General features: G+C 46.0%; 1 pseudogene; it reads left to right on the plus strand.

The window, feature by feature from the left end:
* LOC144825554 (28S ribosomal RNA) overlaps positions 1-826 on the plus strand; it is a 4,343-nt pseudogene extending 3,517 nt beyond the window's left edge.
* Positions 827-72,089: the final 71,263 nt, after the last annotated feature.

Consider the following 72,089-nt stretch of genomic DNA (forward strand, 5'->3'; position numbering starts at 1 on the left):
TTCACTTTCCCAGTGAGGCGGGGTGATGAGTTTGGTGGAGCTCTTGCTTCTGGCTCCAAGAGCCCAGAGCATGCCAGGAGTGACCCACTCCAGGGTCTTAGGGAGGACAGAAACCTCCTGTGGAGCAGAAGGGCAAAAGCTTGCTTGCGCTCAATTTTCAGTTTGAATGCAGACTGTGAAAGTGGGGCCTCATGATCTTTCTGACTTTTTGGGTTTCAAGCAGGAGGTGTCAGAAAAGTTACCACTGGGATAACTGGCTGGTGTAGTCCAAGCGTTCATAGAGATGTCACTTTTTAATAGTTCGATGTCGGCTCTTCTTATCATTGTGAAGCAGAATTCACCAAGCATTGAATTGTTCACCCACTAATAGGGAATATGAGCTGGGTTTAGACCATTGTAAGGCAGGTTAGTTTTCCCCTACAGATGTGTTGTTGCAATAGTAATCCTGCTCAGTGTGAAATGAACCACATGTTCAGACATTTGGTATATGTGCTTGGCTCAGGAGCCAATAGGACAAAGCTAGCATCTGTGGAATTATAACTAAAGTTAAAATCCCCCCTAAACCGTTATGATACCACAGTTCAGCAGAGTCTCGGTTGGCCTGGGATAGCTGGTCACTGGGCCTGTGCGTAGGGTTGCTTTCTTGGGGACTGGAGCATGTACAGAAGGGGGCAGCCTCCATCGCTCTTAGAGCACCACAAGTCTGTGGGGCACCCAGTGTTAAATCATTAGTAGACAACCTGATTTTGGGTCAGGGTTTTGTAATTAGTACAGCAGTTACCTCGTTGTGATCTATTGAAAGTCATCCTCTGAGCCAAGCGTTTGTCTCAGTCCTTGGGCACATGCACCCCCCCCACACACACACCCATGGAGTCCCTTTGCTGCTAGGGAGGGATATGGAGGAAGCAGGTTTGTGGAAGCCAGCCTCCACTGTGTGGCACAGGAGCCTTCTCTTCCAGGGGATCCTCATCAATAGTCATAAGCACTGAATATTCCCGCCCATGTGCGGGACCCCAGCAAAAAAATGGTTAGGGGTTCTGCCCACTTAACCCTCCCGTACCTGAGCAGGAGACATCCAAGGATGAGAAAGTAGCAACAAAGGGTACCGAAGGGATCAATCCAATTTTAATTTTCAAACAAGAAACAGTTAATTATCTTCTGAATCAAAAATCAAACATTAAGAGAATATATATGTAAGTTCATCAACACACATATGAGCGGACATCAAGGGAGGCACAACAAACAACAATCTATATACAAAACATCTCATATACATCATATACAAATATACATCACATTTACAATATCAGCAAACGCTTCTATGTACCCTAAATACAAGAAATATATAGAGAGATATATACACCAATTCAGGTAAGTGCCTCCACTTAATTTGCAATGGAGTGCACAACACAGTGGTAGTCCCAAAAGCAAAGCACCAGGGGGTTAAAACATCAACCCAGTCTATATTTGTATTGGTGCAAATCAGACAAAAATCAAATTTTTCTTAAATTGTAACAGGGGACTCCATTCGAAGCAAAGGTGTCGACGCAGTCGCGGTCGCGTTTCAGCCAGATGATAAAGGCTTCATCAGGACAATGGGTACTCTATTCTTCTGGGTCCAGGCAAATCTCGGACCGGTATCAGCGGCTAGTGCACGCAACCACCCACACAGGGGTGGGGCGGGGAACGCTTATTAAACCCAGAATATATATATATAATGAGTCCACTCGAATACGGGAAGAGGAAATCAGGCGTGGCTTGAATCCCACGTACTTTCTGAATTCTAGGGTAGCACGGCGACACGGACAAACAGTGTTCGCTGCAGCGTGACTCAAACAACGGCGGGACCCCGGAAACAATATAAAATATATATGTAAAAAACACATATATCTAACTCCACATATATGTATGTACATATATTATTTTTCTCATACCAATGCAGCCCCAAAAAGAGGCTAACACAATGTAAAAACCTTGTACATGTACATGTACTGCAATTATAAAGGAAACAAATAACACATTAAATCAAATATCCTTTGAATTTTGTGTTTTAATGAGTAAAACCACTCATAACTCCTGAAAATTGCTCATAAAAGACATTGTTAGTCTCAGGCTGCATTGAAAAGCAATAACATAGAAAATGAAAGCATTTTCAACCAAAAAACTGGCACTGTGCCTTTAAGGCAGCCATGAACCCAGGCTTCCCATCATGCCTCAGGGGTGACAGTTAGGTCAGTTGTTCTTTCCGGCTCCTTCTGTCAGGACCCTGGTTAACAGCTCCCACCTTTTTTTGACTTTCTGTCAGAATTACTTAGTGTTTTCTTCAATTTGTTTATCTCACTCGACGTTTTTTGACCTTAGAGAGATAGTTGTACCTTTTTCGGGCTCAAAAAAGGTTAATTTTTTGTCAGAAATGCCTAAGGCTCTTTTTGACACCTGCCCTGCCTGTGGGCATAAGAAGGCTTGGTCTGATACACATCCTGTGTGTATTCGCTGTCTGCCTGACTCTCATGAGGTAGCATCTTGTGTCCACTGCCAGTTCTTGTCATCCAGAACTATCAAGGACAGAGAAAGAAGCAGGATTTATGTCCTTTCTGAGAGAGGTAGGTCTCCAAAGAGACTTATGAAGTGGTTGGCGTCGAAGAAAGTTCCGACCTGCTCTCCTTCGGCGTCGGGATCGGCGTCGAGGTCTCCAACGACGAAGAAGGTGAAGTCTTCAGCGTCGAAAGTCAAGGCTCCGCTGCCGTCAACCGGGCGATGTGCAGCGTCGAGTGCAATGTCTATGTCTCCGTTGAAGAAGGGCGGCTCAACGTCTAGGCTTCCGTCGTCGAAGACTCAGGTAGAGTTTTCGACGTCGAAGCCTCCGCTGTCGCCGAGTCATGGGCGTTCGGCGTCGAGGCATCCTCCGTCATTGTCTGGCTATAGACGCTCGACGTCGAGGCATTCTCCGTCGTCGCCAGGTCATCGGCCATCGACGTCGAGGAAGAGATCGACCTCGAAGCATCCTTCGTCATCGCCAGGTCATCGGCGTTCGACGTTGAGAGATTCTCCGTCGACGACCCATTGACATTTGACGTCGAGGCATTCATCGTCGTCGAAGGACCATGGTAGTTCGGCGTCGAAGCTTCCTCCGTCGGCGTCCCACCATCGACGCTCGACGTCGAGGCATTCACAAACGTCGGCAGGGCACTCGCCATCGAAAGTTGAGCAAAGTTCGACGTTGGAGAAGCCTGTGGGATCTTCACCTCCTCGGAGATCGACGTCGAGGCATGGAACTCCAGTGGTCCAACCTCAGACAGTGGCACAGCAGTCTATGAAGTCGTCTGGTTCTGCCTCAGCTGCGGAGGATGACCAGGGCTCGCAAGTGAGTGACAGTCACGCTGCCAAGCGGAAGAAATCGCCGGAGCAGAGGGACTCTCGCGGTCGCTCCAGGTCTGCGGCTGGCTCAGGTTTGGACTCTGGCCCGGATGTGATTATTTATCAGTCGGGCAGCGAGGAATCCAGGCATTCTCACAGGGATGCAACGCCTCCATCACACTCTCCAGTGAAGGATTTAACACATAAATCGCCTACTGTCAGACTTTCACGGTAATTTAGCAATGTATCTCTTGACAAGGTTCTCAAACAAATCAATAATCTTATGACTCACAGGAGCCAAAAAATTGCTGGAGGGATGCAAGCCTCGCAATATATCATCTTCGGACGTCGTGGGTGTAATAACATTCTGGAAATAGTGTCTCAGTCTGATGTTGCGAACGAGTTTAAAAGTGCTCACTTCCAGTTCAAGGGTGTTAGTTCTCGTGGTGGGTACAAAGGATTGACCTCTTTGTAACACTCATGTTTCTTCATCAGTGAATTGTGTGGAAGAGATGTTGATCACCAGGTTATCCTGTGCGGTTATTTGCGACGGTTGCTTCTTTTGAATTTGGGTTGTTCTCTGTCTTTTCCTACCTCTGCGGGTTTTTCCCCGCCTGTATCGGTTGGTTGAGTGTGGCCCTCCTCTAAAAAATGAACCGCAGTGTCAGAAGTGCTGTGTTGTTGTTCAACTGGGGTAGAAGGTTTAGTTGCTCTGGATGTTCTGGTGTCTCCCTCCGATGAAGAAGTTTCATGTTCGGAGTATGGATTGTAGGGACGATTGGGACGTCGGCGGGCGTACACTTCTGCCCAAGTGTACACCTCGCCGAGCTTGTAGTCAATAGTGTCCCTTTTGTATTTGCGGAGTTTTCGTTCTTGTGTCTCACGGGTGTGTTTCGCAAGTTGGGCATTCACATCTTCCAACATGGTGGCAAGTTCCGTGGGGTCCATGGCATCATCCAGCTCCGTTCGAATAGTTTTGATTTCTTGAGCCAAATCCTCAATTGATTTAGACAGTTCCTCAACGATCAATAGGATTAGATCAAGCGAACACTTGTTGAGGATGGCGTACCATCTCTCAACAAATTTCGCATTGTTCTTGCATAATAAAGGCTTTAACGGAACCCGTAGGCCCCTGGGGATCCGCTGGGCGCGATGGTACCGCACCAATGTGCAAGCATGTAACTTCTGGTTGCATTCCTTTTTTAGTAAGTAGAGCAGCTGCTTGATGTTGCTTTCAGGGCTGCGAGTGTTGGTTGCTGATAAGATTTCCTCCTGAATCATTCCGTAAATTTTATCGGCATCGCCCGTCGTGAAGGCGAATGTGTCAGCCTTGAGGTCAGTGAGGTTGGATATAGTATCGTAATTCATGGTTGAAAATGAATGTGCGTGCCAAGTCCTCTGGACAGAAAGTGATAAACTGAATGAGAAGGGACGGACTTGCACAGCTCAGTGCGACCAAAATTGAACAGTGGAAATTTGTGGCGTGCTGCCTGGGAAGAACGCTGTCTGTACCAAAACAACGTGAATCAATGACACTAATACAAAGCTCCCCCCACTTGGAGGAAGACTCCCTGGTGCACAGCGCGAGGAGACACAAAGTGTCTTATGAACAGTTCATCTGTTTAAATCCAAATGTTTAAATCGAATACTCAAAAAGGTTCCATGGTTGTTTAATTCACATCACATGAACAGTTCATCAATGTTTTGAAGGGACATATACATCATCCAACTTAAAAAGGTTATCCAGCAATTAATCGTCCCAATGCATTTCGGGCAGATGACTAGCCCTTCCTCAGGGGACAGCTCTACAAACATAAAAGAAAATATGCAGATATCATAGGTGTTCAACTGACTTCTGTTATAAAGCACCAACTGATCTTAAAAACATACAGTGGCTCAGCTGAAGTATCTTGTATTGGAACAAGTGACCCCCACACACAACAACAAACAGACCCTCCTAAAGAGGGAGAATTTCTGGATCCGCTACATGGCGACGATGCAACCATTTGGTTTAAATGACCGGATGGAATTTCTGTGTTCATAAGACACTTCGTGTCTCCTCGCGCTGTGCACCAGGGAGTCTTCCTCCAAGCGGGGGGAGCTTTGTATTAGTGTATACAGAATAGTCATGATCCTATCAAGTGTCAAGAAGAAGCAGTTCTTCCTTATTTGTTGTATTTAGCTAAAGCAGGTTTGAAGTTTAATTCCATCAAGGTGCACCTAGCGGCCATAACGGCTTATAGGCGGTCACCTTCTCAAACCTCTTTTTTCCAGCTAGCATCTGTCAAGGACTTCCTGCAAGGGTTAAAAAAAAGTATACCCTCCAGTACGTCCTCCTTCTCCACCCTGGGAGTTGAACTTGGTGCTATCAAAGTTAATGGGTCCTCCCTTTGAACCCATTCACAAAGCCACTTTACAACATCTTTCATGGAAAACGGCTTTTTTGGTGGCTATCACCTCAGCTCCCAGAGTGAGCGAGATTCAAGCCCTCTGTGCATCAGAACCCTATACGGGGTTCCATTTGGATAGGGTGGTGCTACGGACGCATCCATCTTTTCTGCCTAAAGTGGTGTCAGATTTTCATGTAAATCAGATCATTTCTCTGCCCACTTTTTTTGCCAACCCCTCTACTCCAGCTGAGAGGGCTCTGCATTCTTTAGACCTGAAAAGGGTTTTGAAATTCTATCTTGACAGGTCTAAAGTTATTCGTCATTCTGATCATATTTTCATTAACTATGGATCGATCAGGACAGGCCATTCTGCCTCTAAGCGTTCCATTTCCAGATGGATCGTTTCATGTATTAAACTTGCTTACCAGCTAGCACAAAACCCCTGGGGTTTTCTCCCAAGGCACATTCCACCAGGGGAAGAGCTGCAACTGCGGCTTTTCTCAATAATGTGCCCATGTCTGAGATCTGTAAAGCGGCGACCTGGCGGTCCGTCCATACATTTACCAGACATTATTGTCTTGATTCTGACACAAGAGCAGATACCCAGGTAGGCCAAGCCTCCTTGCGGAATCTGTTTAGCAGCCAGGCTGGGCTGTGATGTTGGGTCTTTTAAGGTAGAAGATGTACTTCTCATTTACCTGCAGGTGGTTGTTGGGCTTGCTATTCTATTCAGTGCTTATGACTATTGATGAGGATCCCCTGGAAGAGAAGGATAAGTTACTTACCTGTAATCCTAGTTCTCTTCCAGGGGTATCCTCATCAAAGTCATAAGCAACCCACCCTCCTCCCCAGGTAAATGAGAGCTGTACGTTTTCATATGTGTATTTAGCCCTGACATCAGGGTTATGCAAAGAACAACTGACCTAACTGTCACCCCTGAGGCATGATGGGAAGCCTGGGTTCATGGCTGCCTTAAAGGCACAGTGCCAGTTTTTTGGTTGAAAATGCTTTCATTTTCTATGTTATTGCTTTTCAATGCAGCCTGAGACTAACAATGTCTTTTTATGAGCAATTCCCAGGAGTTATGAGTGGTTTTACTAATTAAAACACAAAATTCAAAGGATATTTGATTTAATGTGTTATTTGTTTCCTTTATAATTGCAATACATGTACAAGGTTTTTACATTGTGTTAGCCTCTTTTTGGGGCTGCATTGGTATGAGAAAAATAATATATGTACATACATATATGTGGAGTTAGATATATGTGTTTTTTACATATATATTTTTATATTGTTTCCGGGGTCCTGCACATGGGCGGGAATATTCAGTGCTTATGACTTTGATGAGGATACCCCTGGAAGAGAACTAGGATTACAGGTAAGTAACTTATCCTTCCCTTCCGCCCTGCACCGCAGGGTGCAGGGACGGGTGCTGCTAAACCTTGCAGGTCAGCAGTGCAATCAGATGGCTGGAGCAGAATTCCTTCTCCTCCCCTTGCAGGAGTTGCTCACCTTAAAGTGCATAACTACTCTGGTGTTCATGGGACTGCCTTGTGCCTGAGGTGTGATTCACTTGGTTTGGCCCACGCCATATGGTCATTGGGTGAGCCGGGTCATCTGGTCGCCATGCTGGTCTGGGCCATCTGGTCACTGGGTCAGCCCAGCACATCATGTTGCCAGGCTGGCCAACCAGATGGCCGGCAGGCCGACCTGGGGGCTTACTCTGACTTTGGTTCCCCTGGGTTCTGTAATATTCAAAGAAAAACAGCTTCCTGGGCAGGCCCTTGGGGAGGGGGTTTGGGGTGGGCTGGCATCATCCCATTTGGCTGCCTGGGCTCCAGAATGGTGGAAGCCACCCACCCATCGTCACACCCTCAGCCCATGGTATGGTGACGAAAGTCACTACCCGGGGCAGTGTGGCTGCAGACCAAGGGAGACTCTTGCTCCTCCACTGGCATTGGGCCTAGAGCAGAGACCAGCCCTGCATTAAGGCCCTGCCCCTCCCCCTGGGGTACTGAGCTGGAACACAAGCCCAGGGGAGCTCTGAGAAGCCCTAAGAAGATACCTGGGCCCAGTCTAGAAAGCAACCACTGTTGATGTACCACGCAACCCACGAGGTACCGTCGGCAGGCCCAGCACAAGGATTACCATTCTCTGCTGCGCATCCCCCCCCCCACAAAAGTAGGACCTGGCAAATGGGGAGAGGCAGGCCTGGTAGCCCAATCCACCTATGGCAAGGAGTGAAGCCATGGTCATGCCCTTGGTCAGAGCTTTAGCAAATCCTGGGCTCAATTCGCTGGTCCTCACTGCCGCAAAGCACATGGGTCAGTGCTCTACAGTCTCAGACAGGGCAGCCTGCTTGGGGGCTCTGGTCAATTGGGCATGCTCAGACCTATTGGGCGACGGGTTGCTTTGTAGAAAACACCTGACCATGGCCACCCATCAGGGCTTCCGAGTCACAAAGCATACGGGACGGGGTTCTGCAAGGTCAAGGAACCAACACGCCCAGGCCTGCAAGCCCACTGTGGCCCGGGGTTCTTTCTCTGGCCATTCATGTCTCACAGTGCCCAGGACGGGGAAGAGAAGCTCTGAAAAGCACCGCGTCAGAGCTCCGGGTGGTCAGAGCTCTGGCTGGCCATGGGTGGAAACCTCACAACGGACTATCTACCCCGGTCCATCCGGCCACAAAGCCCACAGGATGGGGTTCCACAGGTCCGGGGAGGCTTCCAATGCTGTGCCCTCACCAAGTCTTAGCCCTAGTGTGGGCACCCCTTTGCCCTTGGTTCCATCCCCCAGCCTGGCGCTTCACAATGAGCCCAGGACAGGGTCCCATGAAGGCTCCCCCATGCTCGGCTCGATTCAGAGGTCTGGCCGGGTTCAGGAGCTCTGACTGGGCCCCAGACCAGGGCTCTGGTGGGCCCAGAGTTGGAAGCTCTCTTCCTCATCGCGGTGTTTTGGCTCACCATGCAGCAAATTGCCCAGGACAGAGTCCAGAGGGCCCAGGGAGCCTTCCCCTGGTGGCCTGGGTGGAGAAGCTCAGACAAGGCTCCGGGTTAGAGCCCCATGCCAGCCCTGGATCAGTAGCCCCCAGGCCTCCATTGTCTGGCTGACCACCTGGCAAAGCACCCAGGATGGGGTCCCACGGGCTGCAGGGGAGCCTCCCCCACTTCTCCGGCATGTAAAGGTGCCTCTGGGCACTGGATCAGAACTCCATCAGGCCCCCTTCACCTGAGGCCCAGCTGCGGCTCTGAGAATCCAGCGCCAAGTGTCCTTGTCTGCTTCATGGGTGAGCAGAAGCCTTTTTGTTAAGGGACACTGCAACCAGATAGCTGTCCTTCTATGCCAGTTATCTGGTCGCTTCAAGTCCTCAGGCATCTGGTTCTGCAACGTGCATTCCTATGTTGCGTCCAGATGGCCGGGCTGCCCTGGAAGTCCCAATGAGGGCCGATTTGCTGCTTCTTGCCCAGCCAGGGCCCCAGGAGATCATGTGTGTTTGTGCCCGATGGTCCCCTCAGTCAGTTGGTGCACATGGATTCCTTCTTCTGGGTTATTAGTGATATGGTACTCCAAACGACCTTGCAGTCCAGTCATTCTCCACCCAGGTGCCGTAAGGTCCCAGGCCTTCCTGCCCGGGCCCCCAGGTACCCGGGTCCTTGGTGGCAATCTAGCCCAGTCCGATGGGCCGTTCCTTTGAGCCTGCCTGCCCAGGACCGGACTGGGAGCCAAAACCGGCCCTTTCAAAGTGCTTGGCCGGCCCCTGGAGGGTTGTGGGTGTGGCTGCTCGGTTTGCTAAGGCCGGGTTCAGCCGATTTTGTAACAGGGGCCGATATTGCAGCTATGCTGCAAAAACAGTCGTGTAACAAAAATGCCCACCCAAGGGCCCAAAATCGGCCCCCACCCTGGTGGCTCATTGGGGAAATGCCCGGTCGCCGCTATGGCCAGTCCGTCCCTGAGCTTGCCCCCCAGAGAGCAGACATGTGGAGAAGTGTGGCTCAATGGTTAGAGCGGCAGACCTTGAAGCAGAGCTCTGGCCCGGGACCTGGGTTCGATTCCCGCCTCGGCGGGTCTCGGGCTCAAATTCCTCTGACCGGATATTCTCGCCTCAGTGCCTATTCTAATCATGGGTCCCACGCTGCAACCCTGGGCAATAGCTTGCTTAATCTCCACAACGGCCCCAACAGCGCGAGGATGCCTGGTTTCACCATGGGGGTTCCCAGGAGTGGACACTTCACAAGGAAAACCAGGAAGGGTTCCTTAGCGGTATGAGTGCAAGCGCCGGGAGACCCGGTCCGGGTAGCTGCGCGCTATACAAGTACAAAAACAAAAAACAAAAACAAAACATGAATGTACAGCCAGCATCCCCATGCAGAGCGACCTGCCCTGAAGCATCCAGCCAACACTATAATGCGATCAATTGTGAACGCTCGGTCATTTAGGGATAGACTTCTTGGCCAGCCTCGTTCGACCCCACCAGGGGCCAACCGACTTGAGGGCCTTCCTTTCACTAAGCCCCACCCAGCAGAGCAAAGGCCCAAGCACACTGGCAGCTTGCCCCCCCCACCCTCCCAGTGGCCCGGCCAGAGTACCAAGAACAGTAACAGTAACAGTGCCAGGTATATGTACCAGCCATGTATCCCCCATCATCTCCATTTAAAAAAGAATCATGCCCATTTTCTCAACACCCATCACTACCCTACTTTGGCAGGTGTATGTGTGAGCCATTTAACACGCAGTCTGACTGACCGCTGCAGATAATTTGGGGCTTTTTCGTTTAAAGTTTATTTCAGTAAGTAGGATTTTCGTAATTGTTTTTATTCACATCACAGGTTCACTGAGCAGGCAGGTTTCGAGTATATTTTTGGTTTTCTAATTTTTAGTATTTAGCATGTTTTTTTGTCACTCAATGCACTTTGTCTCCTCTGCACATATTTGGCACAATATTGTTTGTTTCATTTTGAGTGATGCTATTTTAAAACCTTTATTATTACACTTAATTAGTAGGCACGTTATTTTTCAGATGCGTTTGGTTAAGGGTTTATAGTGGCAAGTTATGCATGTGGCAGCCATTACGGTTACAATGCCATGTTGTATCATCTACTGGGTACAGCTAGTTTTGACACAATGTCTTCTATCACAGTTACCCCTGAGGAAGGGTAGTGTGCCCAAAGTGCATTGGGTTTATTTAATCAACACTGATTAATGGGAAAATGAGAATCGCCAGTTGCTGGCGCGAAAAGTCTGAATTGGCATCTTGTTAAACTTGCTGATGAAAATGGAGTTTCAAAATGATAGCTTAAAAAGAAAAAATGTTTAAGATGGATTGAGACTTTGATCACATTCATTGACGCTCTACTTTGGGCTGTTCATCCTAGTTTGAGGAACTGCTGAAGCTCCAACTTTTTACATGTATTTTACATGAACGGACAGAGCGTTCTCCAGGGTTCTACACCATTATTTGGCCTTTGAGCATTATGAAACGTTTTGAACTCTCTTGAAATCAGGTGTTCATTCTACCACTTGTTGTCAGGTGTATGTAAAAGCCATTTAACTCCCATCATCCCTGATGCAGAAATTCCCTATCCCTATTTCCTACCTTTAACAATCCTAATACAGCCCCAACTATATTCAATGTTTCATATAGCCTCCATAATACCCAATGCAGAATACAGGTATGCCCATTTACCTTCAACATTTACTAATTAACTGTAACAGGTATATGTATAAGCCGTTTAACTGCCATCTTCCTCATGTCAAAAAGATATATGCTCATTTCCTATAGTGTCAGGTCTATATTGCAACCAGTTAACACCCATGATCCTCATGTAGAAATCATTATTGACAATACAATTTCCTTACATTAATCATCAAAATACTGTTGTAGGTATATGTAAAAGCCATACAATGCCCATCATACCCAGTGTAGAAAATCCCTATCCCTATTTCCTACCTGGCCAATCCTAATACAGCCCCAAATATATTCAATGGCCAGGAACACCTATAGTCGTGTACCAGTTTGATACTTAACAACAGTTGGTAACTGAAGGGTTGACCAGTTCACCTTTGTAAATGGTTCATTAGCCTGCCACCATGTGGCTTCATGTTTGATGCTTTTTTAAAGTGACACTTGAGTTGTCAAAGTTACAAACACATTTTTGTTGATATATAGATGAAGTAGTAGATGGTGGATCATCTGACACATGCAGTAAAGTCATAATTATGTGGAAATTGCTACAGAAATGCAAATAACTAGTGGCCCAACTTACACTGCATGTCACTGACCCATCTCAGCATTATTTGTTTAATTGTGCCCCATCAGTCAGTAAACAAATGCTCCACAATCTGAATAGCCTCCTGCAAAATGGTTGCCAGGATGAAATGTGTTAGTCAGGGAGCGCTACAGGATGCCACCTAAGAAGTAGGTAGCTGGAATTATTTTTGCTCTAACTGTAGCAGTTCTATCTTCCGTCCTCAGTGTACAAAACTTTCAATCAACCAATTCCTGTGCTTTCCTGCTTTTGTTTTTAATTGCATTGCACTTCACATATTTTTTTATAAAGATGTTGTTTTTAAAGAAATTGTAAAAGTTGTATAATTTGCTTTTGCTGAATACAATTCAACTAAATAAATGTATGAATTTTAATATGACTCTAGTACTCAATTACCTCTTATCATCTTGAAAATAGATAGTTGCATGGAATAAGAACAAGTATATTAAGTAGTTTATCTGTAAATTTGTTATCTACTGTGGGTGCCTCATATTTATGTGACTTAGAACTGACATATAAGACTGTTCATTTTCTGTCTTATCTGTCTACAATAACCAGGAAAAGGGAAATCTTTGTTTTTTCTATACGAGACCCATTCCCTTTTCATTGAAGGGTGCCTCCTTAAATCTTTATACCCTTACTGTGAGGGTCTCAAGGCACTGGGGGCAGCTCTGGATCAGCCGAAAAGCCAGGTCTTGAGGCTCTTCCTGAAGGTGTGCAGGGTAGGGGAAAGTCTGATGTTGACAGGGAGCACGTTCCAGGCTTTGGCTGCGACGTAGGAGAAGACGCTTTCACTAGAAGGTCATGCGGAGGGTGCGGAGGGCGTTGAAACAGATGGAGGCGACAACATTTATCTGGCAAATCATGGTGAGGGAGGAGTCTAGAATGATACTGAGGCTCCGAACATGGTCGATCAGGGTGGGTGGGTTTCCGAGGGCAGAGGGCCACCAGGAGTATTCCCAAGTTTTGGGGGAGGGTCCGAGGAACTCTTTCTTCTCCGAGTTGAGCTTTGGGCAGCTGTTGCTCATCCAGGCTGTGACGTCCTTTATTCCTTCCTGGAAGCTGAGTCTGGTGTCTTCAGGGTTCTTCGTGAGGGAGAAGATGAGCTGGGTGTCGTCGGTGTAGGATGCTATGCTGAGCCCATGCTGTCTGACAATGGCGGCGAGGGGGGCCATGTAGATGTTGAAGAGCGTGGGGCTGAGCGATGATCCTTGGGTACTCTGCAGTTGATCTTTGTGGGTTCAGAGAGGAAGGGTGGGAGTATGATCCTTTGGGTTTTGCTGGCAAGAAAGGAGCGGATCCAGTCGAGGGTGGTTCCCCATATGCCACTGTCGTGGAGTCTGGCTGTAAGAGTGCAGTGAGAGATGGTGTTGAAGGCTGGGGAGAGGTCTAGCAGGATGAGGGCCATGGTGTGACCCCGGTCAAGTAGCACGCGGATGTCATTTGTGGCAGCGAGGAGGGTGGTCTCGGTGCTGTGGTTGCTGCAGAATCCAGACTGGGAGGAGGCAAGGATGGTGTTCTCTTTGATGAAGGTGGTCAGCAGGGCATTACGAATTTCTAGGTGACTTTGGCTGTGAAGGAAAGGAGAGAGATGGGCAGGTAGTTTTTCAGGTCCGTTGGGTCGCCGAGGGATTCTTGAGAAGGGGCTCATTTAAAGTTTTGATGTCCTGACTACTAAGCTCTCGCTTTCCCTGCTCTATTTAGAGTCTGGAGGAGCACGATGTTTCTAATGGCAGAACCTGTGCTAGCTCTGAGATAAGAACTCATTGATGGGTAGCCCATCTGCCATTTGGCCATCACTCAATCTATGTTAAACTGTCCGTCCTATTTAGGACAGAGGTCCGGCTGTAGATTTTTCCTGTTCTAGACAACCAGGGGAAGCCTGTCCATTCCGGACAGAAAACCAAATAAATTACCCTCTTACACTGGTAAAAAACTCCTTGTATGCCAGGGCCATTTTCCCCTTTTTCCAGTTTTTGAAAAACAAAACTTTGCTCGTGCATTCAGCATGGGGCTGCTTAGTAAAGTGCTAGTGCTTTCTGTGCAGACACCACATCAATAGCGACACAGAGATCCCCTACTGCCTGACAGAGAAACCTATAAATATGGTGAGTGAACATCCTCCAGGGAAGCGAAGGACCTTCCTCCGTAGACTAGGCAGCCACTCGCCAAGCTCTATACAAACCCTTAGAGGCATATTATCAAGGGGGTTTATCTCTGCTTTTTTGGCTTTAAAAGCCAAGAAAGCGAAGATGAAATTATCTCCCTATTACCTAGCTGTCGCTAAAACCAGTTAGCAACAGCTAGTAGGAGATAGCGACCATCTTGGGCCCCACTTTGCATGTCGGTGATATTTATCACTAATGACATGCAAAGTGGGCGTGCCAATATGTTAGCGACTGGAAACAGTCTCTAACATCGCTATCTCCTATTACCAACTTTTGGAGATGTTCGCGCTAAGCGCGAATATCTCCAAAAGCTAACACCTGCCCTGAGCAGTTCTTAGCCATGTTATCCAATGGGAGGTGGATAACATGGCTAAGAGCATTAGCTCGATAATGCATGAATATCGCTGACTTTTCAGCGATATTCATGCATTGCGGCCGATTTTTATCGCATTTGCGATAAACCTTGTAATACCAAGGTTTATTTGCGATAAAAATCGCCGCAGCTCAGCGGTAAATTTTTGTCTCTAACCAAGCAATAGCGATAATTATCGCTATTGCTTGGTGATATGCCCCTTAGTCTTTAAATGAGAGTTGGGAAGAAGATAAACCATGTTTCTCTTGAAACCTAATGAAACCAAATGATCTAAATGTAAGTGAGAATGCAAGCTGCTATAAACAGAGGGTTAATTGTTATGCAGTGGACATTTTAATATCATTTCTGAATTGTGACAAATTGCTGATGACAGTTACTTTTTTCAATTTAGTTACATTTTGGATACACCAGGAGTCATTGCCCAATAAGATAAACCAATCAATTGCCTGCAACTGTCTCATCTAAGGTCACCATCATACATTCACCTTTTGCATCTGTGTGAGGAATAATGTTCATGCCAAGTTTTTAAACTTGTTAGTCTTAAGAGTAAACACAAACCACACTGAATGAAATGGTAGTGAATGAAATTTGAGCTGCTATAGTTTGCAGTCTCTGGTTGTATAATTTAGCCAATCTGAACCAATTGCTCAATTGTGCCATTTTACGGTTGAGAAGAAAGCTGCTAGGTACCTGTGCTAAAAGAAACCCTAGCAAAAGAAAGAGTACAGTTGTCATTTATGGGTACAGAATTAAATGAACTGGAAGTCATGTGTCTTATCCCTTGGTTCTTTCACACTCTGCAATCTGCTTATATGTTGCTCAGAGACTAGAGCAGTTGACTCCAGTGGATTCCCTCTTAATCAGAATCTAGGGACTGCCAGTGAATCAGGATTGGAATCCCCCAATGAGTCATTACTGGAAACCAGGGACAATATACAAAACAGACACAAACATTCATCAAACAAGTAGACAAGATTAATTTTATTTAATTTACAAACAAATATATGAATACATTTTTAATGGGAATGTTGGAGCTTTCCAAATTCAACTGAAGTCACCCTTCATCCATATTATATGCTTAGGCTTTCCGGTTTTAGGTTTAAACCTATAATAACTGATAAAACCCCACTGAAAGAGAAATAGCCCTCACCAGTGAACACATATAAACACTGAAAAACCCCTGCACAACCACAAACGAAATGCCATTCGAAGAAAGGAAAAAGAGAGTGAGTAATTTTTTTCTTCCTGAAGGGGCCAATACAATGTAACTTTGTTATACAAGCTTGGAGTAAGAAAGACTGTGCTAACATTATTCTGCTTGAGTTTGTTGTTTAGGGATGCCACTCAAATATTGTTTATTCTTCTTTTTGCTTTTTCAGTTTTGTGTTCTTTGGTCTAAAGCTACCGGGATTAGCAACAAGTTTTAGGCCTTGTTTAATTATTTTATAAACTGTAGAGAATCAGGAAATATCAAAATCATATTTGATATTTTGGCCACGTTTGATTCTTTCACTGATAGGTAAAATGACTTGTTTCATATAACTCTTTCCTAATATGTGTCATCACATTTACCCACAGAGAATCAGTGAAAACCCTTAACCTCTTCCATGTGTCGGATGGCCCCCGGCCGTCTGATTTCACGGTGGAAGTGTGCGTCAGACGGCTAGGGGCCGTCCGATTTGTGCACAGCGGTGAAATGTGCACCCCAACAAAGCGGTTAATACACCAGCCCCCAGTTTCTAGTGAGTCAGTATTGATAGTAGGTGAATTGCCAACACCTCAGGCTTTAAACATTCAATGCAAGGTATAGTGATAAGTATATGTGAAAGGAGCACTATCACCAAGCATCTCAGATAGCGGTGAAAACATGACACCAGACCTTTGGAAAACATGGAACACAGTGTGACTTGGAATGCTTTGCAAAAAATGTTCTTTCCAAGTTCAACAAAGATTGAAGTGATATTGTTCTTATTTGCAGTGATTCAGCTATATATATGACAATTTTGTGTGATGACCTGTCAAAATTGATACCTGAGCTGAAGTGCTTCCCTGCAAGAGATCCTTGCTGCTTGTTAGATAGTATGCTGAAAGCATATTTACAATCATCAGAGTTAATGAGGAATGCTATTGAATTTTTAGTCCATTCTGATGCACTGTTTTCTTATGCACAGGAACTAAAATGAAAATATTTTTTGTGCTTTGTGTGTCATCAATGAAAGAGTCATCCCAACTGTGTCCCTTAGCTGATGGTTCTCAGTCAAAGAGGCTATGAATGCTATATTATCCATGTGGCAACCATTAACAGAATTTTTGCTGAGTGATGATGCCAAGGGCAAGACATGTGAGGGTCTTTGGTCGTATATTGATAGTGATGTGAAAAAAGTACACTCTACTGCATTCTTAGATTTTTACTGGAAAACATAACTTCTGTAGTAGACATAATAAAAGACTAGAGCCGGAAAACACCCTTGTCTGCCTAGGGTTCAGCATAATTGGTGTAGATGTAAAACATCTCCTGAAGAATAGGCTGGGCGACACCTTTAGTGACTTTGGCACCTCAAGATGTTCCATGTTAGAGTGCTGGCCACTTGGTAAGCAAGGCAATGTTGAAGAGCAATTCAGAAACTTTTATATTACAATGTATTAAAAATGGCTTGCAATGATGCATAGAAATATCCCTTCACCACCAATGGAATTTGAAGTCAATGCAACCTCACTATGGTTCCCTGTACAAGTTCTAGATCCTTTCCGTAACAGGGAATTTCCTCTATAGTTTCAAAGTGCTGCTTCATTTTTGACTGCTTCAATAACTCTGAGGGCATAAGCGCCCAGCTCAATGCAATAGTTTCAGAACCTGCCCTGAGAATCGTAATCTTCAAGTGCACCCGTGATGGCATGGAAAACTATGTCAGTGGCCAGAGTTAACAAATTGTGTACTGGCTTTTTGGCGTTGCCCTTCTCAAGTGCCAATGTTGAGAGGGCCTTTTCACAGAAGTCTATATGTGAAAGAAAGGGCAAGCTCACATGACCAAAGACTCACTGAAGATGTGTTGTATGGTGTGCTACAATAGGTTTAATTAGCAAAAATCTATTTGGACCTCATATACAATGTACGTACACTGTCTAAATACCATATGCTATCAGTGCAGAAAGCAAGCAATAACGTTCCATAAACACAGGAAAAACACTTCTTCTGTTGTTTTTAAGTGGAGCGAAAATGTGTAACCACTGATAACCACTGTTTTTTAACGTATTGAAATGCCTAGAAAAAACTGAAAAAACCCTAACAGAATTTACCAAAAATAGAAACTGAAAACAGGAAAGCCTATATATGCTGTTTGATGTACTGGTACAGAGTGCTCCCGTGAATGAATATGAGGAAACCAAAATAATTTTAACCCCTCAATTTCAAATTCCTTCACATTTACAGAATGTTTAAAAAAATTATTTTACATTTTGCTTCTTTATTTATATTTTCTTTACTAATTTGTAAATATTCATAATTTTTCTAAGCAGACGCATACACAAAAAAAGGCTTTCAGGACTCTCAGGGTTCCCTGGACCTCAGGTTAGATGGATTCGAGGATTGCTCAGCAATGTGCTTCAATAAAACTGGTAATAGATGGCTATGTTCCATGCCACTAATAAAGATATGTGGTTGAAGGAAACTTGCTGCTTTATTACTCCATTAAGAGAATTGCATTGAGATCAAATATGGCCTATGCACAAAAGTATGTACTTGCCTTTCTCAATGCTGTTTCCTCTCACACTCTCTCCTGATCTTACCTTTCTGTCTTGATTTGTGTTTCTTCACTTCATCCCTGCAATGCTTAAACTCAGGAAATGAGGAGGTGGCTCTGATGTGATGAGGCTTGTGGATGTTTGTGGAGCCAATAAAGGAAATGGGTGGGGTCGGGCGAGTGGGTGTGGCCTCCTAAACAAAATGTGAGTACCTGCACTAAATATTTGACAATTTAAGCACTGGGTCGAAGCCATTTGACGTCCATCATCCCCGATTTAGAAAATCCCTATCCCTATTCCCTACCTTGAACAAATCCAATACATTTCCAAATACACTCCGTGGCCATGTAACACCAATAATTTGCCCTGCAGAACACAATTATGCCCACTTACCTTCAACACTTACTTAATAATAAACATTTACTGAATAACAGTACCAGATATATGTACCAGCCATTTAAGCCCTAATTAAAAAATATGTATGCCCATTTCTGCAACACACATCACTAAACTACAGTGTTAGGTATATGTAATAGTCATTTAACACCCATCATCCCCCATGTAGAAATCATTATCCCAAGAGGGCTACGTAAAATACCATGCCCAAGGTACATAGCAGCCATTTACCCCACATAATATCCCATTTGAATATTATCTATTTCCATTTTCCTAACAGGACTATTAAAACATAGAGAAAAATGTGTTCAATCGCTGTTTAAATACCATAATACCCTGTGAGTAAAGTAGCTATTACCATTTCCTTACAGTAATCAAGAAAATACAGTGCTAGATATATGTCAAAACCATTAAACACCCATCATCCCCAATGTAGAAAATCCCTATCCTATTTCATACCTTGAACAATCCTAAAGCATTTCCAAATATATTCAATGGCCATGAAACACCCATATCCCCCATGCAGCTATGCCCTATTACCTCCTTCAACATTTACTAAATAACAGTACCAGGTATATGTTCCAGCCATTTAACACCCATCATCCCCATTTAAAAAATATGTATTCCTATTTCCATAATCCACGTCACTACACTACAGTGACAGTTATATGTTACAGCCATTTAACAAAGGTCATCCCCCATGTCCAAATCATTATTGCTATTACCATTTCCTTACATTAATCAGGAAAATACAGTGGCAGGTATATGTAAAACCTATTTAACACCCATCAACCTCAATGTAGAAAATCCCATTACCATTTGCTACCTAGATCGATCCTAATACTGTCCCAAAAATATCCAAAGACCACGTAGACCCCATAATCCCCTAGGCAGTACACAGCTATGCCTATTTTCCTTCAACATTTACTCAAAAACAGTACCAGGTATTTGTAATAGACATGTAAATGTCATCTCTAATGCAGAAAATCCCTATCTCCATTTCCTACTAGGAACAATACTAATACATTACTAAATAGATTCAATGGTATGGAACACCAATAATCATGCAGACAAAACTATGCCCATTTTCCTTCAGCATTTAAAAAAACAGTACCAGTTATATTTAATAGCCATTTAACCCACATATCCTGATAGGTAAACAATAAGAGTTACTGAAGAGAGATAACTTTCTCTTTGCCCATTTAAGCTAAAACACATCTTGACAGGTAGACAATAACAATTGGTGAAGAGAGTTAACATTCACATTGTACATGTAAGCATTAAACTACACTGCCACTGGTGGACACTAAAGAAAATGCAGCCCAACATCCCCAATGATCCTTTTAGAATGTCCCATTGCAGGAAGTGATGTAGGAATAGAAAATTAGGAGTCCTTGCATAACCTTGCCCCTAATGAGAAATGTAATTGACTTTCATTTCAGGGGGTTCGATATCAGCAAAGTCTCACTGAGACATAATATTATGTGCGTGCAAACTAGGGCAGCGCAGTACTCCAGCTTGATCACCACAAGTAGCTATCGCAGCAAAAACATATTTCTGTTAACGTTAAATCCTCTAGTTTTTTAGTAAATACAACAATTCATCACTATACTGCTGAAGGGTGAATACAGATTAACGTTGATGCCATTGAATAGATAGGAAGTCCTCACGTCTGCTAAATCTTGGATTTGTGAGAATTCTTGTGCATCAAACAGAGAGGGAGGTGTATTTTACTGCTACATTGAGCATATGATTATTATTTGAAATTATGAGATAGTTTACTGTATACACCACATATTGAGGTTTAACCTATGTGTTTAGAACCTTGTAATATAGGAGCCCTGACGAAGTTCCCTCTGGCAAAGAGTCGGGAACGAAACGCGTTAGCTGTGTGCTAGTTTAAAAAGATCTATTGAATAAAAGGACTGAATTATGAAATATCTATTCACGTTGCCCTATTGACTTTGGAACGAGTGCACCTTCCATATTTCTTTATGAATTTGGTTTTCATTTAACACCGCCTGGACGGGGGGTGTAGAAAGAGACTGAACCACCCTACGAATTGGTAGTACATATGGACTGGATGTGCTTGGCCTTGGTCTGCCATTTGTTCTTTCATTTATAGTTTCCCTAAGTTGCCTCTCTTTCTTTCTCACTTCCTCTAGTTTGCTGTGAAGTACTTTCCCATCAACGCGACCATAGGGTCTGTTAGATCTGGGGGTCTCTAGTTGGCAATGGTATTCACCTTTGTCCAAATAGGGACCCTTACTTCTAAGTCAGGATAAGGGGATTACACTCCTTAATAACCCCTGCTCACCCCTTGGTAGCTTGGCACAAGCAGACAGGCTTATCTCAGACTGTTAAGTATTTGTGAATAAATACAGTAATACAGTGAAAACACTACAGATGGACACAACACAGGTTTTATAAAAATAAGTATTCTTTATATAGACTAAACACAAGAACACAAACGACAAAAATACACAATACTACACTTAAGATTGCTTTAAAGATGATAAAAGTTACTTAGTTCAAGTTGATGATAAATGCGACAAAGTTCTCAACTAAGTACCTGGATGCATAACGCAAAGTGAACAAAAGGCTTGAAAAAGGGGAGATGCGTCAGTTCCGTGATCCAGGGGAAATAATGCGTCGTGCCTCAATGCTTGCGCAGAGTAGGGGATGCGTCGTAATCCTTTCCGGTGCGGAGCTGATGCGTTGATTCTCGGCCTGCGGGTCAGTTGCGGTGCGCAAGATGGCGCCTTGATGCGATGATCCAGTTGCGATACAAGAAGACGGCACCCTTGATGCGGCGATGGGATGACGCTGCGATGATGCGTAGGCGCCCTGGCAGCCTTGCAACAACTCTGTACTTTGGAGCTGCGACAGGACCTGCGACACGCTTCTCTGGTGATGCGATGGCGACTCTATCGATGGCATCACGCTTCTCTGATGACCTGACAGCAGGCAGCTTCGATGAACACACGCTTCCAGGGAGATGTGGCGAAGGCTCGCTTCTCCGGTGTTGCGATGATTTCAGCTGCGGCAGCGACACAATTCCTCTCGATACTTCGCACTACCAGCTCCCAGTGACACGCAAATGTCTGTAGATAGAATTTCCAGCAAGGAAATTCACAGGGGGAACTGGAGGTAAAGTCTTTTGTCCCTGAGACTTCAGCAGGAGGCAAGCACAATTCAAGCCCTTGGAGCATATTCTGTAGATGATGAAAGTCCTTAAAAAGTTCTTTCTCCTTTCCTTGGCAATTAAGCAACCACTGCAGGCCAACCCAGCCAACAGCACACTGGCAGAGGGGCAGTAAAACTCCTGCAGCTTCCTTGGTTCTTCTCCTTGGCAAAAGGTTTCTTGTTCCAGAAGTGATCTAAAGTTCTTGGGATCAGGGTCCCCATATTTATACCCCAAAATCCTTTGTTCTCTGAAGGCAGAGAGGCCACTGCCGAGTCCAAACCAGTTCATGAGCACTCTGTGTACATGACTCCTTCCTTCCTTTCACTGTGCAGGGCAGAGACATCAGACACCCCACAGGAGGTGGAGCCACCACAGGGGAGGGAAGGTACAGCTCTGGAGCACTTTGTTGACAAGATTCCTTCCCTCCTTTCACAGTGCAGGGCAGAGACATCAGACAAGCCACAGGAGGGGGAGCCAGCATTGTAGAGGGAAGGTCCAGCCCTATTCAGGTCCTAGGTGCAACTCCTCCCTCCCATCTAGATGCAGATCTCTCTGTTCATCATTGAGCTGCCCCAGCCTGTCTCCTGGAATCCCCCAGCCCTGTCACTCACAAACCCAGACAAGGAATAGACAACCTAGCAGAGGCAGGCCTGGACAGTTTGGGAAGAAAACACCTACTTTCTAAAAGTGGTATTTTCAAACACAGAATATTAAAACCAACTTTACTAAAAGAGGTATTTTATCATTCTGAGTTCAGGCATATTAAATTCGAATTCCTACCATGTTCCCTGAGTCAGTTAGGATTATAAGAATGTAATAATCTAACTGCCCATTCTAGCCATTGGAGAACAGATAGCCTTGCAATAGTGAAAAACGAAAATGGCTGGAGTTCACTATTAAGACATGCTACACACATCAGAGTATGTCCTACCTTATACTTACAATCCACCCTGCCCTTGGGCCTACCATAGGGGTGTCTAACATGAAGCAAAGGGAAGGTTGAGGGACTGGCAAGTGGGTGCACTTGCCAAGTCAACATGGCAGTACTAGATGGCACACAGGCCCTGCAATGGCAGGCCTGAGACACACTTTACGAGCTGCTTCTGTGGGTGGCACAAACAGTGCTGCAAGCGCACCAGCAGCATTTGATTTACAAGCCCTGGGCACACACGGTGCACTGTACTAAGGGCTGACAGGTAAATCAAATAACCCAATCATGGACTCACCAATTAGAACATCAATTTAACATAGGGAGCACTTGCACGGTGGCACTGATTAGCAGTGGCACAGTGCCCAAAGCAGATAACCAGCAAAAACATATCAAAATAGAGGAGGCGATCCGTCAAAAATGGAAGGGAGACTCATGCCAATGATGCCAGGTCTAACAGGGTCACAGCCCTCCTCCTTCCGGTAAGGCATTCCTTTTGCAGTGTTATTCTCCATTCCTCAATTCTGTTTCCCCATTTGACTGAAGACTGGAAACATACCTTGACAGGTGTTTAACCCTTTCCTCTTTCTACATGGTGCAGAATTCCATTGACATTCTACAGATAAAAAACCCTGAAAGCTTCTCTACTTTGAGCACAGAGCTTTAAGGGAAGCAGTTCACTTTAAAATAATGCAGCCCATCATTCCTTACCTGACCCAGTGACAAAGAAATCATTTGATTTAGTTTCAGTTTAAAAATCAATTAACTTTCACAAAGAGAAAGAGTTTGCCCTCTCGCTTGTGTAGTGCATTTGAGCTGTGTGATTTATTCAGCTCGTGCTGATCCACTTCCCTGCCGCGCGACTGCTAATTCTTCCTGTGCTGATTTAGTGTTTGGGCGCTGTGGGCGCAGGTAGCACTCCCATAGGCTGCTCGGATTAAGACATTTGCATATAGGATTCCTGATTCAGCATACCTTCCATAGCTAGCACATTCAGTGTACTAATTGTGGAATATGTATGGCTCTTTTGACTTGCTGTCATCTGCAGAGTGGACACAGTACTCCGGGGGTCACTCTTTTTAGGAAACAATGGTAAATGGGTATACTGGGTTAAAACTGCCAATGTGCCAAACAGTACCCCAGGCTTCTCCAACGAGCAGCTCGTAAGCTACTGCTATTTCTCCAGTTACTTTTAAGAAGCTCTCCTCTGTACAGTCTCGCCCATTAAATGAGAAGCTTTTGATTGGTTGGATTAATATATTTATACCAACATTGGAAAGCCTGTGTATGAGACAAAAATGTGTGGATTTTCATAACTCGTGAGCTGATGTTTAGAGAAAAATGGTTGGATTTCCAAAATATTTAAAGCTAATTTTTGAATACTAAATAGGGCAATGGCTGGGAGACGTATTACCAGTATTATTACATTGTCAGGGATTTTGAAGCTATGGAAGTTATGTATTCCCCATATAGAGGCATTCCAATTTGACAAAGTCTTTTTTTATATTACTGTAAGGTGAACACTGCTGGTAATAATGCATATTGTAGCCACTAATATAATCTTTTCTGCTGTGGTCGCTATTAAGACAATAATATTAGCAGGTTCTGATGGTTTATATTGAACATATGTATCTCTTATTCTAGAAAAGGTTGAAGACCCCTGTTATAACCTCTCTACCAACTCACACTCTCATAATCCAGAGCTTGTTGGTGAGCTAAAAATGAGTACCCACAGAAGAAAAGCACTATCTCCTCAGCGAGGTAGGCAGGTGTATGTCCTAAGGAGCAGGTCTGTCTGTAGGAGACTGATAAGGGGTCTTTGGGACATACACGTAGGCACCTTGAAAGCATCCAGGTATGCCACTTGGAAGCAGAAAGTCATTTCGTGTATAGAGAAACAAATTCTCCACAAGATGGCAGCCTGGTGGCTCTGGAATTACCAATTAAGTGCCTCCAATAGAGACAGATAGGTGGCAAGTAGACAATTTCTCTGGAGTAGACAAGATATTTAGAATATTTTCAATATGTTGCTGGGTGTCTCTGGCAAAGGCAAGAATGAGCCTGTAGCAAAAGCAGGCAGCAACATTTGGAAAAGCATCTAGGGCTTGTTGGAGAAAGCATGCATGGGCTTTTGGGAAAGCATGCGAGTGTCTTACAGAGAGCATGCCATGGTCACTGGAGAAAGCACGAATGCTCATCTGAGAAGAAAAGTGAGGTTTGCTAGAGAAAACATGTATTGGCATCTAAGAAAGCATCTTGGGTTCTCTAGAAAAAGCATGCTTTGGCCACTTTATAAGTTTAATTTCATAGTTAATAAAAACATGTACACAGTAATCGAGCAACATTAAAACCATAAATATACATAATTATAATTATGCATATAAAATATTGGTCAGTTTATCATTAAAACTTTTTTCTAAGTGCAAAGTGCTGTGCATCAAATTTTAAGAAATCAGCAGTGCTCTTGGGCCTGTGGTTTGATAGGTAATGCAATGCTGTGTGTTCAGTCTGTTCCTGGTGTTTTCATTCCAAGTGAGGGGTCAGCGTGCAGTGTGTCAGTATGCTGTGTGCTTCAGATTCTGCAGATCGGTGCGTCCATACACCTGTTCTGCTGGGTGACAGGTGACATTTTTTTACAATAGTGTGAGAAACGTTACCAGTCTACAGTTAACTGCGAGTCCCCAGGCCTAAAGCAGGCCAGCACTGCTTGCCTCTGCAAGCGATTCCCCTTTGGTTGAAAGGAGCCTTGAGCACCTGCTCCTTTCCCCCAGCAACTCTTTGCAGATGCATAGTAGGTGCAAGAGGTCTTCTGCTCTATTGCCGCACAAGGGATTGAAGGTTGGAGTCGGGTCCCTCAGCCAAAGTGGAAGATTCGAGGCACACATGCCCAGGTGATGCCCCAGGAATTTTGATTTAATGGTTCTGGGGTAGCCATGGCTGAAATATTTTTTGGGGGGGCAAGAGTTCTGTAGCTGTTTAAAGTCATTCAGGCATGAGCTCTAGCTGAGAAGGTAGCTTTATCCTCTGCAAGTGAAAGCTGTTTTATTGCTGCCATGCCAGTTTTTGAAGGCTGTGTGATAAATATGTACATCCCGGAAATAGGACAGCCTAGTTGTTACCAGGGACTCCTGGAGGTAGCTTCTTGCTGGTGACGTGTCTCTCTGTAGTAGTTCTTAACATAATATTTGGTTTAAGGTGTTTATAGGAGTATTGCTAGTCTTATTCCACCAGACTATGTAAGCTCCATACCTGGCCTGGCCGATCTCCAGCCGAATTTGACATGGGGAGGTGTAGTTTATTAGGTTGAACATAATTATGTAAGCCTTGACTAAGGTGCTGTCCCATATCTTGGTGTCTCTGCCTCACATTAAGCATGGGCGGAATCTGCAAATTCACGATACGAGAATTTGCGCGAATTCCTAATCGCGATTCGCAAAAATTCACCAAATTCCGCGAGCTTGCAATTTTTTTTTTCGAGTTCGTGAGATTTTTTTACCAGTTCGGGAACGAGAACTTGCGCATTCGGTCGCAACGGTCACAAACATGTTGTTTCCACTTAACCAGCCTGCTTGCAATGCCTTTTTCCTGTTTCGGGTCGCAATGACGTGTTCGCGTTCGCAATTTCCTGTTTTGGGTCGCAATGACGTGTTCGCAATTTCCTGTTTCGGGTCGCAATGACGTGTTCGCGATTGTGGCGTCGCTCGGTCAGCTATCAAAATCTCGCAGCGCACGTGAACAGGGAGGAAAACTCATCAGCGAACGCAGAATCATGGTAAGTCAATGCCGCGAGCGAGATTGTATTTTTGAAGCGCGAACAAGAAAAAAAAATCAGCCAATTCGCGAATTGCGGATTTTTGGGCTATTTCGCGCGATTCACGGATTGCAAAATTGCAAAAAATTAGCAAATTCCGCAATCGGAACCAATTTTCCGCCCATACTTACCTCACATTGGTTTACTGCTAAAATTGATTTTTGGAAGAATTTTGGTTTGTGCGATTTGGAAGAGGGGGCTCAGTGTGTGCCCCATTAGTTTGTATTGGAGGTTTTTTAGTGTTACTGCTAGTGACCTTCCTTTTGATTACTTATTTCTGGCAGACAAAAAGACCTTATATCGATAATAATGCCTAGGTAATTATAATCATCTGTCAACTGTATTTGTGTGTTGCCCTGGTGCCAGATCTGTTGCCTTTTTCTCTTGTTGTTGATGAACATTGTGATTTTTCATTGTTGAACTTCAGACTATTTTCTGTGGCATAATACTGCATTTTGTTAAGGAGATGTTGCAGGCCCACCTGGGTGTGGCTGACCAGGATTACATCATCTGAGTACAGGAAGCTGGTTAAGGTCTTTCTTCCCAGCCTAGGGGCATGGAAATTGCTGATGTTGATATCTTGCATCAAGTCGGCCAGACAGAGGTTGAATAGGGTGGGAGCGAGCACACACCCTTGCTTTAGCCCTATGGTTGTTGGAGCTCATCTGGAAAGGTGTGTATCTAGTTTCACCTGCACCCATGTGTCTGTATGGGGAAGTATCAGCATTTTTAGAAGAGACTGGGGAATATTCCAGCGTGCTAGTGTCCCCCACAGCCTTGCCCTGTCAACATGGTCAAAGGCTGCACTAAAGTCTATTATGCAGTGGTATAATGGCAGATTGGAGGCCTTTGCCGTTTCTATGAGTAGTGAAATGTCCAAGATGTTTGTTGTCGTGGTGTACTTAGGGACATAGTGCGCACGTTGACTAAACTTGAATTAGAGCTTAAAGCGCTGGAGGCTGAGATGGTCAGAAATCCTCGACCTGACTTGGCAGAGGAGTTCAGGGCCAAACTCTCGTCCTATGAGGAGGAAGCTGCCAGAGAGGTGAAGTTTCGTGGCAAGTACTGGACGGCTAAGCGCTACTGTGAGGGGGATCGGCCGGGTAAGGTACTTGCGGCGCTCACGAGACACCAGCGCCATGCCACTCACATATTAGAAATTACTGATAGCGAGGGTAGGTCCTATCAAGATACTAAGAGCATTCAGGACACCTTCCTGCAGCACTACAGCCGGTTATATTCCACACAGCAGGAAGGCGATGTGGAGTTCGGGAACTTCCTGGAGGACATAGCGCTATGCTGGCTGAGTGACGGCGACAGGGCATTCCTGGGATGTCCTTTCGAACTGGATGAGATCAGGGAAGCGATCATGTCCCTCAGCAATGGCAAGGCTGCGGGGCTGGACGGTCTTCCGGCCGAATTCTACAAGTGCTACATAGACACCATGGCACCAGTGCTGAAGGAGGTCTTTGAAGAATCGCTCGAGGTGGGGATACTGCCGGGCTCAATGAGTGAGGTAGCGATAACCTCCCTTCTGAAACCGGGAAAGAATCCGGTTGATACCGACGCCTACAGACCCCTCTCGCTGTTAAATTGCGACGCAAAAATACTTGCTAAAGTGTTGGCGACCAGGCTGTCCCTGCTAATGCATACACTGGTGCTGCCGGACCAATCAGGGTTTGTCCCAGGTCGTGCCACATCGCATAACCTCCGTACCCTGTTTTCCCTTATACCCACCATAGCGCCTGAGCTACCGGTCGCTGCTGTGTTTCTGGACGCCACAAAAGCGTTCGATTCAGTGGAGTGGGGCTATCTCATGGCTATCTTCGGCAGAATGGGGTTCCCTCGGATATTCATTGCTTGGGTGAAACTACTCTACACCTCTCCAGTCGCCAGGGTCATACTTAATGGGGTGCTCTCTGCCCAAATGCCGATTACGAGAGGGACCAGGCAGGGCTGCCCCCTGTCGCCCCTGCTTTTTGCCTTGGCAATTGAACCACTGGCATGCAGAATCCGGCAATTGCATAAGGCCAGCGCCTTTAACTGTAACCAACGGCAGATTGGGATTTCCCTTTACGCAGATGATGTTACATTGTATGTGCGACACCCACAACAACACCTTAACCCGCTTTTGAGAGAATTCATAGTGTTTGGCGGCATATCCGGAGTGCACATTAATTGGCAGAAATCGCAGTTCTTCCCCCTCACGGCCTCAGTTGCCCAATTTCCATTAGACTACCCCTTAGAGTGGTGTAGTTCTGACCTGCGATACTTAGGCATTGAGATATCGCTCAATAAAGAGGACACGATTCGACTAAATTATGGAGTGGCTATCTCTCGATTGACTGACAATGTAACCCGCTGGTTGGCCCTCCCGCTTTCCATGGCAGGCAGAGCCTCCTTGATAAAAATGGTCATCCTTCCGCGTTTCCTATACCTTTTCCAGAACATTCCCTACTACCCGGGCACCTATTTTTTTAAGAGGCTTCGGACTGAGCTGCTTCGCCTCTTCTGGGGTGGCAAGCAGCCGCGCCTTAGCTGGACTGTTCTGACACAGCCGTATGACAGGGGCGGGTTCGATGTGCCTGATCTGGAAGTGTATTACCTCAGTGCTCAGGCGCAGCACGCCTATCACTGGGTTTGCCCCGCCCCCTTTATGCCACAGGCTGCTGCCGAAGATTGGATAGTACATCCACTCCCGCTCAAGGGCATGATTATGGGACTGACTAGTGATGTCGAGGCGCCTGCTACCACTGTTACTTGTACTATTGACTCTTGGAGGAGAGTGACTAAACTACTTGGAGCGCCCATGCTTTATTCACCAGCGATGCCCCTAGCATATCACCCGAAGCTATCGCTATTGCTGGAGAATGGGTTTCGGTCCATGTGCAAACGCGTTCACCTTACTACATGGGGTGACTTGTTCCAAGATGGGTTGTTCCGTACCAAAGATCAGATATTTCGGAATGGACCCCCAACACCGATGGAGGTGTTTTATTATATTCGTCTTCGACAGGGTATGCGGGACATACTCCCAAGCTTCCCAGAGGAGCCGGAGACAGTACTGCCATTGCATTTGATGCTGGTGTCGGACGGCAGGCACTTGGTGTCCAAACTGTATGCTGCCATCCGTGGGCAGCGTCCACCGGCTCTGTCTAGAGCGCGGGTTGACTGGAACTCTGAATTAACTGTCGAGCTCACGGACGAGCAGTGGAAGTATTGCTGCTCGGTCACGGCTAACATATCCTCCAGCTGTCGATTGAAAATCATTCATTACAAGTTTGTACAGAGGTATTATTACACTCCAGTCAGGAAGCTACGTTTTCACCTCTCAGAGGATGACAGGTGCGCACGCTGCCGTGCGGAAGGCGCAGGTTTCCTTCATTTGGCCTGGGAGTGTGGGGCGATACAGGCATACTGGGCGCAGGTACATGCTGCGCTCCAGGTCACGATTGCTGGCCCTCTTTCTCTGGACCCGGTGGTGATGTTGCTGGGGTATACCAAGGATGTACCCAAGGCGGACCGAAGGTTTGTTGATATCGCGCTGCTGCTGGCTAAGAGGAGAATCGCTTGCAGGTGGGGGAGAGGCAGGGCACCGAAGTTTAAGGAATGGCTGGACGACCTCACGTACTGCCAAGATCAACATGGCATCTATGCGGAATTGCTACCCGCCCGCTGTAGACCCAGGGATTTTTGGTCCCCTTTGCAGGTGTACTGGATGTCCCGGGCGGCTCACAGTGACTCCTCTGGGGATGAAGGTCTGTTACCTGGCCCGTGAGCGAGTGGATGTTGCGTAACACACTCACCATACTACATATCACATGGAGGGTGGGACCCCGGCCCCCCCTGCTTATACAGTTGAGGTAGGCTTGATACTGGAGTGACACTGGGTGCTCTGGGATACTTGCATGTCATGTGCTGCTACGTACGGAACACACCTTCCTGGCCCTCCTGATGCCCAGCTACAGTAGTCCGACAGGGGGTAGGCATACACATTGGATCCTGAGACTGCACATCGGTAGGGATGGTATTTGCACATTTGAGCACTGCGCACCCCCTTTATGACGCATTGCACTCCTGTTGCCTATACACTGAACGCTTGCTGGGGGGACGGGAGAGACTACCTTTCCTTGACACACTTATGGCTCACTGCTCTTCACAGTGACGTCACTGGCTTACTGGTGAGGGATGAGATAGCCATGAGGCGGGGGGGATCAGTGGCACCTTCCCTCCTTGATTGATCCTACGCCTGTATGTGAGGATACTGAAGGCTCCATATTCATTATGTCCGTGACTATGTAAGAGGTGTGTTCTGATTCGGGTCTCCTCCCACTGCAGATCACTGGGGAATGTATTAACGGCAAGCCTAAATGTAGTGTACCGATCCGTATACAAATACTGCTGTTCTGATGAATGTACCATAACTATCATGCTTTCTTGAAGTGTTCTTGCTGTAACTGTCATGTATCTCTGTTGACCGCAACTAATAAAGGTTTAAAAAAAAACAAAAAAAAAAAAAAACAAGATGTTTGTTGTCGTGCCTGAAGTTTTACAGAAACCTGTCTGGTGGCGTTGAATTATTGAGTTCTCCACTGCTCAAGTTGTGATGTTCGCTTGCACAGTACCTGCAAAATATTTTGCCTCATTATCGCTCAAGGCGACAAAGCAGTAGCTTTTTGGTAGCGACTTGTCTCCATTTTCATGGATTAGGGAGATTGTTGAGCCTTTCTATGAAGCTGGGATTATACCAAGGGATCTGACTCCAAGAAAAAGCGGGTCCTAGATTACCGCCCGTTCTTCCACCCTTCGTTTGAAGATTGCTGGAGGAATGCCATTAGGGCCCGGGCCCCTTCTTTCCTTCAATTTTGCAACTTGTTACCTTATCAATTGTATTCTTGAATCCCTGAATTTGTGCTCATGTGCGTCAGCTAAATCCGGCGAGGGTATGACATTGTCCCCATTTAGTGAGTCTCCTGAGGTGGGCGTACTCTGGCATTTCCCTGACTGCCTGGCTCATCACAGTTTGCGGGGTTTGGTGGTTGATCTGGTCCCGTAGAAAGTTTACGCAGGTCTCCTCTGAAATGTGAGATGCAATTCCCCCGTGGTGCAGGCACATTATATTGTTGACCGTCCCCCTGGAAGCGTACACTGTCTTGTAGTAGCTTTGCCCAAGCCTCATCCTACCGCACTCTGTTGATTTCCCACTTCAGGTTTTTGAGTGAGGTTCTTTGCTGTTTGAGTAGTGTATGGAGGATTGTTTTCCCCAGATTGTGTTGCGGGGATCTTAGAGTGCTATTTATGACTCTTTGGTTTGCTTTAATTGTTTGGGTTGGGCATTCTAGATCCTTCTTTCCTTGCTAAGTTCCTGGTGGGGTTCATTTTGGGTGATGTGACATTTAGGTCTGCTATTTTTAACAGTGAAACATTCTCATCTGGCTGTAAGACTGTTTGATGCTCCAGTTTGAGCTTGTAGCAAACCATTGATGACGATGACAGGGTCTAGATGGTTGCTTGCACAGATTTAATTCTCTTGAAGTTAATCATGTAAATGGAGTCCTGGGCCTCCATTGGTCAGTTGAGTGGGGGTGCGGTTGCTAAGAGGAGTATTTCTTGCGGTCGATGCTGGTCGCTGTCTCCTGTGTCCCCGAAGCAGAATACACTGGAACAGCGAGAGGCTAATAGAGGTGTAATCCAGTGCTGAGGAAGAGTAGAAGGAAGCCACTGGTGGAGAGTCCTCATGGAATCTGCCAGTGAGTGCCCTGAGGTTGATGTGCTCTAGGTCGTCCGGTATGCATCTGCTTTTGCTGTTCATTTTCCCATGGGAGTTTCCTCTTTGTAACGGTATATTTTAGTGTAAGTATGGGCACCGCATTTCATTCTCCGAAGGTGTGTCTAGGAGATGATGATTCAGATCCCCAGAGAGAATGACATTCGATATGTGCAGCTTACTTATGTGCTTTAGTAGTGGTTAATTAGCTGTTTGCTTTGAATTTTGGGTGGATGTAAGCGTTGACTATTATTGCCTCGTCCAGAGTTCCTTTAAGGGAGAGGATGGTCTTGACCATGATGGTAACCATTGAGGCGGAGTCAGCTAGGTCTGCTGAGGTTGTACAAGTTGTTGATATATAGGTTGCCAGCTCTTCTTACATGTGTCCGAATCACACTCCCTTTGCTGCTGGCGTGGAGAAGCACATGAACCCCTGGAGGTGGAGTGGTTCTGCCAGCCATGCTTCCTACAGCATTATTATGTCAAATTGTTTTAGGTACTGCAGGAACACCTGGTCAGATGTTTTGCTTGCCAGTCCACTAACGTTTCATGAACAGAGGTGGAATGTGGTTCTGCTGTCCGTTATGCCTGCATGTCTTGTCATTGGGTGCCAAGTAGAGCCATTATAGTGCTGGAGATCCACCTGAGATGGGGATGCATGCTTTGTGGTCCTGGTGCTGCTTAGGGCCAGCTTTGTTGGTCGATTGGTGCCGACCTCCTTTGTGGTGACTGCCCCAAAGCCCCTCTGAGCACTTAGCGGGTAAGCCTGGCAGGGCTAGCCGCTGCCGTGCCCTGACTGGTCAAAGAAGAGTAGAAGGATAGCCAGGGTTTTGATTGAGGAAAATGTTTATTTCCCAGGCCTTAAAGATGCAGTACTCAGCTAGTACTTTTTGAGTGATTGTTCTGTTCTCCAGGTAGACATGTTAGTTCCATACTCCAAAGGGGCTGCAGGGCGGATGAACTCTATTGAGAGTAGATCGGTTAAAACTAAATCCACTAGGTTTGGGGTGGATGATAATAACCTCAGGATGTTTCCTCTATTCAGAATGTCACAATTCTCTTTGGAAATATACTCAGGCTTGAGGAGTAAGATGTATGTAACAGGCTGCGTGCTTAAAGGAGACTGTAATGGGTATAGCCGACCACTGACGTCCTGGGTGACTAGACTGTGTCCATTTAGCTGGGATTGCTCCTGCTCCTTTGGATTTCTGGAACTTGCTGTTGTGGTAGCTGAGCCGGGTTCAGGCGGCCCTGAGAGTGCTCGCTCCAAGGAGAGCATTTCCTGTGGTGTATGGACATGGGCTGGGAGCTGCCAGCTTCTCCCTGTGGTTTTATCCATGACTGGGTCTTGAATGGAGGTGCTAATACTTGTGCTGGGTAAGCCCTTGATATCTGTCTCCACACAACCTGAGACTTTGCTTGGCACCCCAGGTTTCCCGTAATCGCTGGCATCCATCATCGAGATCTTGGTCAGAGTCTCCTCCTAGGCTTGGCCTGGACAGGTTGGGGGAGGTGGCTGTAGTGAGGGAACCATTGGTGTTTCCTGGTGCTTGGTTTGGATGGCTCCTTTTGCTGTGTTGGGAGTTCTTGGGTGATGGAGCGGCCCTGGTACCTAAGGTGACTGTGCTCCTGACGTTTTGGTGGAGGGACATACCTACCTGCCCAATTCAACTACTGGGTTCTTTTAACTCCCGAATTTGGGTACCTGAGTCGCAAGATGAGGTCTCTAATTATCTTGTTGTTGTCTGAAGATAGGGTACAAGGCTGTTTGGTTTGTGAGCGTTTTCTGGTTCCAGCCTTACCGTTTTTTCTGATGACGTTACCTTGCATTGGCTTTAGTTTTAGTGTACATGCTGGTGATGGAGGTGCTTCTTTGAGGTTTCCTTTGTGGCCTGTAGTAATAGGGGGCCTGCTCTCTCAGGCCGAAGGTTTGAGCACTGCCGTAGGTTGTTTGCCTTATTGATCAATCCCAGTTCTGGCTTTATGTGAATGCTCTTTCCCAGTGAGGGTGTACTGCAAGTGGCTGTAGGTTCTTTCTTTAGATTGGCGAGTACGACTCTGAGCATGGAGGGGAGAGTGGACAGTTTGTCCATAATCTGGCAGCATCCACAGCTTATTCGTGCCTCAAACTGAGCTCTCTTTATAAGGCAGTTATGATCCTCCAGTGTCTTGTCTATACCAGCGACAAACAGTGCCAGAGTGTTTAGTAGGGACTGCTGAATGTCCATCTTGTCCCATTGGTACTAAAGTGCCTCCACTGACAGTTGTATGGTGAGCAGAAGAGAAGCCCAAGCGATGCCAGACCGTGACTCAGTGCTCTTGGCGGAATAGGTCACCCGCGCAATGTCCGGATCAGGTCCTGTCCTTTTGCCTCAGGAACCTTTGGTGGGGGAGGCCACATTGGGCGAGTCTTGCAGTTAGGTATCTAGAATATCCTCCCATTCTTGAGTGTACTGGTATGAGAGGGACCCCAGCCCCTCCTCTTGGTGTTCTGGGTGTTCTTAGACTGGAGGGCATAGGTTGACGCAGGTGGGAGACTGTGCCCAAAATGATGTGGAAGGTTAGATCTAGTATTAGTCCAGGCCCCAGAGCCCAGGTTGGCCAAACTGTCATTGTGGACAAGGGGAGGGCCTCTTCTGGTTGATGTTTCTGAACCCATCCCTCGCTGTTTAGAACCTTATTGGGACTGTGGGTGCCTGTTGTCTCTCCTGGTCTTTACCCCGGGAGGGCACCAGTATTGGGCTGAGTTGATAACAGCATTGGCTGAGGGGGATGCTAGTGAGGATGCTGAAGATAGAGCCACCTTCTGTTCTTTTGCTACTTGATCATCCACTGCTACTTGATCATCCACTGAGCTTGGAGAGCCTTTGTGCCCGGACTGTGGCATGTTTGGTATTTATAGCAGTTGTTGTAAATTGACTGAAGGAGAGAGGGCAGGTGAGGTTTCCATTGGGGTGACTGCCTGTCTCTTGGGGCTGAGAAGACTGTGAAGACTGCTGCAGCTGTAAGGGTTGAAGAGGGGGTCTGCAGCCCTTTAAGAGTGCCGTTACTTCAGCAAAGGGCAGAGCCTGCATCCTTCGGAAAGAAATATTTTGTATACATATTTGGCTGGGTTAAAGTTTCTGTGCATTTAGCAGCCCCCTCTGTGTTTGTCCTCGCCGTGTACTTCAATTCTGATTCAATTGCATTTAGTGGTGCTTGTGCACTGGTTTGTGCAGCGGGTCATGACTTCCCTTTTTTCCCTTCCAGCCTTGGGGGAGAGGCCCCCTTGTTCTCTTGGACCTCACTGGGCATTCAGTGCTCGCTCTATACAACAATGAGTGGTCTGTATCCTGTTGCAGTTGTAGCTGTATTGTTGTTACGTCAGTTCAGGCAGGTAAGGCTGAACGTCTGGATCCTAGGCCTGCTAGGGGAGTGCTGCCCCCTCAGTTGGCCAGTTGATCAGTCGATCCGTCCATTCGGCGCCACCTCACCCCTCATGGGGAAGTTGACCCGGTGGTTTGGGTATTTAACCTTGATAGGAGTGGGACACAAGTGCTCTTTAGGGCCTGGGCTGGGGCTCCGCTGATTCCAACCAGGAAGATGGTGGTTAGGGGAGCAGTGCTGCACCCTCACTCCAACTGCGGCGGGGGCTGTAGCCGCCTCCCCCCAGAGTGCTCCAGTGGAAGAGCGGCAGTGGCTCGAGTCCTCTTGAAATTTGGGGAAGGCGGCGGACCAGGGGGCTTGGGCCAGGGGCTTGTGCTGGGGCAGCTGGGGGCGTTAGCCCTTTTCCTCCCTGCTCAACTGCTCAACCGCACCTGCCAGCTCCTGCTTGCTCCACTTCCTGCTGTCCTTGCCTTGTGTCGCTGCTTGCCTTGTGGAAATCACAGGAATTACTGTTAGCATGAGCTGAAGCCATTTTGTTTGCGGCATCCATTTGCATTAGCTATGTGATTCTGCCATCCTCACTGCTGCCTGCCTTCCTATACTGCTTGAGTCATCAACTGTAGTTAACTCCTTCAGTACTGAGCCAGAGCACAGCGCATGCTCAGAAAGGCCTTCGCTGCTAGAATGCACCTGTCTTAGAATGAAACTGTCAGGCTGTTTCAACTGACTAAGCTGTCCTATGTCCCCTCCTACGTTGCTGAGTAAGAGGTTTGTGTCTGTCCGTGTTAGTCGATAGTTATTTTTGTACATGCTTGTACCTACTCTTTGAGTCTCCATGCTTAGTCATCAACAAAGTAGGTATATAAACCCCATGGTCTCTGTATTCCTTGTACTGTCTCATACAGTGCCCGAGGGTGCTATATTGATGTAGTCCCACTCATGAGTGATTAATAAACTTATTTTTTTTATTCCAGCCTCTGTGCCAACATCTATCTTGTTGGTTTAAGGACCAGTGACTGATAAGGGTGAACCCCTGCAGCAATGAGCCCCTAAAAAGGCTTATTTTTCCACAGCCTGTGATCTGTGGCCTGCAGCGGCAGTAGCAGTGACAGGGGCGGGTGATGGTGGTGGCTACTGCAGCTGCCGCACTCATGCTGCCACGGATGCCACTCTCGTGTATGGCAGGCTGCAGGATGTGCAGCACACAACCCAGAACAGGGTGTCTGCGGTATGTTGGGGCACAACACGTCCTGACTCCAAAAACCCTTGGAGTGCCTCAGCGGTGGCTCAGCAGCTCGGCAGCTCAGCGGCATGGCAGAGTGTGACGTCAGGTCGCTCAGCTTTCATTTATCTTGGCCCCTGGAGAAAGCATGCATGAGATACTGAGAAAACCTGATTCATAAACACAAAGCATGTAATGCCCACTTCAGAAAGCATGCAGAACATCTGAGAAAGCATGTGGGGATCGCTAGGGAAAGCATGCAGTTGCTACTGAAACACGCTTTGGCAAAGCCTATAGGTCCCGCCTACGCAACAGCTATTAGCTTTTCCAATGTGTTTTAGCCATGTTGTACCCCAGCGTGGCTGCTGTTCAGCATGTCTAAAAGTTAGTGATGTGAAGTGGAGTCTCGTAGAGGTGCGTGGAATGGAGGTGCGTGGAATAGAGGGGCGTAGAGTAGAAGGGCATAGAGTAAAGCGGCATGGAGCTATGTAGAGTAGAGTGGTGTAGAGTAGAGTGGTGTAAAGTGGAGTATAGTTATAGAGTGGAGTGGCGCAGACTGGAATAAAGTAGAGTAGAGTGGAGTGGTGTGGCATATCGTGGAGTGGCGTACAGTGGAGCATGTTGTCTAGAGTAAAGTGGCATAGAGTTGAGTGGCCTATAGTGGCCCAGAATGGAGTGGAGTGTCATACAGTGGAGAAAATTGTCAGAGTCTAGTGGTGTAGGGTGGGGTAGAGTTGAATAAAGTATAGTGTCACAGAGAGGAGTGGGGGTAGAATTGAGTAAAGTGCTGTAGAGTAGAGTGCCATGCCATAAAGTGTCTGAATAGAGTGGAATACAATGATAGAGTGGAGTACAATGACAGAGTGGAGTACAGTGGAGTGTTGTAGAGTGTAGAAGAGTGGCCTAGTGTGAAGTGGCATTGGGTGGCATAAAGCGGAGTGTGGTGTATGGTAGAGTGTATTATAGTGGAGTGGCATAGAGTGGAGTATGCATGGTGTGGTAGTGTACTGCCATTGCAGACTACATATTTTCAATTAAATGACAATTACATTCGAATAGACAGTTTTACTGATAAAACTGTACAGCACACAGGGCCGGGGTAGAGCCAGCCACCTGTAGAGCACCAGGTCCTTTGTAGAGTTCTTAAATAATCGAGAGAGGTGTGGGCATTAAAACGGTCTAGCAGGTCTGGGGCAAGAAAGACAACAACAAAATAACCTCAGGATGTTTGTATCTAAAAGGTCTGGCAAGTCATGGTCTGGCATGTCTGCCATATGCCAAAACTGGGTCTTCGAAAAGGCACTTATTGAATCAAAAATGCATGCCCATATATCTGAAAAGGTCTGGAAGAGCTAGGTCAAACACAGTGGTGCGGAGGATAGCACCACCATCAGGGGCAAGTAGCAAGTGAACTCACACTTACCGTGAGCACATATTCTCAACTATTCCATTCTTTGCAAGAGTTTATTGTTGATTCAAAGATTAGGCCTGGTGGGGACTTGCTTCTTGAAAACCCTGTGTTAACCTTCTCCAGAAATGCTGTGCCGCCAGAGCTGGACTGGCCATATTGGGCGGCTGCTGTTTTCTCGGAAGCTGCAACGGTGGGGCCAGTTTTGAGTTGTGGGGGTCGTTTTTGTAACTGGGGGCTGGTTTTGCAGTGATGCTGCAATATCTGCCCCTGGTAACAAATGCAGCAAGCAAAGCTTTCCAGCCTCCCGGGGCCAGCCAGTGATTCCCCAGGGATGGACCAAGTAAATTGCCTGGTCTGATTTGGGTTCCCAGTCTCTCCCTGTCCGCAGCCATTGCTCCCACAAAACAACAAAATCACTCTTTCCAGTGGAACACCACCCACCCACCACTGGGACTGCACATTAAAAATATGTCATCCGCATGTTACTTGATAGGATATTTAAGGGTTATGTTACAGCCATGTCAACTGGAGCATAGTAGGGGCATGCGCATGCTCCATGGGGAAAGTAATCTGCATTCCTCTTTCCTATAAATGTTCTCACTTTGAAATCAGCAAAAGCAAAGTAAACCACAAGCTCCTTCCAAAGACACAGCTTGATATTTGACCTCTGTCTTTGAATGCCCAGCAAATGTGATGAGATAAGATCAAGATTTAAAGGCTTGTTTACAAAAAGCGAGTTTGTGGAAGAATACTGTAAACAAGGTGTAGGTAACGGGAGGGAGAAACTAAAGCTGGACAGCCTAAAACAAATAACGCCAGCAAGTAGAGAGCCAGAAAATGTGAGTTAAAAATCACAAAGCCAATGGTAAGCAATGGACGGAATGCGTTCCTAGGTCAGGTTTCTGAATGTCCCCAAGATTTGTTTTATCAAACCAGACAGCTTTGCTGCCTGATAGACTGAGACCTAAAAAGCATACTTAAGTTCTGAGAAAGGATGTAGTGTTAGCTAGGAAAAGCATGCAGTTGCCAGTGGAGAAAGAATGTAGGGCCACCCTGGAAAACATGCAGTAAACGTTGGCAAAATCGCATAGGGGCATCTGTGTAAGCATCCAGTGGGCTTTGGGAAAAGCATACAAGGGCAGGAGTGAAAGGATGCCGTGGCCTTTAGAAACAGTATGTAAACACACCTGGAAAAGATACTGGGGGGCAAAGTTTTTTTACACTGGTTCAATTTGCAATTATTTCCTTATATTTAGCATTCTGACAGTTTGTGAAGTTTCCTGATTTAAGCTTATTGCACGATCATTTTTACTACGTTATTAGCTAACGTTCAATCTAATTAAACGTAGCCAATTGTGCAGATTTTTTTCCATGTGAGGTTTAGTTTTGCGGCATACATTTTTGCCAATGTGGTAGTTTTCACAATAATGTCAAAAAATATCAAAATATCAAAATATTGCCACTTCACAAGGTTTCCATCAAACTTAGGGATGGAAATATGAACAAAACTTAGCAACTTTGTGCTGCCGTCCACAAGTCAAAGTTCGAGGCTGAAAATGTTAAGGCTGACTAAAAACAGCCTGTGATGACGTACCAGTTAAAAAAACAATAGCGGCTGCTGTGTAGGAGTAGTAGGGAGCCAGGTTGGTGGGTGAGGGACAACAACGAACATGGTTGGGGGAGGGGAAACATAACAAACAGAAGAAAAGAAAAGAAACGTATCTTCCGCCTGCCGCCCAGGCTCTTCTCCATGCCCTCCCCTCACTGCAGCACACGCTCATACCCTCCCTTGCAGCCAATGCTGACTCTGCTTTCATGTTAGAAAGCAGCGTCAGGATTGGCCTGCGCATTGTGAATTAGCGGCAGACTGGGAGCATGTGCTTTGCTGTTTCTAACCCAGCAACGCAGCTGGGTTGGAGAAAGCTCAGTGCGCATGTGTGTTTGGCCCACATGAGAAGCCGACCAAACACATATGCACTGACAGCAGTGCTGCCCACCACTCCCTCTCCTGACTGCCCGATGGCAGTGCCCCCAGGACACAGCACGCACAAGTTGAACAATAAACCGTAATCATTTGTTTTATTTTTCAACTTTTGAAGGTGGCAGGGGGGTGATGCTCCTCCGCCATAGCTGAGGAGCCGCCACTGCAAAAAATAACATATCCAGTTTAAGACAGGGTCATATGTGGTCAATGCTGTGGTAGACAATGACAACGCTGCCAAAAATGGAACAGAGTCACGGTCCAGGCACATCCACTATCAATTTTTCTCCTGAGAATTGCAAGAGTTGTCTTAAACATGATGCAATATGTCACCCTCCTTCACAAATGATCGAAGATGCCCACAAACTCTTCGCTCCAGTACAAGTTGAGGGAAAAAGAAAGTCAGATAGATGCAGGCTTAAGTTGCTCGAGAATTTTGGTCCAATGTAGACTTAAGACAAAGGAAAGAATTTTATAATTTTTATAAAAACGTGCAATTTTATTTGCATGATTTATCTACCATCGGCATATATAAATGAGGAATATGAGAATCTAACATTAAACCGTTCAGGTAAAGAGAGCAGAAAAAGGCCTCTTAATTTCTTTCCAGTATTATAGGAAACGCTCTCTTGCTGAAGCACGTAGGGGAAAAATATGAGCTGTCACTGATGTAATGAGAGACTGGTTACCACGTTAGAATGCACATACAATCCTGATGGACCACTCAGAGGAGAGCATGTAAGCTCTCAGCAGAAAGCATATGGCAGGGGCAGTGCTGCATCACTTGGGCACGCAGAGAATCCGGGGAGCAGGTTGTCACTCACTATGGGACACGCAGGCCGGATGCCACCCGTGGCCTCTCGCCCTCATTCCTGGACAGCGCCTCACATGACCACGTCCAGGACCGAGGACGCCTGTCACATTACCTGTTGCTGTGGTGCGAGGTCCGGTCTGCAGCGGGTAACCCGGGACACACCGCAGTAGCTTCCAGGCTGAGAGTCTCAGCATGAACCCGGCTCCCGGTACACAAGGGCGGTGAGGATTCTAGCTCACGGGACATGGCGAGCGAGCCATTCATTACCGGCTTCCGGGAATCGCAGTTCACACCGGCATTGACACAGAAGCCACCCTGGTGAAACCTCCGAGAGGATTCAAAGAGGGAGAAGAGAGCTCAAGTTGGCAACCATTAACTGTGATCACGGCCGCTGCGTCTGAAGTCCCTGGTTTACTCAGGCACTGTGCGGGAGACAACAAGGTCAGTGCTGGAGCCACCCGCTGCACTCCCCCCCCCTCGCAGACCCCTGCGTTACTCCCGGTGAGGGCAGAAGAGGAGAGCCGCCCCTCTTAACAACGGGAAGGTGAAACTGAAACTGAAGCAGAGCAGTGGGGGCCGCAATTTTAAGGGGAAAAAAAATTAATAATAAAAATTAAAACCCGGAGCGAACTCCGGCACTAAGGAGGTTAAAAGGGGCACACCGTGGATTGAGCAGTACAGTCTGGTGCCCGACTGTGCAAAAACACAAAACAAGGGGCACAAGGCGGGAAGATCCGATAACAAGTCCTGAATATCCGAATCCAAGCCCTAGAGATCCGAAACCGAGCCCCGCAGCAGGAAGAGGGACGGTTCCCTTGACCCAGGGATGCCGGGAGTCAGATTCAAAAAGAGCCGTTTTCTGAGGACGGCCATCTCAGGCTGCCCTCCAACGGGCTGCCGTGCACCCCCGCCGGGCTCCCAGCGCCTCTGGCCTGCTGACTAAAGAGCAGTCGCAGCCGGGCACCCCACAGCTGCTGCGCATCCACGGCATCAAGACGGAGAATGGCGCCCTGGCGCTGCACCCTGTGCCCAAGATCAAGAGCCCGGACAATGGCAGCAGCATGTCAAGCGGCAGCCCCTCGGGCTGCTCCCTCAGCCTGGAGGTCCCAGTAGACCTGTGTACTATCTACCATTCCTATGTGACTCTTAGAGTATATCCATTTATATCCCTTCCCTATGTATATAGAGATAACTCTAATCACAAGTATATGCAGTAGACCTGTGTACTATCTACCATTCCTATGTGACTCTTAGAGTATAACCATTTGTATCCCTTCCCTATGTATATAGAGATAACTCTAATCACTAGCATATGCAGTAGACCTTTGTACTATCTACCATTCCTATGTGACTCTTAGAGTATATCCATTCGTATCCCTTCCTTGAGTGTTCCTCCTTGTGTGACTATAACTTGTACATTTGCAATTTTTTTCTGTTTGTATCTTGTATGCAACGCACGTAATCTTGAGTCCTTATGTATCGCAACTGGTTCTTATGTAAAGCGCTCTGACACCTTCGGGTAATGTTCGCGCTATGTAAAATCGCATTAAATAAATAAATTTAAAAAAAGAGAAGGGACTCACCGAACAGACTAGCTGAACTGCAGCTCTGCCCCTGGTAAACATCATCACTCCAGAACAAATTATATTTTGGTGGTCTTAGACTCTGCTGTATCCATTTTGGGTGAATATTTTTTAGCACTGCGACGCTCAATCCCTTGCAACCACTTACTTTTACCCTTGGGCCTGGCCCTTAGTCGTGCCTTGTTCTAAGGCTGGGTCAATACCTCACTTTTCATACAGTTAGCAGCAGGTCATGGTTCTTTCCTGCAGAAGCCGAAAGGCCGATGAAATGTCCAGTCCTTGACAGTGTACCCTGTAACAGGGTTGGATTGGTATTGAAAATCGGCCCGGGCACGCAGAAAAAAAATCGTCCCACATTTGCATAATCACTCCTCAAATCACTGTTTGGCGTAATCTTATAAAAAAACTTTAGGAGGGGGAGTAAAAAAATGCATGCGTTAAGTTTACAGTGGTGAAACACGTTAGTCCACTTCTACTCAGGCCCCCTGCCCCCGCTCAGTATGTGCACACATTAATGGGCCGGCCAGCGAGACAAAGGGAGTGACACCTCTTGCTAAACTGAGGTAATGAGCGCCCATCTGCCTCTAGAAAGGCCACTCAGGCACCTACGGGGCCGCTGGCTGTATTCGAACAATAGAGACAGCGCCCAAATGGCCCCCCAGACTGCTAAAAAAAGAGGCCCACCACAGCACTCGGTCACTGGCCCATCGGGCATTGCCCGAATGCCCGCGTTACCAATCCGACACTGCCCTATAAGGAATACCACACCTAAGCAGGTTTGATGGAAGATGCTTCAGCGCACGGCACTTAAGATCAACTTGACGCGCATGCGCTGAGCGAGGTGAGGTGGGCCACTGACAGGTCCAGAGCAAGGAAACAGGGGAACAGATGGGAAAATGAATATTTCATCTATATGTGCATCGCAGGACCTGGCACAGTAGATAAAAACAATAATGTGATTAATTTGTTCCCATATTTAATTCATGACAGGGGGCGGGCGCGGGATGGAACGGGGTCTTTTTATATTTTTATTTAACGCTGTCGGAGTAGATGAAAAATCCTCAGTTGATTAAAAAGGCAACAACAGTGCAGAGACGCGTTCAGGATTCATCGGAACGCTTTAGATCCCGCTGAAACATTAAAGCTGTTTATATGAATGAGGACGCACATGCCATGGCAGTCGGGCAGCGCCGGATGTAGGGCAGAGTGGTCTAGCAAGGTTACTAAAGCAAGCATGGAAAACAGGCACTTTTGCTCCCTGACTGGGTAATAAAACACAACAATAATTGGGCTGAAGTGGGCCCCTCGCAGCACTGAGCCTCGGTGCCACTGCACCTGGTTAATTAATGATAGCTGGGCCCCAGGACAACAGGTCCTTTCCTTTTATGCACCGTGAGGCAGATTTACAAGAAACTGACGTATTTATACAGATGCGTCAGTTTCCCTGCCCCTCTATACGAAACCCTTGTGCCACCATGGATGCCCCGTATTTATAATACGGCGCACCATGGTGCAAGGATGGACAGATGCATCAGAAATTCTGACTCATCTAGTGGTTCAAAAGTGATGCATTGCTGGAGTTGCTCATGAAAGTGACACACCTCCAGCAATGCGCCACAAGAGATAGGTGAGTCCCATTCAAAAAGCCGAGTGTCATTCCTTACGCCTGGTCTGAGCAGACGGAGGGATTATGACACAGTGAAGGCGTAGAGTGATGCAGTGAAATGTAAATTTCACTGCCTCAGTGTTACATGTTTTTTTGCGTGGAACGCCCATCTGTATATATTATACCTGACGCAGGTATAATGTGGCGCAGGCCTTTACAATGTGACACATCTCCATAGATGTGTCACGTTGTAAATTGTCTGCAACATGGCACATTGTTTACGCGGCATCACAAAAAGTGAAACAATGGCAGCGCAAAAGGGTTGCAAGGGGCTTGTAAATCTGCCCCCCAGGGTCTAGAACAACATCTGTTTATCCATCAGGAGGGACCACCGTTGCTCCAATTTAGGAAGAATTGAAGACTCACCTCTTTAAAGAACACTACATCACAGTGCATGAACTTCCTACAACTCATGCGTTACTCCTCAAATTCAAGCTTACCTTTGACCATGCACTCCGCTGCCTTTCGGGTAGGTTTGCGCTATAGAAATACCATATACATACAGACATACAGACATACATACATAGGTACTTAAATACATACCAAGAGGGCCACTGTAGAATATCAGGCTAAAAGTGTGCCAGCATACTCATGGGGCTGGCATTACTACTCATGTCTGCAATGCTGGCACGAGTGATACCTTCTGGTTATTCAAAGAGTATAGTCGATTAAAGTCGAACTGACCATGGCACTTCACATTAAAAAGGGTTTTATAAAGCAAAGGGACATAAAGTAGAATGGACACTTGTTTATTATGTTCATTCAAGCTGCAGGGGTGCCTCGTCTGAAATGACACCAATTACTATTTGCAATATTTGACACAATAAAGAAGTTCTTCACTCCTCAAACTGAACGCCAGATCAAATACCTTGACAGCAGTGATAAGCTGCGACCCCAGAAATTGAAGAAGCAAACACTACTCACCCCGGGCAGTACAGTAAACTATTATGCCTCTAAAAAATTGCTGCACCACTATAAATAGCAATCTGTATTGATATATACCAGTTCTTATATATTGTAGATGAAGCAAAACCTACAAGGAATGCTGTAGATCATTGGTTCCTGGATGTTTACACGCAGTCAAGATAACCGGCATGGAATGGGAGAAGAACGGCAAATGATATAAAATGAGTATAGATTTTGTATGTATATTATTAAATACAGATTTGAGGAGTCAAGAGCTGAAAGAAGCTTGAGGGTCCTTGCAGTACTTAATTTGAACCGGTGGTTCCCGGTGCTTAGCACCAGCACTTAATCATCAACACCAGTGCTTTACATAAGCACCAGTTAGGACACATTCATTTATGGGAAGATTAAGTGATTTGCCCTGAATCACAAGATGTTGAGCCGACACCGAAACTTAAACCTTGTTCTCCGGCTCCAAATTTGGAAGCACGCGCCATTACACCTCACCCTCTTCCTACTTTCAAGGTTAGCAAGTGGTGCTGTTTTAGGCCGCGGTAACAGGAGGAATGGGCTGGTGCACGCTGCCTCGTGATGAGAGCACCAACACTTATTATTTTTACAAATTAACCACCGGGTGCGGGCAGGATGAACCTCTCAAGTCCTGTACACTGTTGTGGCGGGCTTTAAACACAGACTTGAATTTTGTAAAGAAAGGTTTGCCTTAGCAAGCATGAATTTGTAGGAATTTCCATTAGGGAGATGCTAGTAGGTAGAAGAACGAAAACCTGGAATGGGCACTGGCGGGGAAGGGATTGTGGATGGAAAGGTGGTGAAGGTATATGGAGAGTTGTGTTTGTCATGGAACACAACAGATATTTTCATGCAGGCAGGCCCTTTTCCTTTTCCTGCCATATTGATAATGAAGAGGAGTTTGTTTTATGCGTGTCAAAAAGTGATCTGACCAGGTGCCCATTATGCAAAGGGAGCACTTTCCCTGTTTGCACCAGGTGCACTGGGCACAAACACGGAAAGTGCACCCTATTGCATGGAATAGGCTGACCCCAGAGCAGCCACGAACTTGCACTGCCCTGGGGGCAGCGCATTCAGTGCAACCCGCCTGCACTTTTAAAGGGGATTAGATATCCTCTTGCAGACGGGTGCGGTGAGTGCCTACAGCCACCTGCAGGGGGATGTCTGTAGGGCCACAGGACCCACTTTCCCCCCTCCAGAATCCTGCTGTCATGTGGCGCACTATCAGTGTGCCCCCTGACAGCTTATTTGCCTCTGCCCCTGTGTCTGTAATACAGCGTAGAGGCAAAGGGATTATCTCATTTGCATGGGGCAACACCCTCATACAAATGAGGGAACACCTTCTTAAGGAAGTACAGGTGCTGTATGTGCACCAGCGCTTTCAGTATTACAAAAGGGGCCCACGCAAGTGTCTGCAGCCCCTTCTGTAATACCAAAGTGCCCCGGGGGCGAGCAAATCGGGCTCAAATGCCCATTACACCCCCAGGACCCTTTGGTAATACAGCGCCAGGTCGGAATAGGTAACAGTAGGTGTGTGTCTGAGGGATTTGGAAAATAAATTGCTTTGTCAATGGGGAGGATCTGCACTGAGGGAGGCCAACTCAGAAACTGTTGCAGTAGTCAGGCTTGCTGTGACTTGGATTTCTATCTGATGTTTTGCAATGTCAAGAGGAGGTGAGGTGAGTTCTGATGGATTCTGAGCATTTGAAAGTGTGTGCGTGGCTACAGCAGTGCTCAGGTGAATAGTGTGCAATAAAGACTGACAGAATGCCTTTTTAAACATGTCGTAGGAATGGATTTGATCAGAAGATTGGGCATTGGTGATTCTCGTCAAGGCAGGGGAGATTAAGTCAGGAAATTCTTATTTGGTAGTGAGGGCGATGGGGATCTACACTCAGGGTGAGGTAAGTCAATATGTGACTGGATTAAGCAATGGTCTTAGGTGGAGGGGTTAATTATAGAAGCAAAATTGGAAGTCACAATGAGGTTCGTAAGTGTTGTTATTGGGTGTGGTTGGAAAAGATATTGGCTAAAGCGTGTTCAGGGAACAATCATATCTCATAGATGAATCTTCAATTTCAGGTTAGAAAGATAATGATAGTGTTCTTGGAGGTGGAGGGGGTGGCAGTGAGTCCAGTTCATGTCAAGATCACTGAAAAACAAGAACTGTCAAAACCAATAAGTATTACCCTTAGGCCTAGTGTCTTTCCCAATGCATTTTATTGATTCAATGCTGTGCAGCAAGGATAAAAAACAAGTTGCAATGTTGTGGCCACAGGAGCCGTATCATTTTGTAGGTCCACCATGCGTGTCTACAAAATGATGCGAGCGTCTTTTTTTTGTATTTGCCAATTCGAGATAGATCGGTTGAAAAGGAAGTAACACAAAAGTGGCATTTTTTTAGGCAGAGGGGCTGGTAGCAATTTGCTGCCAAGCCCTCCAAACAAAAATTAAAATTAAAAAAAATAGTGGGCATTGGAGGACATAGAGGAGTGGGTGGTGCTACACTTGGTGAGTGGATGGGGAGGGAAAAATACAGCACACGAGGGAGCGCAAAACAGGAGGGGAGAGGAGAGGCACATGACCGAGAAAGCAACACAGAGCGTAGCTGTAGTGGGCAGTTTGGCGGGGGGAGAAGACCACCAGAGAGGGCTTGCAAAACGAGGAAGACAACACTACAGAGAACTGAGGAAGGCATTTGGGGAGGGTAGAGCAACACACAAGGAAGAGGGTTGGAAAGCACAGGCACTTTTAAGCAGTGCTTCAGCAGAAGAAAAAAAGTAGCTCCTTAAAAGGAGAAGGATAGAAGATAGACAATCAGACAGATAGTACTTGGGCTATGATCCAGATTAGGGACACCTACAAGAAGGACAAGCTGTGCTAAGGAAAGCCTTCAAATAAGAAGCACGCAAATGAGAGTGACAGGAAAGTGGACTGTAACGGGTGGACTGTGAGCCCCTGAGTTCTTAGTAAGCCCACAATAGGTCTCTTGTAACCAGACATTGTGTGTCATGTGGTAGGTTTGACCTAATGACCCAATGGCACACTTATGACAGTTTAAGTGGAAAAGGTGTAATTCAGTCAGCAAATGATCATTCTAAAGTCTCCAGAGAAAAAGAATGTGGTGTCCATTGGAGGAATGTTGATAAAGCTGAAATTTGTTTAATAAGATGCAGATACTATCACCTATGTAATCCATAAAAAGAAAAAAGAAAATACATCACTCACACCCTAGCCACCAGTGAATTGGAGTATGGGGTTGTGTTAGACGGAATATAGGAAACAGAAATAGTGTGAAACAAAATATTGCGTAAAAAATGTTGGGGTCAAAAATATCATGAAGGTTTTGCTATATATTGCTCCATTTATAAGTACCTAGACAATATATATATTTTCAAGGTACATAGATGAAGAGTTAATAATGGTAAATCTATACTTACCTATTTGCACTTACCTTCTCAATATTTTGGTTCCTGATATTTTTGACAGAATAAGAAGTCCCCACTATGGGAACATCCTCTATGCCGGGATCACCAAGTACTTCACCAGATGATTAACATCCAATACTCAGCAGCCAGACCCATCCTTAACCTATCACATACAACTCACATCAAACCATACTTCGGGCAACTCCACAAATGTGCTCATTTTAAACTCCTCACACACACATTCAAAGCACTACACAACTTAGGCCGCACCTACCTGAACAGTCCTATTTCCTTCCATCAATCACCCAGACACTTTTTTTCCACAGGATTTCTATTTGCAACATCCCATGCATACAAAGAACAGATCAGGAGGATGGACATTCTCCTACATTCCTCCTAAAGAGTAGAACGACCTCCTACTCCACGTCAGACCCTTTTTTCTTGAATTCTTCAAGAAGCTGAAGACCTGGCTTTTCAATTAACCAACCTACCATAGGCAAGGCTTGGCAGAGACACCTGCACAGCACCAGCATACCCTCACAAATGACAGTGAGCTTTAGAAATATAAATACCATAACATAATCTATTTACGCTGAGAGTAGGAATATGGGGCGGTATGAAGAGCAACTTGTGTGTAAATACCTTTGCGTCTGATGCACAGTGCAATGACAGATATAATGTGTAGAGGAGCTTCAGATGTCAAAGGCTTTGATTACGTGTGGATAGGGTCCATTATTATCCGACGCTAGAATTACCATACCGGGTGTCAGTATAATTGTAGAGATGAGAATATAACATGTGTTTGGGAAATAACATATAGAAATTGAGAATTCGCTGCAATTTCTGCTCAGTTTCTCTTGTTGTTCCACAAGGAGATGTTTGCTAAAAGCAGCCGTTACTGGTCACATCGAATTAATGGGCTACTCGTAAACAAGAGAAAGATGGTCAGTTAAACAGGATTTCTTTTTGCAGACTGTCGGACAAGTGGAAAAAACGTTTTGTTGGTGGGTATTTCTTAATACTGAAGGTCTTATTTCTGTGCAATAACGTGGGGGATATTTGCTAGTATTTTTGTAAAGGAATACTAGCTTTGTAGAGGAAGTGGGTTTAATGTCAATACTTGGGCTGACAAGAAATTGCGAGTTACCAAGGAAGAAATGGGCTTGTGGCAAAGGGAGAAGAAGAAAAAACCGGATGGGGAAGTGCAGTAGGTGGAAAACTGAGGGGGATAATCTCAAGAATGTGTGATAAGTACCTCAAATTGAGCTTAACACAACTCTTCATATCCCAGTCTATCGCGGGAAAATAACACAGTGTTAACTAAGTATTTACAACACGGCAGTACCATGCGATAGGCGAATGATAACGCAACAAACGTCCACGATAAAGTCAATGCGATGCCGCAAAAATGCAAAACACGAACGCAAAAAAAGTTGCGATACGAAAAGCAGCAAAAAGCAGCGAAAGACCTGCAATTCACACATGTCAGGCGGGAAAAATCACCAAGAAAGAAGATAAAAACCAGACAAACGAATGCCAAACAACAGAGAAGCACAATGGATGTTGCAGGAGCAAGTACGGAAGACAACCAGAACCCCACAACCCCCCGGAGGAGCAGCCAGGGACCTCGGGGTCAGGGAAGGGCAAGGAGAAGAAGAGTAGGAATAAGCTGTTCAGTCCGCAGGAAAACATGATCCTGTTAACGGAGGTGGTAGAACACCATCAACAACTGTTCGTCACCCCCAATGTGTCATTGGCAACAAAAAATGGCAGTCCATTGTGGAAAAGGTGAATGCAGTTAGAGTGCTGAAGAGGACAATGGAAGAGGTCAAGAACCGCTGGAATTATGTCAAGCGCAATACCATGCTGAAACTCGCCATCAACCGGAAGGCAGCAATGCACACTGGAGGTGGGAGTCCTGCACCACAGGAGGAGCTGGAGGATATGGAGGAAATGGTGTCTACAGTCCTCAGTGGGGAGACAGTGGCAGGAGTTGGGGGACCTGACCCTGCGCAACATGACCCGACACAACTGCACCAGGGTGAGTAATGACCAGGGACTGTGGGGACGGGGGGAGATGGGCACAATGGCACACATGTGCAATTAAGTAGAGCACATGTACGGATAAACATGCCCCATCCCCCAACTCCCACCAAGAGACCAATATACCCAGCTATGCAATATCTCAGCAATGTATAAGCACAGAAGTCAAAGGCACACCGCATGAAAGGGATAAGGGGCACCAAAATCAGAGCTGCGGGGGCAACTCCCCCGAAATTCAGCACATACACACATAACATGCAGAGCACATCAAGATTGACAACAATGTGGAAAAACCGCAACACGTACACAACAAAACACATGACACAACTGGTGCAGCTTGTGTGTAGAAACTGGTCAATCACATTTGGCATTGCAGGGAAATGTGAGTTGATAATGTACAAGTACAAGCACACATCTGTCATATTACCGAAATGTCCACTCTCCCCCATCAAATAGGCATCTCCTCCCAAACAGCCACAATGTACATCAGTCATGCAGTTTGTATGAAAACATGTACAATGCAACAACATACATGTGAACACATTGTTAAGCTGCATCTCCCCTTTAAATTGCAGAGGGAGAATCAACAACTCCTACAGAGCAGCCCGACCCTCTCTTCTCTTATGACGAAGAGGACCACCACAGCTTCGACTCCGACGCCCTCCAACAGCTTGTGGAGAGCCTCTGCACCCCACCTCCAGGAGCAGGGCAGCCCAGCTGCCACAAGGAGACCCCACCCCCTGCACAGACCACGCAGCATGCAGCACCCACCACCAGGGTTGCCTCCCAGGAACCCAACGAAGAACACATGGCTTTCTAACGCCATGTGTTGGGGTGCCAGGAGAATCTGACTGAGCAGGTGCGGGTGGGGTTCAACCGCATGGCAGCCAAACTAGATGCCATACGTCAGCTGTCTAAGTCCCATCAGGCACCACTCACAGTCCCTAATGGACACCCACAGTCCGCTCCATGCTCTCCAACAGACCCTGGCTGACATTGCTGGAGCCCTGACTCAGAGACTAGAACAACTGTCCAGTCAGAGTGGCACTAGCAATGTCACACGGGTGTTGGAACACATGCGGAGGTCAATGGAGAACATGGATGGATGCAGGCGGAGAGAGCGGCTGCACACCAGCGAGAGGTAGCTGGGTTCCTTAATGACTTCATGGAGGACCATCCTCATGAAATTGCTGCCACAAGGCCTGGCACTGATGCATGCTACTGCTACCACTACATCCACCTCTCCGCCCCCTGAAGTGTCAGTGCCACACAGTGCGGCAGACATTCTACCTCCGTCCACTGATGTGTTACTGCCGCACAGTGCTGGAGACAGAAAACCACCACCCACTTGTGAGGCACATGAAACTGTAGAGGACGAAGACGCAGATGAAACCGCCTTACTGGTAAGAAAAAAACTGTAGCATCCATCCCAGCCATATGGCCTGTTTCTGCTTGGTTCAGCCCTCTGCATCATCCCCTTCCACTATCCCCCGATACACTCTGCGACACTCACCTTAGACTTTGACATGGACTGCCATATTCTGTTTGATCGCCAATGACACAGCAATCAGACTGCGGACTGAACTCATACTCCTCCTTTGAACTAATCATTCCCTGAAGGACTCTGGCTGGCCCTCCATGGACTAACATTGTAAAGTGGGGTTTGCATGGGCCTGTACTACTCCAGCTGCAACACTCCACTGAATGTGCATTAAACATTCATAATCACATAGATGTGTCATGTGTATGATATTTCAGGTATGGAATTATGGATGAATGTAGGCTCAGTGATTCCCCCTCATGTCCATACTGCTCATGTCGTTGGACTTGGGTCACAGGGTGACACAGTGCCGAATGCGGTCCTGGTGGCGCCGACACAACAACAGGGACACACGCATTAGTTACTACCTTGTCCAGGCCAGGCGGAACCACCCCCAGAGCCCTGGGGTTATTGTTCAAAGCCTTACGCTGGACTGCCATACCCCAGGCCAGCCCACTCTGCTTACGCTCACAGGGGGACAACACTACATGCCCCAGATCTTCCCTGTAGTGTTCTGCTGATCACAGGTCTAGTTGTCAGCATGCCACAGCCACTCCCTCGTGGCTGGTTTACACCCACACCACACCCATCCAGCACACGTATCACAGGACATGTGACCCTGCCAATAAAAAGGGCCGGGCGCACGTGCTCGTGCCATTTCCACTCTCTATCTGGGTGTATCCATGTGGTGTGAGTGTAGGCATGAGGGCCTAGGGCCATGCAACATCACAAACCCAGGGCCAGAGGTGATATGCTGCCGTCCGAACCACGATACTCAATCATAAAGGGTCCATGACTTTCGGGGCACAGACTTGGTGGCACCGGATACACAGCGGCCAGCACAGGCACACCCCCAGGGGACGTTGACGTTCAGTGCACTGAGGTAGGGGCACCTTAAGTGCTGAGCGGGTGTTCAGCCTGCGATGATGCCCCGTCTTGGCGCTGCAGACTGGTGATGATCGTTGTGAGCTCTGCCAGACCACAGTGTAGGCCTGAGCCAGCAGGCAGTGGTTGCCTACCACCACATGGCATTGCCCCGCGGGTCACAGAGTTAGTGGCACCTTAAGGGCTGAGCGGGTGTGCAGCCTGTGATGATGCCGTGTGCACTGGTATGTCCTCTGCCATAGCAAAATCAAGACCCAGAATCAAATGTGAGACCTGGTGGCCCGTGGATCGGGGCTGCATGTTGTGGAGGGTGCCATGTATGCATGCCCAGGAATTGGGGCTTGCACCGGCACCTGGTGGGCCCTCTTTGTGACACGGCAGTGAAGAAAGGTGAGCAGTGAGGCCTGGGTGTGCAGGGGCGGGCATGTACCACTGGGTGGCAGGAGGGGCTGGGGTGCAGCTACCTGGGTGCGCAGGGGCGAGCATGCATCACTGGGCGGCAGGAGGGGCTGGGGTGCTGCTGCCTGGGTGCGCAGGAGTGGACAGGCGATGATGGCATGTGCAATTGTATGTACTTTGCCATTCATATATCTGGACTCTGTTTCAGATGAGGGACCTGATGAACTGCACTACATACCGGCATGTGGTTGGCGACACACCGGTGTCAGCAGGTGAGCAGTGAGGTCTGGGTGCGCAGTGTCAGCACTCTCTCTCCCTGTCCCTCTCTTTTTTTCTCTGTGTCTCTCTCCCCCTCTCTTTCCATTTTCCTCTCTGTCTCCCTCTCTTTCCATCTTTCTCTATCTCTCCCTCTCTTTCCATTTTTCTCTCTCCCTCTCTTTCCGTCTTTCTCTCCCCTCCCTCTCTTTCTGCTTTTCTCTCTCCCTCTCTTTTTGTCTTTCTCTCTCCCTCCCTCTCTTTCTATTTTTCTCCCTCTTTCCATCTTTCTCTCTCCCTCCCTCTCTTTCTGTTTTTCTCTCTCCCTCTCTATCCTTTTTTCTCTTTCTCTCTTTCCATTTTTATCTCTTTCTCTCTCTCTCCTTCGCTCTCCCTCTGTCCTTTGGTGAGCGCATTACACACCTTCTTATCTGGTCTTTTGTCTTGCAGGCTGTGACCTACTGATTGTCCCAAGGAGAGCCACCATGTGTCTTCATTGATGATCTTCTGAGTTTTTTAAAATACATTATCATTTGGTAATTCGAAGGTGAATGTGTGATGCTCATTTTTGTGACAAAACATGCATGTTACCAAATGTGAGTGTGCGACTACAGGCGGATTCTTTGGTACATGATTTCGTGAAGTTGATGTGGCATGTCTTTGCCGGGGGTGGGGTGCCCGGGGTGTGCATCCTGGGGGTGGTGGCGGTGGGTGTTGGGGCCCTGTTGGGGCTCCGAGCTGCATGATCAGTGGTTCCATGGCATCTGTTGCCCTTCAGGTGTGGCTCTGGGCTGGGCTCCCTTTTCTGGTGCAGGCTGACTTCCGACTTTACTCCAGGTCCGAGAAAGTGTTAATTTCCTGCTGCTCATGCGCCTTGTCGCCTATTTTGACTTCTTACTGCTGATCGGGCTGGCTGTTGAGAATGTTGCGGAGTGGTGTTTTTGCTGCTTTTTGCAAGGGAACGCCTGCTCTGCATCTCATTAGCGATAGTTGCTTGGGTCAACTGTGGGTATGTTTTTTTGGGCCGCTATCACAGGTAAACTAGTGATATCAGCTGTTAGCACCAGCTTGTGAATGGGACAAAACATTTATCGCCACTTTGGCTGCGATAATGTGCTGTTAACTCGGCGATAAATCCTTGAGAATATGCCCCCTTTGTGTGTAATTCCAAAAGGGTTATAATGTTTTAGAAAAAGTTTATTTGTCCAAAAAGACTAGCAGTTTTGTAGTCTTTTGCTTTAGCCAATGTTATTTCTTTTTCTCAGATTGAGAACGGATGTGTTTGTGTTGGGGTGGTTGTGGGGGTGGTCTCATTGCGATTTAAAGAAGCGGGTGTTATAGGACGTAGAGTTACTGCCTGTCACCACCAAAACAAATTAATCTCAGCCACACCCTATAATGTTAAGCAGATCACGTATTGCGTCTGTAATATTCAGTTTTACATTGTAAGCGCTAAAAATCTTCTGTCAAATACTCTAAGAGAAAGATACATTTGTCTTTTCACACCCCCTCGGAAGATCAAGTTTAAACATGAGCAATGAAGGGTACTGATAACGTCAAAAAATATGACGCAAACCCACCACTTCTTTTGAGAACTAGCCATATGGATTCGTTAAGCACTAAATCGATACAGTTTAGATGTACTTTGCCACAATGACCGGTTACTGCAGTGCTGTTCTGTTTGCTGTGGTTGTACAGTGCTGCGGTCATGTTCCTCTGTCATGTCAGTACTTCGACACAGAAATGTTCTCCGTTTCATCTATAAAGTGCTGCAGTGCTGCTTAGTCGCACAGTTGGCTGATGCTTTATTGTGGTTGTTTTGTCACTGTATACAATCTCTGCAGTATAAGCTCCTGTCCCAGCCACATAATGCTTCAGGGATAGTCCTCTGTCGCAACTGTCAACTAAGTGATGGGTGTATGCCTGAATTCATCTCAGCCACTGGTGATTACTTGGGCCACATTCTAGACCACCATTTGTCCCCCCACTATTCAACTCTAAAAGAAACCAGCCCTGAGCAAATCATTTGTGATCCTGCTTCAATAGGAACAGTTCAGTCCAAACTGTCAGGTCATGTCCCCTCTGGGTGGGAACACAAGGAACCCCAAATTCATTTCAGCCTATTTAGTCCTTCTCAGTGAGGTGTCGAGAAAGTCCTGTGAAACAGTGATTCATCTTGGCACACCTGCCGCAATTGGGGAGCCCCTTGCAAAAGAGAATAAAGAAATAGAAGCAATGCTTGGATTATTTGCCTAGGCCACATTCCAGACTATAATTTTCTCCCATTATTCCACACTACATAGAACCAGCCGTATTCAAATGTGTCTTCATTCTGCTCCAGTAGGAACTGTCAAGTCCAAACTGGCAGGCCATGTCAACTCCAGAACAGAGCACCAGCAATCACCAACTGGTTCCGACCTCCTTAGGTCACCTATTTGAGACATAGCTTGAGTTCTCTGGCTCAGTGACCATGGGACCACATGTCGGAATTCATCGCAGCCACTGGTGGTTGCTCAAGCCACATCCCAGACCATTGTGGCTCTTGGACCATGACGAAACTCTGACAGAAACTAGCTGTGTGCAAATCAGTCTTGGCCCTGATTCAATAGGAACAGTCTAACTCAACCTGCTCAGCCAAATCCCACCCAGATGGGAACATAAGAAACCCCAGACCAGTTCTGGCCTACCTAGGCCTCTTCAGTGAGGTATATAGTTTGAGTTCTATTGTATAGACAGCATGGCATCAATGCTTGAGCATATCCGTCGCACTTAGGCCACCATCTAAAATAAACACCATTGTGGTGGAATAAATGAATGAATCCATCTTAGTGATGGGTTATAGGCTGAAACTGGTCTGGGATTGCTAGTGTTACCATCTGGAGAGGGCCTAGTGTAGCAGCATTTCAGGATGGACTGTTCCTTTTTGAAGCAGGGCTATGGCTGATTTGCATATGGTCAGTGTATGTCTAGAGCAGAACAGGAGACAAAACAAGAATGGACTGCAATGCAGTCTGATTGTTTTTCTCAGTGTACAGGTGCAGTTATAAGTTACAGTTGTGATGTCAGAGCTGTGCAGCACTGCAGCTTGTTCCTCCATGAGGTTGTAGTAGTATTCTTTTGTGTCACAGCTATATGGTGCATCGATTACTTTTCTTTGCCACAGCTACAAGATGCTGCAGTGTGGTTCCGCAACTAGACACTACGGGACAGATTTACAAGCCCCTTACGACATCTTTACGACATGTTGCATCACTTCTGTAACGCAGCGTCATCGTAAACAATGTGCCATGATGCGACATATTTACAACGTGACGCATCTAGGGAGATGCGTCACTTTGTAAAGCCCTGCGCTATATTATACCTGTGTCAGGTATAATGTATGCAGGGTGGGCATTCCTTTGCAAAGAAGCTTCGTACAAGTGACGCAGTGAAATCTACAAGATTTCACGGACTCACTTTTACGACGCACCTGCGTCAAAACCTTGCGCCTGCTTGAAGCAGGCGTAAGGAGTGATGCAGCATGTGAGGAATAGGCATTCCTAACCATTGCTGGCTGGAGTTGTGTCGTGCTTGCGACATGACTCCAGCAATATGCTGCCCTTACGCTCACAAGATGCGTCACGCATCTGTCTATCCTTGTGCCAGGGGTGCCGCATTGTAAATGCAGTGTCTCCATGATAGCGCAAGGCTATTTTTCCATCATGCAAAATAACTGGTGCATCCCTGCTAATATGCAGGGATGTGCCAGTTATTGTAAATCTGCCCCATAGAGTGCTGTGGAGCTTTTTTGTATTACTGATAGATGTTGTTGTAGTAATTTCCCTCTGTTGGCTAAGTAGTGAGGCCCCTCTCTTACAACCGTCCCAGTAGTAGCGCACTGATGTCTCAACAATGAAGTGCTGAAGTTCTCTTCCTAAGTCCTAGTTACACAGCTCTTCAGTTATTTTCCTTTTCACACCTATATGATGTTTTGCTTCCACCACCACTGTTCTACAGTACTACGAATCTGTGAATCTGTCCTAGCCAAAGGACGCTTTAGTGCTGTTCGTTTGTCACAGACATACAATGCTCCCCTTTAGTTCTCCTGCACAGCTGTAGAGTAGTGCAGATATGTTCCTTTGTCACGGGTGTGTGATGCTGTGCCAGTGCCGCGGTGTGTTGCTGCTGAGATTGTCCTCTCATAGCTACTCTTTCTTACAGCACTGTTCCTTTGTCACAGCTTTACAGTGGTGAAGTGCTCTCCCTAGATTCTAGCTACTGGGTGATTCAGTGATGCTCCTTTGCCACAGCAACGTGATGCGTTAGTGCTGTGCCTCTGTTACAGTTATAAAGTGCTGCAGTGTGGTCCTAAATCGCACCTGTTCAGTACCGCAGAGCCGATCCGCTGTCACAGGTCAGTGTTACTGTTGTGCTGTACCTCTCACTGCTACCCTCTGCTGTAGTGCTGTTTTGTCACAGTTTGTTGTAGCACCGTTCTTTTGTCACTGGAATATGATGTGTTGGTGCTGTTACAGTTAATAAGTGCTGTAGTTTGGTTCCTCCATCGCATCTGTTCAGTGCTGCAGAGCTCTTCCTCTGTCACAGGTCAGTGTCACGGCTGTGCTGTTGTAGTGCTGTCCTGTCACAGTTATCGGATGCCTCAGTTCTGTTGCTTTGTTGCATGCAGCTCCTCCATGGTGGAGTCTGAATCTGCAGCCTCAGCTATCCAGGGCTGCAGAGCTCTCATCCGTCAGTGCTGTGGCTCGAGCTGCGCTCCCCTCTCAGACGCTCCATACATCACTTTGCTGCAGAGTTCACATCTTCAGGTGCAGCAGCATCCGGGATGCTTATCGGCGTCTCAGGCCTGATCACAGGGCCGGGACAGAGATGTTAGTGCCGCGCTGTGTCCGCTGATGGAGTAGATAATTCGGCCGATACTGGCAGAGAGATCCGCCGCCCTGAGGGAGCGAGGAGGTTTACCTTGGACTGACAGGTTAGTCGACATTTGCCAAAAATATTGCTGCCATCGGTGCCGCATGAAAAATGGGCGGCAGAGCGCGCCGCAGGCCGCTGCTTCCTACGCAGGACGTGTGAAGACTGAAGAGACGCCATCTCTGTCATAACGTCCAGGCCAGTTAATCCGTCAGAAGCATATTGATATAGTGCGGCCCGGGGTGTTCGTGGGAGAAGTAACCACTAAACCATGCGTTTACCTCACGCAGTCCGGGGTGACTTATTCCACAACTCCTGGACCTGGAGACATAAGAAAGCAGAATCTGAGATGTCACATGTCCCTGCAGTTGAAAAACGTGTGTTATGTTATGTGATGTTATGTATTGTTATGCTGTGCTAAAATATGTTATGTTATGTTATGTTATGCTATGATATGATATGCTATGTTATGTTATGATATATTATTCTGTGCTGTTATATTATGTCATGCATGTTATGTTATGTTATGCTGTGCTATAATATGCTATGCTATGTTATATTATGTCATGCTATGTTATGCCATGTTATATTATGCTGTGCTGTGATATGCTATGTAATGCTATGTTATGTTATATTATGCTATGCTATGTTATATTGTCATGTTATGTTATGTTGTGCTATGACACGCTATGTTATGCTATGCTATGCTATGTTATAATATGTTATGCTGTTATGTTATGCTGTGCTATGCTATGCAATGTTATGGTATGCTATGTTATGTTATGTTAGTGTTGTGCTATGCTATGATATGCTGTTATGTTATCAGCATTGGTGTAGTGCTTTCTACAAATTGGATGGCAATAAAGCGCTCTCTTAATCTGGGCACCCTTTTTGTACAGTTTTGGGATTTCCTTCCATCAGTCGTGTGTGGTTGCTTGGTTGTGTTTGGTCATTAGACGAATGAGCCGGACGATTCATAGGAAGGGCAGAGGGGATCCAGGGGTCCAGCTTGGCTCTAAGAGCTGGAGTGTGCGCCGCGCCCCCAAACAAAACATCAGCAAAGCAGCCACCCCGGGACATAAAATGGAGAACAAGTGGCAGAAAGGTGGAGGATGAATTGCCAGTGCGCTTCTATTCCAGTCCTTGAACCCCACCAGCCTCCATCTCCTCCCTTCCTTTTGAAGCGTGCCGTTGGGAGGGTTGTCAAATGCATGTTTTCAGCTTCTGTGAATGTGCTGTTGACGGTGGGAGATGGGTGGCAAGGGAGGGGCTGGTATGTTTCACCCTCATTATGTTTAATGCGAGCCAAGTGCTCTGCAAAAGTCAGTATTTCTTTTGTCTGCCAGTTCCTTCAGGGAGCAGTCTAATTGCCCTGGTGTGTCCAATCATTGACAACTTTTCACACTGTCCAACACTGAGATGCGGGTGGGAGGAGAGGGGTGCGAAGGGGAAGGGATGATCAAGAGGGTTAGTCCAAATTACAGGACTTCCCTGCCCAGACATTGACGTCCATGGGTTGACACCTTTAAAAAAAGAAATTCTGGCCATTTGTCCACCTCTACTCATATGACCATTCTATTTTTGTTTACGTCACTTTTCTGTCAGCGATAATTAGGGTAGTTCAAGAGCATGAACTAAAGTGCTTTCTTCTTATTTTTAAAAATTATTATGGGGAAACAATAGCAGCTTTCACATTCTCTGCTGTTCCATCCCTCCCCGTGATCACCCTCTGTTTATTTTGCATATACAGTGTGAACTCGACCGGAAAGTATTGAAGTGCTTTACATGAGCACGAGTTACATTGCAGGTTACCCCCATCCTTTTTTAGCCACCGGGTGAAAAAGTGATTTGCCCAGAAATGTTGAACCGATGCCAAGACTTGAACTTCGTTTCCCAGTTTGAAATTTGGCAGCTCTGGATCTAATGCTACATTGTCTCCCCATCCGTGATGGTCTTTTTAGAGTTTTAGCAAAATTATGTTTTTCAAAGCCTGTAAAAACCAACACTGTCTTAACCAGGCACGCAACGCCCAATGGGCTCAAAGGGCTTCACCCACCTCCACCCTCCACGGCGTGTGTGTCAGCTTCCCTGGCTGGCGACTAAAAGACAATTTACTTGGTAATGAGGCTTTGTTGTTTTTTTCACCCTTTTTAGAGCCCCTGAATCTCCACTATGTCTATTGCTGTAAGAATTCGCCCCCCCAAATCTTTTCTTAGCTCCCCTCCCCCGAAATTTGGCTCTAGTTGCCCCTCTGGTTTCAACACTCTGAGACTACACCAACACAGATGCATGGTTTATTAGTCCAATGTGCCAAAAGGCGATGTATTTTTGTTGGAGTTTTTTTTTTAGAGTTTTTTAGCGCAATTCTGGTTTCCACAGCCTGTAAAAAACAGCATTGTGTTTAAACTTGAAGAAACACCAGCACAGAGGCATTGCCTATTGGTTAGAGATTGCTATAGAAAACGCATCTGTGTTTCTGTTTTACAGAGTTGGTTTCACAGCCTCATGGGAATATGTGCAATAAAGTGGCAGAACGTGTCGTTAGCCTCCTTGGCTTAACGACATGCTCCGCCACTTCGGATACGCAAGGCTGCACCATATTTACAAGAATGTGGTTCAGCCTTGCGTATCCCCATGTCATGGTGCTAAGTATAACAACTTAGCGCCAACACAGGCATACTTGCACCATAGTGCAAGGGTGTCTGTGTGCAGGGGAGGATTGTGTATCTGTAGGAAGGTGTCCCTTCCTGCACATAAACAATCCTAAAATGCCATTTTGTAACTTTCATGTATCCTGCTTCATGCACAAGGCATAAGGCAGCACACATGGAAAAAGCAAAAACGAGGAGAAATAGTTCATTTTTCCTAGTTTCGCCAACTTTGGCACTGCATCCTATGTACGCCATCCTTGTTCATAGGGGGCAGCAGAAAATACAATGGGTGTTGCGGTGGAACGCCAACCACAACACCCACTGCACTCCCCTTTCACGCTAAGTTAGCGGGTAAGGGTGCTTTATGTACAAGGTAAAAAATAACAAAAATACAAAAGCGTCCCCCTAGGAATTGTTTTGCAATTATTTATAGTTTCCAATCAGTCACAAAAGTGATCACACGTTAACCAATGCAAGGGAATTATAGTTTTGTACTATTATTTATTATTGTTGTTTAAGAATGCAACATGGCAACACAAATACTACTAGAATTGCAGACCTAATTCCAAGCAGTATATAACACCTTTTGCTTTTTGTATGGAGGATCAAAGTACCATACATAACAGAGTTTTCAAAACATAATACATCAATTTCAAGATCATAAAAGTTTCATATGTGAGCAAAACGATGTTGGGCGTCGACGTTTTGGTCTACCGTCGGTTTACACAATCCACAGGACCATCATCAGGACGGAGACGGTGCACATATATATCAGTCACTTCCAGCCGGAAGTTGAAAAGCTGCAAAGGACACCAATGTCCCAAAATAAATATGCTGAAACGATATTCTCATCTACATTGCGTAATTCAAACCAGTATCCTCTATCAATAGCAGGACTCTTCTTAAGTGCATTAATTACTTAATTCTGCAGCCCACGGCGTTAACTTCCACCCGACTCGAAAGGTCCAAGTAAAGCCAATGACAATATGTACAAGGCAGCATTAAGCTACGTTAAGTTGCTTAACGCTACCTTGTACATAAGGCAAGGCCCCTATCGCCATGGTAACATCACAAAACGTGAGATTCCCGTGGCAATGGGGGCTTGTACATATGCCCCTCAGTTCTTTAGAGGGAGTGGTCGGACTCGGACCGTGTTGGGTTTGAGGGTCTCTGAGGACTCCAGGACTAGCCAGGCTCAATTTGAAAATGGCTCTCCCACCTCCAATGCTCAGTAGATTTGTTAAGTGTCCACTTTGATTATAGATGGAGCTTGTCAATGTGAAGATAAAATGAGTTTGATCCTGTTGCACATTTTTGGTGTGTGTAGTGTGATTATGTCTGTGCAGAAGGGGTTGGTTGATGGGTTTTGCAGTGTATATAATACGATAGTCTACAATCCAAAAGTATCCAAAGATATCCTTCTGCCAAATATGACAAACAGTTAAGAAAGAAAATCATAAGCACTGCAGGTAACAACACAATATGCATTCTCATGACGTGTAATAAGTGTGGCCCACTATGGGGTTTCTATCATACCATGCCCTGATGCTGTTCTTTTAGGATTTTTGCCATGTTTGTTCCTTTTTAGATGGACCAATGATTTAAATGAATTTATAGAAGAGGTGTATCTCGGGTTTCGGTGCTCCATTAGGTTGGGAAACCTTGCACCTGCAGAAAGAGAACACCTTCAGTTGTAGCTGGTAGGGATGCTGCTAGTGGAGCTACCTTCATGAAACTGCGTGTATGTCAGAATATCGAGAACAAAAATATGGACATGCAGAAATATAGTGGGGCAAATATCGGCAAAAATAATATTGTGAAGGTAAGTATATATTGGTAAGAATCCAGGATGGAATCGTGTTGCATCCTTATTTCAGGATATTGTACAGTATATGCACAAATACAGGGCCTATTGGGTGTCAATGTATTGTTTTGATAGAGTCCCTCGGGAAGATGGCAGGTCGGATTCTTCTCGACCGACTCCAGGAGTGGACAACTAGTCAGAACATAATTTCGGCAATACAATACGGGTTCTGAGAGGGGCTAGGTACAGTAGATCAAGCATTAAACCTGTCTTTATTGGCAGGAAAATACGTGGAGGCCAAGGGAACTGCGCTGCATATGGTGTATGTTGATTTATCCGCAGCATTCGATTGTGTAATACACTCGAGGCTGTGGAAAATCATTTTAACAATGGGTGTTGACCCCCCGGTTGTAGATTTCCTCTGGGAATTATACACTGGAACAACAGGAAGAGTAAGATTTGGGACCAAAGGATAACTCACAGAAATCTTTAGGGTGGAAAAGGGGGTCAAGCAGGGATGTGTGCTGGCCCCCTTTTTATTCACCCTGTATACAAATGGGCTTGAGTCCGCTATGTTAGAAGGAAGTAAAGATCTTCCCTCAATTGGTCGTCGGCAGATACCTGCCCTGTTATATGCCGTTGACGCGGTTATCCTAGCTAGAACTCCTGTTGAGTTGCAGCGAGCCCTAGACAGATACTGTGCCTTCATGTTGAGTCTAAATCTGACCCTGAATGTAAAAAAAACGTACACTATGCATGCGGGGAAAAAAACTGCAAAGACTAGAAGTCTGTTTGTAAAAGGTGAGGTACTGGACAGAACCGCAACATACCCATATTTGGGAATTGGTATTGATGAAAAATTCAAGTGGAAGGCAGCGATTAATGCAAGGAAACTGGCCTTCCTAAGAGCAACTACAGAATTAAAATCGTTTGCACAAAGACTGGGTCAGAGACCATCATTATAATTGTTAAAAATATACAACGCTAAATGTGTTAGTACCGCCACGTACGGGGCTGGGATATGCGGTCTTGCGAATGTGGACGAACTGCAAAAAATAGAAAACTCTTTTGTAAGATACCTACTTGGAGTACCGAAGAGTTCCTCCACATATGCCTGTCATTTAGAGTTGGGCATAGATTACCTATCAGACAGCATAAAAACCCAACCAGTAATGCTGTGGCGCCGAATTTGGGTAACTGAACAATGCCATCTAACAAGATCAATTGTACAAGACATCCAGACACTTGATCATTGTGGTAAGATAAAATGGCTAGCATATGTCAAAGCTTTATTAACAGATTTAGGGTATGACATTTTTTTTACAGAGCCATTATCAATAACTGAGATCTCAAAGGCAGATCTAAAAAAAGTATGCCTGGCACATTTGGGCCAGGTACGCCTGCTAAAAGAGATAGAGAAACCCTCTGTTCAACAGGGCTTATTAGCTCAGACGGTGTTTTCCATTGAACCTTATCTGATGTACAGATTAACTCAATTTGAAAAATTGTTGCTGACACGTTTTAGACTGAATATGTTTCATGTAATGGTCTCTTTTCCCTCTCATAACGAATGGTCATCAAAATCAACCCCATGCCCTTGTGATTCTGTTTCAACACAATCGACCATACATACAATACTTTTTTGTAAATTTTATACAATACCACGGAGGCGCTGGCTATTGCCCATACTGAAAAACTGGGGCCTGCGCCAATGCCGTCCAGCATATTTGGCGCTTCAGTACCTCGAAGACGAAACAATAGCAAAAGCGATGGTGCGCTTCCTTAAATTTTGTATTCGCCATCGTTTAAATCTTTAACAAAGATGAGCCTTTATGTTTGCATAATAGAGGACTGATGAAGCTATCGTAAAATTGCATGCTATGGTCATAATTTTATGAACTGTGATTTTTATACAAATTGTTTTTCATTGTACAGCAATAACTAAATTTTAAATTTTTAACTGTTTTTATAAACTGAGAAAATTGTATAAAATGTATTTTATGAACTTTTATGGTATTTCTACAATTATGAAAAACCGAATAAAGTTGGTTTTGATTTGATTTGATTTGATTTGATAGAGTCAAACAAGGCAAAGCATGCACCAGCATTAGAAGTTTTTTTCACTTTGCATTTTACTTTGTACTGGAAGCTGGAGTATATACTTTATTGACTGGAGTCCTTTGGAGTTCCCTAGTATAGCCCTGTGAAGCTCTGTTCTGCTGTAATATATCTTTCTTTAGGCATATTGGAAGTATATAGGGGCAGATTTATGAGGCCCTTGCGCCACGTTTACGCCGCTGTTGCGTCACGCAAGGCGGCGTAAACGTGGCGCATCCCTACGAACGATTTACAACGTGACGCATCTAGGCAGATGCGTCACGTTGTAAAGCCATGCGCCGCTTGTGGGCGTTCCGGCGCAGGGGGGGCGTTCCGGGGCAGGTGCGCCTCGCAAAAGTGGCTGAGTGAAATCTATGAGATTTCACTCAGTCACTTCTAGGCCAATGCTGCGTCAAAAGCCTGCGCCTGCTTGAAGCAGGCGTAAGGCTTGACGCAGCATTCTTAAGATGGGCACCCCCGAGCCTTGCTGGAGCTGCGTCGCGCTTGCGACACAACTCCAGCAATGCGCCACCTTTAAGGCACAGATGCGTCACGCATCTGTGCCGTTTTTTGCCCCATGGTGCGCCGCATCATAAATGCGGCGCACCATGGGTGGCGGAGCAGTGGCGCACTGTGGCGCATGTTAACTGGCGCATCCATGGGGATGCGCCAGTTAACATAAATCTGCCCCATAGTGTGGTTACATTTAGGACGACGTTTTCATAGGAAATTGATTATTGGTTTGTGAATAACCTGGGTGGCATTTGATGTACCTTTAAACAACTTTCCAATAAAAAGGTTCCTCCACCTCAGCTTTGTCCTAGAAAGTTTCAGTGTGATCCATCAAGCGATGGCCAAGAAATATGGAGGGTCACAAAATTATTTTTATCATTCAAAGCCATTGGAAAATTGAACAGCAGTACAGAAAAAACAGCTAAACGGAATTCCATTCAATTTGGCAGAAACCTAGATCTTTTCCCAGAAAGTGTTCTATTTGTCATTTGATATAAATCCAACCAGTGGTTTTTGAGAAATTAGGATTCAAAATGTATGTATATAGAGACGCAGTAGTACCACAGAACTAAGGGATCTAATGATAAAACCTGATTGGCTGCCATCAACAAAGATGTTCTGGCAGCCAATTTAGGACATGATGATTCTGTCCCTGTCTCGAACAAACAATAAAAAAACATAGAGATGGGCAGTGTAGAGGTCAAAATTGAAATTACTTTTTTTTAGTTTGATCATTGATCTGCAGAGTACATTTTTTTTTTTTTAAAGGACGGCTCCTGCGGTTTGTACATAAAACCCACCTCTATGGTGTGCCAGAGCCCGAGGGTTGGTGTGCTGTATTTTTACTGGGGAGGAGTGCATAGGGACCCATGACCTGCGACTGATGTGATTTTTATGCAGTCCCCCTGCCCAATCTATGTTAACGTCCATGAGACCACATTACCGGGGCTGATGTACTTTTTAAGGGGATGGGGCAAGTGGCCCCCTCTCTAACAGCCTGATTCATCAAGGGGCCGTTTTGCGAGCCCCTAATAGCGAATCATAACGAATCGCTATTAAGGACTCGCAAAACGGTATTCATGTAGGAATTGCTAAATAAATAGCGATTCCTACACATTCCTTATTTGCGAGTAGCAAATTGCTAATCGCAAATAAGGAAAAACTCCCCATTCATTCCTATGGGCCAAAAGGCCCATAGGAATGAATGGGGAGTATTCCTTATTTGCGATTAGCAATTTGCTACTCGCAAATAAGATAGCGATTTGAAGGGTGCCAGGGGTGTCCAAAGGACACCCTGTAGCACCCCTTAAATGCACATTTGAACAGGTGTTGCGCACACACATGTCCAAAGGACATGTGTGTGTGTAACATGCAAAAGAAAAAAATGCACTAAAGTGCTTTTTACACTATTTTCGCAATTTACCACCAAGTCAGACTTGGTGGTAAATTGCGACCAAATATTGCAATTTCGCAATTTCTAATTGGTTGATGAATTGCATTTAAGGAATCTCTATTAGAGATTCCTTAAATCCAATTCCTCGCAAATATGCGATTTCGGTAATAGCGATTTTTGCATTTGGGATGATGAATCCCAAATGCAAAAATCGCACTCGCAAAGGGCCAGATTCTCAGAATCTGGCCCTTTGCGAGCGCAAATCAGCTTGATGAATCAGGCTGCTAGTCATTTGATGGCCATGAGGAACCCTTCTGCCAGGCTGATATCATTTTTAGGAGTAGGGGTGTGGGACACTCCTCCCTGAGCTGCAGAACCCTATCCCCTAAGGCCCAAAGAGAGGCAGTGCCCAAATGACCCATCCCCTGGGACACTGCCCGAGTGCCAGCAGGAGATGGCCATTTTTCTAAATACTTGTTTGCTGAGGTGTCATCCAGGGCACCCAAAACATTGAAAAATGTTGGAGGCTGTGAGTGGAGAGCTAAGGCCTGCGCGGACCCTGCCGGCTCCCCAGGCAGCCCCAATCTTGAGTGCTGGTGCTTTGATCCCACCTTGCAGGAGCAACTTTTGTATATGTCCTAGAGGGCGAGAGGAAAGCTATATTACCTGTTGGGCGAGTGCGGGCAGGGACTGAGTTTCTGGGCTTTAATATCTTCCAGCCAAGAACAGAATTAACTAATTTTGATTCTTCTTTTCTTTGCAGGTTGGATTAATCAGTGCAGCTGCACCTTGAAGAGTCACAATGAGTCAAATGTGATTGTCGACAAGGCTAAGTTCTAGGTTTGTCAGGTAAGTGAACATGGGAGATTGAGGCTATTTTGCGCCTTGATTTTCTAGAAAGTCAAGCACCTGTACATGTGCAGGGCGTGGCTTATATAGCTGGAGGAAACAAAATGAATGCCAAGCCACATGACCTGGGAAGATCATGTGTATTAAACTATGAGATTTCTCAGACAATACAGTCAGTCTGTAACAGTCAAACACCACATTTTGTTGCACTGTGGGCCGACAGATCAGTGCTGGGTCCTAAGGAGAGATTGAAAAGTAAGTGCTATGAGGCTGTGAGGACTAGATGGGGGAAATACTGGGCTTCTGTGAAAAGGAGGAGAGACGCTCCTGAGGAAACAGGGACAAAGGTTGGCCCAGGGAATCAGTAGAACTGCCCCCCTGCAAAGTTTTCCACCTTGGAGGCCAAGAGGCTTGGGAAAGTACAGACTGGACAATCATTTAGTGAGTGTTATTATTGCTTGCCAGGGATTGTTGATTACTAGCCACAACACCTCCCCTGAGTAGGCCTTGGACTGCTCTGCTTCGCTACCTTGAGGAATCAAGTGCTACAATGGGGTGTATGGTTCCCAGTGGAGAGCTAATGTGGGCCATTTGTGAAAACCACACAACTAATGGGCCGTTTCCTTGAACACACAATATTGTATTGTTAGACCCTCATTTCTAACATTGGTGGCATGGTGGGATCTGGACTTGCATTTGTGACTTACATACAGTGGTTGGTGTACACTACTACAATAGTGCAGACCACATACAGTTAATAGAGCTTTTTTCGTGGGAATGTTTTGCATCTTGAGAACTGCCAATTTTCACCATGAGTAAACCATCTTCCATTGCATCTGTGGATTTTGCATTTGAAGAAGAGAGGGTTGATACCTACACTGTGCCACAACTTAAAGCTGTCTTCAGAAAATTTGTAATCTCAGAGCGAGGCCTCACCAGAAGGGAGGAATACCAAAAGGCACTGAGGGCCTGGTTGGAATCGAGGAATGTCAGTGAGCATATCGAGGAACCTATGGTGGAGGGAGAGTATTTAGATGGGCTGCAGGAGGGGCTATTAGGCCTGCCTAGGGTGTAGCTGCCTAGCAGGGAGGGCAGCAGTGCATCTTCAAAGGGTCTGTCTCCAGATGAGTTGGAGGATAGGGAGAGAAGCAGAGTGGATGAGTTGGGGCCGTCAACGCTCAGGCTGGAGAAGGAGTGCGACATGGAGAGTAAGAAATTGGAGTTGGAGATCAAGAGGTTGGCCATGGAGGAAAAAAAGATACTTTTAGGGCTCAAGAGAGGGTTGAGGGAGTTGGATTTGAAAGCGAAGAGTTAAGCGATCACTCACTCTGGTGGCCACGCACCATTAGTGCCTGGAGAAGAAAAGGTATATATTCCCAAAGATGTTATTAAAGATTTCATGAAGACATTGGGCAGTGGTTCAAGACCTATGAAGTAGCAATGAGGTCCCACCTGGTCCCTGAGAAAGATTCAGAAGTGGGGGTTGTGGGCTGCTTCATCAGTTAAGGAAGGGAGACATTGCTAGCCTTGCCCACTGAGGATCAGATGTCCTATGCCCCAATGAAGGAAGCCTTGATAGCCAGGTACGGGGTGACCCAAGAGCTGTAGAGCCAGAAATGTAGAGACTGCAGGAAGCTGGAGACAAGTACTTGGGTGGAGTAGGTGTCCTATTGTTGCAGAGCACTGGATGCATGGGTGAAGGTTAGCAAGGTGAATGATTTGCAGGGGCTCTATGATTTGGTTGCATGCGATCACATGTCAGATAATTGTTTTCCAGAGCTACGCCAACACTTGATTGACAGTAAGCTGACTGACGTATAGCATGTACTGTGCACACGTCGAATCAAAAGTAATGATACAGTAAAGTGTTACAACAAAGTAAGTCGACACAGGTGGTGTGATAAACACGTCGTTTTATCTTGATCTTTTCTTCAAAATTAATACAACGCCAGCCGACACGTGTTTCGTCAAACAGGGCGATACCTGTGACTTATCAGGGCTGTGAAATTACATCATATCATAGTGTTAGATAAAGAAATGTGTACAGTCAATAAAATGGTCATCATATATTAAAAGTGCAAATTATCCTCAAAAGAGGACAGGTGGAAGTATGTCACCTCAACAACGCGTGGACAACTCAAATAAAACAAAATAAATCCCAAGTGAACATGTGGTGAGGAGCTTGGGGGAAAATAAAAACAGACAAAACACCCCATAATGATAAAACATATGTATACGTAAAAAGAACACTAGGTCAACAAGGTTCCCGACTTTATCTGGACCTAATTAAATAAAAAAGTCATGTAAAATGAGGCTCTGGTAGGAGAGCAGAGAGTCTGCCTCTTATTGAGGATTTAGCCATAAAACGCCAATGGCGTAGTTGGGGAACACAAGGCAGTTGAAAGGTTGTTACCGCAAAACCTAAGACGTAGTGACACTGTGGCAAATGATCAAATATTGGGAGTTTGCAATTGCAGGTGAGGAAATAAGAAAACGTTACATCAAAACACTATAGTCAGCGTACTGAGGGATGTGAAAATTATAGTCATGACAAGGCGTGCGTCTAAAACAGCGAGTTGCATGGTTACAAATGCTCAGATTGACTAAAATATGATCCTGTGAGCACTCTGAACTAGAAGCCTTCTGCAATCACCTCAACACCAATGACATGGACATGAAGTTCACCTGTAATTTTAGTACACAGAAAATCACCTTTCATGATCTAGAATTGTATGTTACAAATGACAACCTTCAGACGAGACTATTCCGGAAAGAGACATCATATAACGCCATACTTCGGGCAGACAGCTCACACCTCAAGCATCAAATCAACACAATCCCCTATGGGGAACTGGTCAGAGCACGCAGAAATTGCAGTGACGATACAGAATTTCATAAATGTGTCGATGATATGAATAACAGGTTCCACAGACGTGGTTACAACCAGAGAGTCATTAATAGAGCTGCCAAAAGAATAACGTCACTTGACCGCAAGAGCACACTACAACCCAAAAACCAACCAGTCTCCACTGCCCCCCAAACAAGACTGATCATTGACTACAATGATCTCAGTCCAGTGGTCAAAGAGAGCATCAATAGACACAGGGACATTCTTTTGGCGGACAAGACCCTGTCCCCTAACATCAGCTCCAGACCCCTCATCACCTATAGATGGAGTAAAACCTTATGCACCAGATTGAACCCTACTGTGCCCTTCGACACTAACACCACAACCTGGCTGACTCCACACACCAAGGGATTCGACAAATGTGGTTGTTGTGGCTTTTGTAAATGGGCAAGGAACGGCACTAAACACTTCCAGGGCCACCACAAACAAAGATACGAGATCAACGTCAACATAAATTGCAACACAAAATTTGTGGTGTATGTCTTGGAATGCACGTGCCACAGCCATTATATGGGCAGTACAATCAGGCCACTAAAAGATCGCATCAGTGAACATGCCAGAGCCATGCACCTACAAGATCGTCGCTATCCTATGGCTCTCCATATAGCCACATGCAATAGCCAGGGCACACACAATAGATTGGAATTCTATGGAATTGACGTTGCCAAACCCAATGTGCGGGGAGGCAATTGAGGCGACCTGGATCATGCATCTCTACATTGTCAAGTATGGCCAAAATATCGATCACGAGCTCCAATACTTCCTAGATCCTTGAGCCCATCAATACCACCCTTTTAATGTTAAGTCTATGGTGATGCCCGCTGCCACCATCCCTCCCATTAGTCCGCCACCCTAGACATACCATTCAACAGAACAAGCCTGTAAGTTAACTCTTCCCCTACATAACTTGTCACACTTGTATATGTCCTAAATGTATCAATAAGTTTTTTCAGCTTTGTATCGAATATGATATTTAATGGTTTCTAGCAATACTAGCTACATCTGGCTAACACAGTCTGGTGAACCCTAATGTGAATTGCACCTCACAAA

Source organism: Lissotriton helveticus, chromosome 3_1 (assembly GCF_964261635.1).
Source record: "Lissotriton helveticus chromosome 3_1, aLisHel1.1, whole genome shotgun sequence".
In the NCBI taxonomy this organism is placed as follows: Eukaryota; Metazoa; Chordata; class Amphibia; order Caudata; family Salamandridae; genus Lissotriton; species Lissotriton helveticus.